The 72,089-nt window shown below is 36.0% G+C and overlaps 1 protein-coding gene across 1 annotated transcript; it reads right to left on the reverse strand.

Moving 5' to 3' along the window:
- Positions 1-1,591: 1,591 nt before the first annotated feature.
- Positions 1,592-51,641, reverse strand: LOC120580653 (uncharacterized). Its single transcript, XM_039834688.1, has 4 exons — positions 49,450-51,641; positions 46,278-49,183; positions 45,754-46,148; positions 1,592-1,864 (listed from the first exon to the last, which is right to left on the reverse strand). The coding sequence occupies exons 1-4, from the start codon at positions 51,639-51,641 to the stop codon at positions 1,592-1,594; spliced, it is 5,766 nt and encodes a 1,921-aa protein (XP_039690622.1).
- Between the last annotated feature and the right edge of the window lie 20,448 nt (positions 51,642-72,089).

The following is a 72,089-nucleotide window of genomic DNA, read 5'->3' on the forward strand; positions in this document are numbered from 1 at the left end:
TTCACAGAAGTTCCAACATTTCCCTCAGCTATTCTTCTTTCCAAGGTTTCCGCAGCTGTAGTGTAGATCCGTATACAAGACCTAAAATGATTAAGATGCATTTCTGCCTCCAATTTTTTTTATGTATATGTACTATTAGGATTTTCAAAACCATAATATTATTCATAATAACTATGATGGCCAATATATCACATCTGTCGTACATAATGATGCTGATGGATGTTTTGTTTGCATACATAAAATATCAATTATGTGCTATAGTAATCAAACATTATTTTGAAAAATTCCAAAGAAGTATGCTTGATGTTGTGACCATTTTCCTTATAAATTAGCTCCCAGTCTGAGTCTTGCATAATTGCAATTTTCATTCCTTAAATTATATATGCATAAGATGATTGTCAAAAAACAAATGTGAACCATATAAGATAATAAGAGCCAATCATATACAGAAAACGATAAAACAAAAAATCTAAAAATGATTTCCTGGACACTTATTATGAAAACTATTTGTAAAGAAAAGCTACAAATTTATTCCAAACTTTAGATATCACGATGATGGAGAACATTATTCTGAAAATTTAATTTCAAAATCTTTAAATTGCAAAACCATAATATTACATGAATAGTAGTTAGATCATTATTTTCCTCTCACCTTAGAGAGTGGACAGATATCTGCATCAAAACACATTACATGCGGACCTTTGTCGGTGTTGTACAGTCTGTTTACCCGGCTGTCAGTCCATGCTCGAGTCCCATAAGGTCATGGACCTTCTGAAGGTCTTGGTTTGCCGCCTTGACATCCCAATCACGAAGTGAAGGCCGCTTGTATTTTCCTGTCAGGAATGGGCTTCTCTTTCCCATTTTCTCCAAGTAATTAATCTGCACAATAAAAACATGCACATACATAAATTAAAAATCCACCACTTAGTTTTTTTTTTTTTTTTTTTAAAAAAATATATATATAGAATGATCACCATTAGGAAGTGGAAGTCCGCTAATGGATTTGTAACTTCCGGAGTTTGAAAGCCTTCTTTCATATATCCAAGAACATGTGAGCACCAGTTATAAGAATATACCCCAACTGGATCTTCTAATATGTGCGCATATTGGAGAGATACAAAGCTACTATTAGTGGGGCATAATATTTTGTGAATGATAAAACATATTGCACCCTTCACCCAAGCTTTTGGATTCTCTTGTGTCTTCAATATTCTCTCCAAATCAGTCACCCTCACAGAAGCAGAATAATTTCCATTCAACCCTAATTCTATCCTCAATCTCTTAATTGCTTCCACAGAGCAGAGATCAATGTTAATCTGCTTCCCCGCCATTGGAAGCTCATAGACCCGATGTACATCTTCCTCTTTCAATGGAAGTACCTCGGTCTTGCTTAATGCTATCCACATGTTCTCTTTGTCAAAGTTTTTAACTATCCAATCCACAAAGAAAGTGTGGACTCTGTTCTAGTTGCAGATATGAACCATTCCCCCAAAGCCACTTTCATTCAATACGTTAATGATCTCCTCCTTTCTTTGTTTGCCATTTACTGAATTCATAAGATCATATACCTTAGGTATACTCATCTTATGCCTCAGTCTTTGCTTTGCATTTTCCTCATCTGAACTTCCTTCATTCTTTTCTTTACTTTTAGCCTCTTCTTTCCGCTCCTCCTCCAATTGTTCTTCATTCCTTGTTTCTTTTTTTTACTCATCTTTATGTGCTGTTTTTTTTCTTTGCCCTTAGCCTCTTTTGTTTTTTGCTTCTTATTTTTATCACCATCAGTGACATTCCTTTCCTCCTCTTCCATTTGTGTTAGTCCAATACTGAATGATGGCAATGACTCTAGCTCTTTAGTTTTTTTCACCTGCATGAGCAAATAAAACCATTAAATACATCTAATGGTTTTGGAGTACAACTCACCAAAACCATTTCCACAACACAATGGTTTTGGCATAGTTTTGAGAGTTTAACAAAGTGCTAACAAAGTGCATTATGGCTTCAATGTGAATCTAACTCGAATTAGCAGGCAGAAAAAACATGACATTACAAATCTAAGATATACGTAAGCTACATTTACATCTAATGCAAGTTTAATATTGTAATTTTGTCTTGTTTCTTTTTCTACCAAGTATTTGATGCTTAAGTAGTCAAGTACTTTACTCCCTTGTGTAGGTTTCAAGATTCAAAATGAAAATCATTAACTTCCCAACAACCAAAACAATTCTCAATATTTGACCCTTGGTAGTATTATTTTGAACCTTGCTTTAACTGTCATCTCACTATTAAAAACATTAAGTGTTACCTATAACATGACTGCTAGCAAAGACAATAGCCAATTTCAATTGTGACCAGTAGCACACCAAGAACTTGAATACATATTAGAGCACAAAAAATCAGACTTATACTTTTAACCCGAATCAACACATAAACAGATGTTTTAACATAAAATCATTTCTGCTGTAGAAATGTCCTCATTAACTTTACTAGTTCTTCTTTCAGAGGAGAGCTAAGCATGCATCTATTTATGCTTTGAGATTATGTCCTCATTAACTTTATTGGTTAATATTAAAATAACAATTTGACATAGAAACATAATACCCAAACACACATAAGTTTATTGGTTACATAGAAGTGGATAATATTCATAAGAAATCCTAGCTAGTGCCCTTAAACTTAGCCTTAAGCTTCTTGATCTGTGAAACATGTAACACCCCGTTTTCCCAATATACAAATTTCTTAAACATTTATCAGAGTAAAAACCATAAACGGGATATCACATAGAAACGTAATCCAAAAACAGTTAAATAATAATTTAACTTCCACATAATATCTTAACATAGCAGCGGAATATTAGTTCAGAAGTCATAAATCAATTTGGCACGCAGGCCCCAACAAAGTATCTCAAAAGAGTTAATCAAAACAGAAATTATCATAGCAGTTCACGTAAAAGAATGAAGCATGTTATAGCATATAACCCCATCCCGTTACGTATCAGAGCGACCTAGACGACACAGAGAAGGCAAGGCCACTCACGACGACAACTGCACACTAAGCACGATCACCTGCAAGTTACCCATACGAAGGGCAACATTTTCAAGCAGAAGGGGTTAGATTTCATAATCAAATAACATTAATCAATGTAATTGCGAATCATAAGTTAACATCACAATCATTCCTTAAATAACATTGCATAATTGCTAAACAGTTATAACATAATCATATATCCAATTATCATGAACAACATAACATATTCGATAACCACTTATCACATAATCACGTAATCATTCATTATTAACAAGACATCTTAATCATGACAATGCGACAATGCTCTTAGACTCCTTATATGCATGTGGTACCAATCGTCATCATAAGTATTAATATACTTTAATCGTGCGGAGGACAAAGCTCCTATAAAACGTGCGGAGGACAAAGCTCCTAATATTCGTGGTGAGGACTAAGCTCAATGAGATGCTATGCATGGACACTTATGAACAAAACATCGTAATCAACATATCATCATGCATCCAATAATTTGGAGCTAACTTCATCATATACTTATGCACTTAGTTAAATAACGGAAGCAGCATAAACAGGTCACATAAACGAGATGATATTATTATATCAATAGCACATAAATTGCATCATTATCAAGCTTTCATATCTTGCATTAATATACAATACATTAGTTCATGTCCAATTAATATCAACATAACTTAAACAACTCTACAGACTGCATTAAACGTCATCACTAGGTCTTATTACTAGTTAGGGGTTCACTCTAGATCAACACGTGCGACACAGATCGCACAAACATAAAAGCAACTGCATCCTGGCTGTGCTCGCGAGGCGAGAGTTCTTACTCGCCATGGCGAGTACCACTCATCTCCCAAACTAGTGTTGTTCTGGGTTCAATCTGATCCTACATTCATTCCTAATCAATACTAGGTATGTTCAGGCACTCTAAGGCATCCAAGGTCCAACTAAAAAGGTCGAAACACAAAATATGACATGCTCTCTGCCTAAGCTCGCGAGGCGAGGAAGGGTTGCTCGCCATGGCGAGTTGCACCAAACAACTCGCGAGGCGAAGGGAAAGGGCTCGCGTGGCGAACGATGAAGTTCATCACTCGCGAGGCGAGGATCATCCCTCGCCGTGGCGAGCGATGAACAGAAGCACGGGCAGACTACGGGTTTTCTCGAAAATCCATCAAACAACATGGTTCAAAGCCTAATTTTGATTCCATAATCCATCCTAAACATGTTCTAAGGTTAAAGGACGGTTTCTACGTCAATCTAATCAAGTTTTACCGTTTGATTATCAATTTTTAGGGTTTTGACCTAATTTCCAAACTTTTCTAAATCAATCCTAACTTTGTCATTTAATCATCAGAATTACAACAATCAACGTTATTGAATTATTAGTCTCACCCTTACCTTGTTTGAAGAAAATCGCAGCACTCTTCCTTGGTTTCTCTAGACTTGGCTTTTTCTCCCTTTTTCTCCAAAACAGTCGTACGTACAATGTTTTTCTAAAACTAGGTTTAACCTTTATATACCTCTTCTTAATTACTTATCTTATCTCACTTTCTCCCCCAAAACTATCTAAAATATCAAAACAGCCCTCAACTAAATATTTTATATTATTTTCAAATCTTTATTTTATTTAACAATAAAATAATTCTCATATCCTTATCAAATCTTCCAAAACTCATAACTCATCACGTCATCGATCAAATCATCATAAATCATCAAGACATACCAAAATCATGCATATATTATATAATTATAATATAATCACCTAAACTCGATTAAATAAATGATTAAACGAAAGTGGGCGTTACAAAACATCAAGAAGAGTAGTCTTTGCAATTATAGAAGTAGGTAACTTGTTTCCAAACAGTAAAGAATCAAGAAACTGAAAGCTAGGCTTTGAGCTACTATAAGTAGCAAAAGCAATAGCTTCTCCAGCACGAGAGTTAACTACAAAATGCAATAGTCCTTTTGGAAAAACCATAATATCAGTAGGCTTAAAATCTTTTTTTTTTTTTTCTGATTTTGTTAAAATAAAAGTGCACGTGCAACATGATGAAAGAAAGAAAAAAGTTATGTCAACCTAGAACTTCTTTCTTTTCTTTTTCCCTTAGAACTTATGAGTCTACCTACATAATGGTTATTTTTCCTTAGACATGCCTAAAATGACAGTGGTTCTGTATATTTAGATTTACCCAAACTCCAGGACACTTATTGAAAGTTGTATGATACCTAAAATTTACAACTGAGAAAAATCAATGTATCGCATAAAACTGTCACTTCTAGAACCTAATTTGATATGCAGTGAAAAGAAAAACATTCAACCAATAGAGTTAACAAATCTCAATGGTTGAAGGAAGTTATAACAGCTCTTATTCATATATTTTTTCTTTACCAGCCCGAGAACTCTGACCCCTAAAGGCTCTGAGTTTGATTCAACATGTACATATACATCGGTGGTTGTTTGATCGAGATAGGTCTAACTTCAAATCTAAGCACATAAACCATTTCTCAAGCAAAATGGTTTTGGGATAAAAAAATTGGGTGAATGTCATACTAGAATCTATAATGGAAATGTTGACGATTTTAAACCGAATCTACGAGATGCCTAAGCTATATTTTATACCTAATCTATGAGAATAGAGTCAAATAGAACTTATGAAACCATTTCAAAACCTATAATCAATCAACATTTCCAAATGTGTTCTAAACCTATAATCAATTTCAATTTCCATTTTAAAAACCTATAAAAACCAACAAACCACACATTTTAATTGATACCTAAGCACAAATCGAAATTAAAATGTCAACTTAGGGTTACACAGATGCAATTACTTTCCAAATTAAACAAAAATCATTTCCAACTAACAGAAACACTTTCGAAACTCATTGTAATTACTTGAAAGCACAGGATAAGTTCAAATCTGTTTTGTTTTCATCATTTGATGTTTGTTGAGTTTCAATAGTGATAATGATGTTTAAGCACGGTGATGATGATGAAAATGCTTGCGTGAAGGATGGTGAATGACGGTTACGGTTACGGTGACGGTTATGGCGAAGGATGAAAATGTGAAGGATGATGATGATGTTGACGAAAAACGACGGTGGTGATGATGATTGTGATGATGGTGAAAATGCAACTGATCGGCGACGACGAGGTTGTGAGCAACTGAACGGCGACGGCGACGGTGAGCGTTTCGTTTGGTTTTGTTTTGTTTTGGTTTTCGTCGGTGAATGACGGTGACGGAAGATTGATGGTGACGGTGACGGTGTTGTTGATTTGGTGAACGACGATGTTGTTGATGGTGAACGACGGTGACGAAAGATTGATGGTGAACGACGGTGGTGGGAGTTTGTTACAGGTGAAGTTTGGTTTTGTGTTGTTGTTACACGTTTTGTTTTGTGTTGTTGATGGTGAACACGTTCTGGGGTGTAGAAAGCAAATTTGTTGGGCTAAATTTTAATGGGCTGGACTTATGCAGGACTTATGCATGGTGCATAAGTTATGGCTTATGCATGATAACCACACCCGGTCACACGAAAGAGGTCATGGCTTTTTTTTTTCTTTCTTTCACGTAATATTAGGTTGATCATTCACATACGGATTGAGAATTAGTTTTATCATACAACAAACATTCATGTCTTTAAACAAAACAAAACAAAAAGACAAATATATATTCACTTGACCTTATAAATTAAACTCATTCGTTGAAACAAAAACAACTCAAACCCCTCTAAAAACACAATACCTCAGTATTCATCGTAAATAAATTATCGTTACAATTTACAAAAGCAGGCTTCGAGAGTTATGCCAAAAGAATTCACACCCACTCCCTATTTACCAAACCACACACGACGGACCACTACACATTCCTTTTAAATCAATTCTCGCAAAATACCAACATCTCGTACTAAAATCTATACAATCATATGGATATAAAAAACACTGAATAAAAGAATTTAGTTAGAAAATAAGAAAATAATCTAATTGATAATAAATAATTAAGACTAGCCTCTTCAACACTAACCGGTTATAATGATTTGATAGCAAGTTCAGCTAAAGTTTCAGTCAAATAATTACAACCAACCGGAGTTCAAGAGGCCAGTCTTAAATACTTGTTGCCAATTGGATAATTTATTTATTCACTAACTTATGTTTATTGTTTTTTACATCCATATGATTGTCTAAATTTTAGGACAAAATCGTGGTATATACAAAAATCGTTTGTGAGAATTGGTTCAAAAGGAATGAATTTAGTTGCCATTTACATCTATAAATCTGGTGAGGGTCACAAGCCTGTATCCACTTCACAAGTGGAGATGGAAAAGTTCAAGTAGAGCTAGTAGCAATATAAATCAGAGTAAGTCATTTTGAACCACTCAATTTCTACATTATACATATCTTTTGATGTAAACCTGTAATACTATTAGAAATAATAGTATATGATACATTGCAACATAGTTGTTTGATTCATGTAAACCTTCTTTTGTGGGAGAAGCACTTGATCCCTCTTAGAAGTGATAGACCATAGAAATTTAATGTAGACAACATATACATATTATATAAATATTTAATGATTTTCTCATTTTCAATGTTTAAGAATTAATCATCTGAAAATTACTTTCTCATTTTCTTTAGTGGGATTTTCTCATTTTCTACGACGGACATTAGAAAATTCAAATAGTATAACCAAACAATCATTTAATTATTTATCTCTCATATGATTCCACATTTGATTCTTTATAATATTCATAGTAGAGAAAATTATTTCAAATGAAAGCATAAAAGTTTGACTAGTTAAACTATAAAGGATAGAGGATATATTGCAGTTTTGAATATTTTAAACTAAACTTTGAGGCAAGTATAGCCCTGAAATAAGGTTAGGGTAAGGCGGGGATTATTGTGTGAAAGTGGATTAGGTAGAGAATATCACCTACGAGTTTTGTATGATTGAATATTATGTGGGACCAATTGTTGTTGCTAGGTGAATACTCTCCCTTTATCACTTTGAATACTCTAATATGTAGATGTAGGAGTCATTTATTTCAAATGAATTGGTTGTATTTGTTGGAAATTTAGCTCTTAATATAAACAATTTCATAAACCATATTCAACAATTTATGAATCAATAGCGGAAGCAAATAAAACATTGAACATAATTATGATCGAATCTACGACATGTTTGATTTATCAAGGATATTAAGAATTAGGCTATTAGGAATATCTGGATAAAGCTTTCAAGGCAGTCCTCTCATCAACAACGATAACCAAAGAGAGGAGATGATCTGAAACACACAATAGAGTTAGCGGCGGCTGATTTGGTTCTTCCTCAACCGGTACCTTTATGCCTCAAGTTCTCTTCAGATGGGGAGAAGAGAGAGTTTGCCGTGTACGGTGTATTGGGGACCATAGCCTCTTTTATATTGGATGGTCATTAGGGTTTCCCATTATTCCGTTAATGGGCCATCCGGACATCCACTCATGTTGAGTCCATATCAACTAATTAAATAATTAATTATCCAAAATAGAAATCTAATTAGCCTTATTACTTAATTTGATCACTAATCAATTAAGGCTCTAATAAATAACTAATATAATTATTATTACGATATTTGCCCACATAATGATATTGGAATATTATTAAATAATAAAATATTCCAACAATCTCCCACTTGGGCTACATATCTTAATAATTATACCAGAATTCTTTAGGCGCGCGTCCGAATGTTATTTATCTTTAGATTTCAACCGTACAATCTGGTCCACCTCATACATTAATAATGGGACCACCGCGGCTGTCGTCACTGGCGTATAACGTGACGGAACCCCGACGACCACCATATCAATGCACTTGTTGACATAGATCGACATGGATGAGTGGCATGGATATTTCATGTAATGTAATCTCTAAATCATGTCTATTTCCAACTGATCCAACAAAAACTTTAGTGAGATCAAACTGAAGTTTGCAAATTCAATATTTGCACAAAAATGATACAGAAATGGTTATAATAAACATAACCTCATGAACTTTATTTCTGCAGAAAATCATAACATAAAGTCTATATCATTACCAAAACAAAAGTGTAGAACATAAAGTAAAAGAGACTCCCACTAATCCAAGACATTCTTAATGACAACAATCATATGAAAGACCTTATGTGCATGTCTTTGATTATCAGATCAGCTAGCATAAAGTTTGTCTCTACTTGTTCTATCATTCAACAACAATAATGTCTAAGGCAATAAACTTTATTAATGTTGTTGAATAACTATATGACTAAATTATGTCACTATATATATCTTAAGTGGTCTTTCATTACCTTTTACTATATGCAACCAAGTGACATAAATACTTATAGTCATTTCTTGAGTTAGAATGTGTATTATCTACTTACATCCAAAAGTCATAGTCTGACACACTAATGATCTCCAAATTGTCAGATTTCTGATGTGAGCGCATAAGCTCTCTTGTTCTCTTTAATAATCCTTATGGTTGCCTTTTCAACAATTCAAACTTTAAATTGCTCAAGTATCTGCCAAACAATCTTATTATATACGCTATTTCCAAATGTGTATAATAAAATCATACATAAAAAAAAAATCCTATAGGCAAAATGTAGGAAATTACATAAATTTCTGAATTCATAAATTTTCTAATGGACAATATTCGAGACTGAAAAGTCTCTCTCGGTGATTGAAGTCACCTCATAATTTATTAACTTTAATGTCAATTTATTTTCAACTTCATAGATATAAATCTTTTGTGATACCCGAAGGATACCTTGAGAGTAATCTCTAAGTATCTAAAACTTGATAAAAGAAGTGTCCCCAAGATCTTTCATCGCTAAACTTTCAATAGAGATTTTCTTGGTTTAACATAACAGACATATATCGTAGTTGACTAAATAAAATAAAATTGACACATTAAAACTCAAAATATAAATTTACTCCCACTGAGCTTACTAAATTCATAATTCTCCATAATATTATCTCAAAACCAAACGAGACAATTACTTTATGAGAATTTGCTGTAACACTAAAGAGACAAATTTCTTAACTTACAAGTGGATTTCATGACTTTGCAAACTATCTACTTTGTATCAATTGACACAAAAGTTTTATTCAGATGCACCATATTGTATCGTTAATGTCACCATTAAGAAACACTATATTGAAATCCATCTTATGCAGCTCCAAAATTATAATCAGTAAACTAGTATCATGACTGTCCTAATAGAGTCTTTCATTTAAACTAAATAGAATTTCTCTTTTCAGTCAATTCTTAATGACACTAGAAGCCATATTTCTTGAGGGTGTTGAGTTTGATCTATATGAATTAGTTTCTTAACTTGATTGAGAGAAAGAACAATAATGTCCTCACGAGGATCCAAATATACTATAATAATAGTAACTATATGAATTAGTTTAGAACTAATTCTTCCTCATTCAATTTTGTTCTAAAACCATATCTCTCCCCCAAACTCAATATCCTCGAGAAAGCTTAACAATTTATGTCTCAAAAAATTTCTTAATTGGTGGGACGAAAAACTTATAGTATTCAAAACATTAAACAATATAGAATGTCACAAGTCATAACTGAATTGACTCTAATAATTGAACTTAAAAGACACATTGAATCATCATTTGAAAATAGAACTCAAAATATCTTGACTTATTCAAAGAAAAAATAAAAATAAATAAAATTCAAACGATGATTCACCAAATTGTCTTTTAAATACAAAAAAAAAAAAAAAAAACTAATAACGACAATCTAAAATTGGTTCAAAAAATGAATAAAGCAATCTTTATCGACTTTGTCCATTCTAAATTGATATATCTTTCAACATAATTGGACATAAGTCAGTCAAGACTACCTTTCTTTATTTGCCCTTATCTTTTGAGGTATTTTCTGAATGAGCACTATTTTATTTTCTCTTGCTTCAGCTTTTCTTTATTTGCACACTTTATGAATTAATCCTTCAAAAGATCATTCTAACTATAACAGTTATAAACTTAATTGTGCAAATAGAATACTAAATGCTGAATTATTTATTTCTTTATTTATTTATTTTTGAACAAGTCACCTGATAGTCAAAATTATAGTGTCTCAACAAGATTAAATATTTACATAATGTGCTCCTAATATTTTCTTTGCCTAATAATCTTAATAGAATACTCACTCTCCAATGAGAGCTTGTCTTTCTCTGTATTGCTTCAAAAACACCTTAGTTTAAGCAAAGGAAATATGACAAAAGAAATTTGTCATCTTAAACAACACCTCTAATATATACAATATTTTAGCTTAATGATCACACGTGACCTACTGAATTTGGTGTATACTCACTAGTCAAACTTGATTCTCACATTAGGTGAATTTGTGAGAGAATGTGAGTTTCACCACCCTTATCTAAGGTCTACATCCAATAACAATATTAATATTATTCTTTAATTCCTAAAAGAACTTTTAAGAGTTAAAATTTAACTCAAATTAACAGATACATAAACTATATTAGTTTAAAGAGAATAAGAGAAGCAAAAGTACTCACCAAAATACCTAGTGCACCATCAATATCAAGTCTTCAAACATTAATATCAATTGTTAGTGGTAGTTTACAACAATGATCAAACAATGACAATTTACTTTGACAAAGAATAAATTCTTATAATTGTCGTATGTTTATCGTAATATATGTGAATGTAAACTCTTAAATAATTAAATAAGTTTACACTAACACAACATCAACACACATGTCAGTAAAATATTAAAGAAACATGCTTCTTTATTTGTAAATAAAAGACCTTAACAAGATACCAAGCGCACCATTAAAACACAATCTTTGGATTGCTAAGAATTAACTGCAAGCGGTACTCTCAATGTAATGATCAAATATTGGTGATAAGTCCTGTCAAATAATAGTCACCTTTGGGCATCCTATTATCCACATGGATAATTACGTTATAATCACCACATATTTACCATCACAGGTATGTAACTATCCGGCCAAGTTGTGTCTTCCTTGGGGCCGACAACAACTCGCATAAATGATTACACACTATCTTTTGTAACTTCAATTAAGTCGAATCTACGCAACAGAGGTTACTTGGGCAACATTATTATTTCAACCGACTCAACCGCAGTTACTAGATAATTTTAATATATATTAAATGAGGTGATAAGTCCTGTCAAATAATAGTCACATACAGGTATCCTATTATTCACATGGAAAATTACTTTATAATCACCACACATTTAATATCACACGCATGCAACTATTCGGCCAAGTTGTGCCTTCCTTAGGGCCGACGACAACTCGCATGAATAATTCCATACTACGTCTTTTGTAAGTTCAATTGAATCAAATCTACACAACAGAGGTTACTTTGGCAACATGTTGTTTCAACCAAAACAACCGCAGTTACTAGACAATTTACAGTAAATTAACTGGGAATGGTCTTAAATTTACAAGGCACTACTGACATAATGTAGGCTGAATTAGTCCATTATGTTGCTAAGTAACCATAAGGTCACTCAACAACCCTTAAGTGTGAAGACAAATTCACGAATTTGAAAGAAGATGAAAGTCATAAATCACACCAATGTGTGTATGACACTACTTTAAGTGTGAAGACAAACTCACAAATTTAAAAGAAGATGCAAACAAATTACACCAATGTGTGTATGACAATACATTTACATATATCGCATAAATGCAACAACAAACATAGCATGAAATATATTCAAAATGCATGATAAGACAAAATATTATTGTAGAAAACTTAATAACAATAAAGTCTAACATCATAATATTTTGAGATTGCAACAAATATATCACAAATATATTTTAATCTTTATGTGCCTAGTTCTCTCAAAATAAATTTTATGTACAAAATCATCGTGAATCAAAAAACTCATTTCAAATGGAAATTAAGCTGCAAGATATGATAATGATATTTGAAAATCATGTCAAATCAAATTCAAATACTTATTTGTTAACAACACATTTATATTTGCTATACTAAAAAATATATAACAATACAAAAATACTGTATAAATAAGTCAAAACTAAATATTTGATTTGAAAAGATTAAAGATTCAACCAAATCATATTCATATCAAAATCCTTAATTCCAAAATTTCTGAAACTTAAAACAGATTTAACTATGTCAAATGCGAAAAGTTCATTTGACCAGTTCTTCGCAACTTGCATCATTGAAGAATTTTTATTTTTATTTATTTATTTTTTTTAAATATAGGCTTACAAGTGTGATCGGTTACCAAAATGGTGAACTCTGTTATAAATTTCATGCCAATCATATATTCTTATCTAAAATAACAAGTTAGCAAGACATCCACATGTGTTATTTTATTTGCCAAGCATGCGCAAGCTAACAAAGTAATATAATCTGGATCCAAAATATACATAATCCAAAGACTAGAATCGATGCAGACTATAAATCAATTTCCAATTCAAATAATATGAAGGCAAATACGTATTATAACCTAATTAATACCCTTTATATATTTGTTTAAAGCAATTCATAAAAAGTAATTTTAAACACAAAATATTTGGAAATCAAATTAAGAGTTTCTAACCAAACTTCAACAAAGAAAAATTACCAAAGCTGCATAGCATATGGATCCATAATATATGTTACCGCAAAAGTATACAGCATAATGGTAACAAAAGTTATATTCTTCTTTCAAAAAAATGGTAACAAAAGTTACTGGATCATCGCATCATCATAGATAAAAAAAAAATAAAAAAATAAATGGTTACGGCATGTCGGCACCGAATCAAACAAAAGATAAACCCGCAAATAAAAAACATGATAAGAAAAGGGTTTGAATCGGAGAAACTAAATCGACATATGAATATTATTCAATCAAAATTTTCAATCAACCTAATAAATCAAACATGAAGTGGCTCTGATACCACTTGTTGGAAATTTAGCTCTTAATATAAACAATTTCATAAACCATGTTCAACAATTTATGAATCAATAGCGGAAGCAAACAAAACATTGAACATGATTATGACTGAATCTACAACATGTTTGATTTATCAAGGATATTAAGAATTAGGCTATTAGGAATACCTGGATAAAGCTTTCAAGGCAGCCCTCTTATCAACAACGATAACCAAAGAGAGGAGATGATCTGAAACACACAATAGAGTTAGCGGCGGCTGATTTGGTTCTTCCTCAACCGGTACCTTTATGCCTCAAGTTCTCTTCAGATGGGGAGAAGAGAGAGTTTGCCGTGTACGGTGTATTGGGGACCATAACCTCTTTTATATTGGATGGTCATTAGTGTTTCTCATTATTCCGTTAATGGGCCATCCGGACATCCACTCATGTTGAGTCCATATCAACTAATTAAATAATTAATTATCCAAAATAGAAATCTAATTAGCCTTATTACTTAATTTGATCACTAATCAATTAAGGCTTTAAATTGATAAATAACTAATATAATTATTATTACGATATTTGCCCACATAATGATATTGGAATATTATTAAATAATAAAATATTCCAACAGTATTCAGTCAAAAAATGTTACAATTAGAAAATCATTTAATGATTGTTTGGTTATCACTAAATCATTTAATCATTTAGTGAAAATCATTTAATGTAGGTGATTTTCACTTTCCATGATCAGTTCATCTTATAATTTTGTTTTAGTGAAGTTTACGTTATCCTATCTTATTCAGAGAGTAATTACCCTCTTATGATATCAACCAATCAAAATGTAATATACATATGTAACATTAAATGTCAAATAAATGAGTAGATTTTTTCTAAAAATAAAAGAGTTAATCTTAATTTTTTTTTAGGAGAGTTAATCTTATTCATAAGGTAACTTTTAATACTTTTAATTTTTATTTAATTATATTAAGGTGTTCAATCTTATTTAATTTACACTACAAGACTTATAACAAATAAAATTTTACATCAAATTTTTTTCATCTGGATGTCCTTAAATTCATCACTTACATTCATAAAATTTCTTCCATTCTAAAACCCCTAACGTGAGAACAAAAACATATCCTTCATTCAAATTTCTTCTTCTTTATTCTTTTAGATTGATCAATTCCTGTTTCTTTTTCATTCTTCTTCCCATTTTGATTGTTCAATTTTGTCGTTCCAAACTGCCGCAATTTTCAATTATAGTGAGAATTGTCGTTGTTTCTAGAACCGCGTCAGGCATCGTGACTTTTTTTATTTATTTAAGCAGCCAACCTAATAAAATCCGCTAACACATATAGACCTGCCTCACTATTAGCCAAAACCTTTAAGTCCAAACAAAAGAACAAAGTCTCACCATTTCAGCGGCAACACCTGCTAGCAGTCCTCAAAGTACAACAAATGATTTACTCAATTGTTATAATTAACTACCTCACAACCAAGAAAAATCAAATCAAAAAGAAAAATTAAATCGCCATACTTGACGTGGTACTGGAAATAACGACAATTCTCACGATATTTGGAATCAAACAAACGACGACGATTCTCATGAAAATAAAAAAATGCGGCAGTTTGGAACGGTAAAATTGAACAATCAAAATGGGAAGAAGAAATTTTATGAATGTAACTAATAAATTTAAGAACATTCAGATGAAAGAAATTTGATGTGAAATCTTAATTGTTTTAAGCTAGTCATGTAGTGTAAATTAATTAAGATTGAACACCTAAATATAATTAAGTCAAGATTACATTAGGGGTCATTTATCTTATTTATTTGTAACACTTTGATCCTTTATCTTTATTTTTTTCCGTTTAAGTCCTTTACATATACATCTTTTTTCTCATTTTTTTATTAAAAAATACATAATTTTATTTTTAAAAATATATTTTTATTAAAAATGAAAAAAAAATCAGAAATATGATGAAGATGTCCATCATTTTCATCTTCTTTAAATAAATAAAAAATTCTACTAAAATATATCTCCAAATATCGTGAATTAATGTTATATTCACCTCAAATCTTCTTTTAAACACAAAATTCAAAACCTTAACTTCACAAATGTTGCAAGGCGGATGGTCGAGGCTTAGTCACCGGCGGAAGTGTTAGGCTTTACGAAAATTAAGATTGTTCTGGAAACAACAAAATTGATGTGCAAAGCTGCTCTCAATTTTGGGGTTATTTTTATGTCGTGTTTGAATATTGAGTTAGAAAAAAATAATAATAATAATAATATACGGTGTGACAATTTATATAACTAATTCTTTTTTATTTTTTTTTTGTGATGAAACTAAATCTCTTTCTCCATAGGGTTTTGATTTTTGTGTTTAAAAGAAGATTTGAGGTGAACATAACATTAATTCATGATATTTGGAGATATATTTGTGTAGAAATTTTTTTGATTCAATGAAGATGATGAACATCTTCATCATAATTCTGGATTTTTTTATTTTTAATAAAAATATATATTAAAAAATAAAATTATGTATTTTTTTTAATAAAAAAAGGAGAAAAAGGATGTATATGTGCTTTTATGAGAGATAAAAGACCTAAACGGAAAAAAATAAAGATAAAAGACCAAAGTGTTATAAATAAATAAGATAAAAGACCTCTAATGTAATCATGTCTATAATTTAATGAAAATTAAAAGTATTAAAAATTACCTTATGATTAAAATTGATTTTTTTTTTTAGAAAAAATTGACTCATTTATGACATTTAATGTTGTCAATGTATATTACATTTTGATTGATTGATATCATGAAGGGGTAAATACCCTCTAAACAAGAGAGGGTAATCTAGAAAAAACCTTTTTTACAAATTTATTCATTTCTTAAGAATTCGTTGAATTATTCTTAATATACACATCATGATCTCAAAAAGTTAACAAAAAAAATGATTTTTTGCTTAATGTATCATAGATGAAACATTCATAGTGTAACCTTTAATTTAGCTTATGTATGTTTTCAGTAGAATTCTGTGTGATTTTATTATTCTCTACATATTGATTTCACTAATTCTATGAAAACATGTATGAATGTTCAAGGGACAAGGATATATTACATGTACGATTTATATTTCAATTTAGTTTCTAAGTTGATCCATTGAAAGAGGCAAAAACTAGATCCTTATTTATGAACAAATGTTCAATGCTGCTAAAGCTTTATTCCAGCGGTTATGAGATCTTCTTCAACCATTCAATTGATGCAAAGATACAACAAGATAGAAAATATAAACTGAACTAGGGAGAAGGAAGAGGCGTGTGAACTTGGACAAAAGAAAAATGAATCTTGAAATATGCCAACATGAATTTCGAATTAGAAATTGATACTAAAAAAATTCAATTCAAGCAAAGAATCTAATGGTCAAACCCTAGTGTTTGTTGAACATTAAACATTGATACTAAGAACATTAAACATGTAAGTATTCAGTTCTCGAAGTGAAATCTCCAACGGTATCATTTCAACTTCGATGAAATTCATTGTCAATTATATAGTGGAAAGTACCAAAGAAAAATGTATCACCTACCTCAGCATACTGTTCTTTAACAGGGCCGGTCCATAGCCCGTCGAGGCTGGGCGACGACACCGGGCCTCTAAATTTTTGGGGCCCAAAATATTTTTTTTTTTATATGTAAGACACGAAAATAATGATTATATATCTATTAAAAGCAAATTAATTCTATCTATGCAGTTTGTTTTAGTGGCGTGGCCACTTTTTGTTGAGTGTGAGGTCATGTGTTCAAACCCACCAAAGTGTGATTTTTAATATTAATTTTTTTTAAATAACTTATTTATTTTTTTAGGGCCCAGATTAACCGGGCCTATGAATTTATTAAGACGGCCCTGTTCTTTAATATTGTGTTTCAACTATTCTCCTCGAGGTCTCAGCTTCGATTCTCCAAAAACTTCGCTCACCACCACCATATTATTTGAAGCAGTTGCGAATAGATCAACGGAGGAGGAAGCCTTTTAATCTTTACTTTTTCAGTTAACATGTAGTAGTTGATTAGGAAAATTGTACCACAAAACGTTGTTCTTCCTTTATTGAATAAAATTACATACGAAGATTTTTAGAATTGACACTATAAACAGTAAGAACATTAAGGGTGTGTTTGGTTTGCAAAACAGCAAGTACTGGACAGAACAGTACAAGATAGAATAGTACAACACAAGGCAGAACAGCACATGACAAATTTTTTATGACATTGAGTAATTTTTTGTTTTATAGGATTTTTATGGGACAAAAAACTATTTTGGTATTTTAGACAACTTGTACGTGGGACAAAAAGTTGTGCTGTGGTTTGGTGAGGGACAAAAATATGAGTTTTTGTCCTGTCCCTTGCCTCCAATTTGTCCTGTACCTGAAACAGTTTTACAAATCAAACACTGAAAACTAAAGTTGTTCTATCCTGTCCTTCATTTTTTAGCAAATCAAACGCACCCTAAACATGTAAGTATTCAGTTCTCGAAGTGAAATCTCCAAAAGTATCATTTCAACTTCGATGAAATTCATTGTCAATTATACAGTGGAAAGTACAAAAGAAAAATGTATCACCTACCTCAGCACATTGTTCTTTAATATTGTGTTTCAACTTTTCTCCTCGAGGTCTCAGCTTCGATTCTCCAAAAACTTTGCTCACCACCACCATATTATTTGAAGTAGTTGCGAATAGATCAACGGAGGAGCAAGCCTTTTAATCTTTACTTTTTCAGTTAAATGATCAATTGGTGCATTAGAAATCGACGTCGTGTTAACATTCTTATTCAAATTTAATTCTTGTTTACCCATTCAAGAGATTCGACCCGATATCCTCCCATAATATTCTTTTTGTTGTGACCAATCATCATGCAATTGTTTAACAATCCGGCTCAAAGTAAATTGTGGACCGTCATAATATTCCTAAGGACTTAAAGACCTCCAAAAGGGCTTCCTAGACCTCTCAAGAAGGCCTCAACACCCTTGAAAAGAGCCAAGAGGCCCAAAGGCGCGCTCTACCCATAGCGCCGTCATAATGATCTCTAGAATCTTCTAGAAACCGCCCTAAATACATAAATACCCCTATTACTTGGAGACTAAGCAACCGAAACTCAAGCCCATAGAAGGCTATAAATACCACCCTTAAGAACACTCTCAAGTATCTAATAATCAGTCTAAAACCCTAGTATAACGATTCTTAACCCTAGAATCCTTATTGTACTTTTGTGCAAGTACAGTTGGCGCCGTCTCCGTCTGTGGGAAACGGTAAAACTAACCTAGGCCACACCCACAAACCTAAAAACCTTGTCAGCGATCTCGAAAGAAGATGGCCGGCGAAGACCAAACCAACATCGATCAAGATGCTATGACAGTCATAAAAAACTGAGATTCCTCTCAACCTCCTCATTATACATCTGCCTCTTCCCAAGAATACGACTAAGGCAGCTGTCAAAACTCCAAGTATCGGTGGCGGAGGGATTATGATATCACATCAGGTTGTGTCTTTCTAACTTTGTTATCGGTTAATCCCTATCCTTATATAAAAGAGATTCACGGACGGTCTCTTTTACAATTTGATGAACACGTAATAGAATTTTTTTTAATTTTGGGCGATTTACGGTGGGCGATCTACGGTGTTAGCTTTTTAATTACTTTGCGTTCCCAGGTTTTGTTTGGTACTTCTATATAATCGTTCTATTCGTTTTATGTTATAAGGAGATATGAATCATATAAATTGAATTGATTGTGGTTTTTTATCTATACACGTATGTCATCTTTTGTTTTACATCATCATTGGCTATTTTTTATTAAAGTGATTAGCTAATGGATACATATATTGTATATTCATGTTATGATCATAATCGATAAATAATATAGTGTTTTATTGTTTGAACTTGATTACAGTGTAATAATATGCCTTACATGAATTCCTATTATTGTATAAATGTATGCTTTATGTAGATGGCTGATCATAACTAATTACTTTGATAATAATGTGTTTCAATCTTATAATTATGTATATTGCATCCTGTGGTCAATCGAGTACAGATTTAGCTTTACAGCTTTTCAATTTAACTAGTAATATATGTTGTGGTTTGGCCTCATGTTTCGTGAACCTAATTGAGTTTGTTAGTTGGAGAGGTGTTTCTGTGCAGCTCTTTGATGCCACATACCGCTATTTCTTATTTCCCTCGGCCTACGGCTTCTGCCAGCGATTTAGGATCACACGAAAAAAGGAGGATACACATACTTTGGACCTATTTAGCGAGGGAATCATCTCTTGACACCGTAACCATTTTCAAAAGGACCTCAAGATTCAACAAACAAACTCAATTTCTCATCTCCATCGTCCTGGTTATCAGCGAATGAAGAGAAATGCTTGGTTGTTTTCTCAACCGCCAACAACGTCAGGAAAGAATATCATATTATCTCTCATACTTACGAAGCAACAGTGGCGGTTTCTATTTGTCTCTTGTATACCACCATTTTATGTTTTACATCTATTTATGTTGGGTATATTTATGATGCTGATTACTTTGGAAGTTTGGAAGAATTGTTATATTTCAGATAAATCAAGATTGGGATACTAACAAGCCCGCCAAGGGCTAGATGAATGAAAGGAGAGAACTCGCCAATCAACACGCCATAATTAAACGAGCATGGAAGCAACAGTCCCGCCATGGAAAACATAAAGATGAAACGCGGAATTATATTCTAAAATAACTTTTTCGATCTTTGAGATTTGTTTTGCAGGTTTTTAATAAGAAGATTATCGAGAGACCGCCTAAACTGGGTCAACCTTATATAGGCTCTGAACTCGGCGGATCGATAAAAAGAAGACTACCGAGAGAGCGCCATCAACCTTATTAAAGGCTCTGCACTTGGTGACCCGGTAAAAAATCCGAGAGAGCGCCATCAACCTTATTAAAGGCTCTGCACTTGGTGACCCGGTAAAAAATCCGAGAGAGTGCCACCAACCTTATTAAAGGCTCTGCACTTGGTGACCCGGTAAAATATCCGAGAGAGCGCCATCAACCTTATTAAAGGCTCTGCACTTGGCGACCCGATAAAAAGCTCACAAGTCATAAAGACAGTAATGTTATGAAGACGTCTGCATTTCGTTTAAAATCAAACGCCAAAGATCTCATAAGATTTAAAGCACCACGCCTTGTACCAAGACTTGTGCTTGAGGGCTGTGGCCCATCGTAATATTCCTAAGGACTTAAAGACCTCCAAAAGGGCTTCCTAGACCTCTCAAGAAGGCCTCAACACCCTTGAAAAGAGCCAAGAGGCCCAAAGGCGCGCTCTACTCATAGCGCCGCCATAATAATCTCTAGAAACTTCTAGAAACCACCCTAACTACATAAATACCCCTATTACTTGGAGATTAAGCAACCGAAACCCAAGCCCATAAAAGACTATAAATACCACCCTTGAGAACACTCTCAAGTATCTAATAATCAGTCTAAAACCCTAGTATAACGATTCTTAACCCTAGAATCCTTATTGTACTTTTGTGCAAGTACACTTATCTATCATGTAACACCCCGTTACCCAAACGTAATTAAATAATAATTAATTCAACATCAGAGTTCAACCCAAACGGGCATGCTACACTACATTTCAAAATTTCTTAAATAGCATATGAAACTATTTAATTAAACAACTTTCAAACATCGTTAAACTTGTAGCGGATTATTATCAACCATCAAATCAATCCATCATAATATGTGTATAAATGTATACTCATCAAACAAAATCATCAACATCATCAATATAACAACCACAACCAACAATAAAGACTCATGCATGACATGACGACACCACTAAGACTCCTCAAATATGCAATTATGCATGTGGTACCAAACAGGACCGAAGCCCTCACCGCTGTGAACAACTAGTGCTCCAGGACATGAGTCCTCTCCACTGTTTATGCATATGCAATGACATGAGTCCTCTCCGCTGTTTATGCATATGCAATGGACCTACTTGTATATATCTACATACAACTTGACCATGCATACATACTCCATATGAATCCACTTATACAACATGTATGATTCAATAATTTTAGCATACATTACAGTCATCAGCAACAACATCAAATAGAGATCCAACAATCCAGAATAATGCACAATTAAATATAACTATGCTCAAAACAACAACAACAATTCATCACCATACACACAACAACAATCAGCATGCAACAAATTAGGAACTCGCCTCGCGAGCACATCTGCTCGCCATACTCCTCAAATATGCAATTATGCATGTGGTACCAAACAGGACCGAAGCCCTCACCGCTGTGAACAACTAGTGCTCCAGGACATGAGTCCTCTCCACTGTTTATGCATATGCAATGACATGAGTCCTCTCCGCTGTTTATGCATATGCAATGGACCTACTTGTATATATCTACATACAACTTGACCATGCATACATACTCCATATGAATCCACTTATACAACATGTATGATTCAATAATTTTAGCATACATTACAGTCATCAGCAACAACATCAAATAGAGATCCAACAATCCAGAATAATGCACAATTAAATATAACTATGCTCAAAACAACAACAACAATTCATCACCATACACACAACAACAATCAGCATGCAACAAATTAGGAACTCGCCTCGCGAGCACATCTGCTCGCTATGGCGAGCTCACAAAACAGGCTACTCGCCATGGCGAGTTCAAGGCGAACTCGAGGCGAGTGAAAATAAAGTACTCTCGGGAGTTTTGACATTTTTCTCACTCAAACCTCAATTCTAAGCTCCCTATTTTAACTTAAAACTTGCTCCAGTCATCATTAAAATCATTTAGGCACATTAAACTATCCCCAAAACATCTTATAACAACAATTTGAAAATCCAGTCTTGATCTGGGTTACTCGCCACAGCGAGTTGATCTGCTCGCGAGGCGAGCTATGAAGTTCCTCACTCGCCATGGCGAGCACGGCTACTCGCGAGGCGAGTGATGAACTTCTGTACGGGCAGAAAACAGGTTTTTCCCAAAAATCCCATTTTTCTTCAATTCACTCCCCAAATTAGTTTACAGATGTGAGTTAACTTACTGTATGCACTCAGAACCTATTTCTAACATCAGAATCACAATTTCAACCCAAAATCATCATTTCATCACCAAAAACCCAAAATCCCCAATTTTCACCAGAACTCTGTTAAACTCAAAATCAGAAATTAATGTCTATACTACTGAAGCAAACTTCACCCTTACCTTAGAAATTGCAGAAAATGCACAGCAAAAATCAGTTCTTGGCCTAACTTGCTCTTCTCTCTCTTTCTCCCAACTTGACAGTTTCTACGTACAATGCTTCTGACATCTAATTTTCTAACTTCCCATTTACTTAACTCCCCTTTTATTACACTTAACTCCCCATAAATTCTAATAACTTCTATTAACCCCCCCCCCCCCCCCCAAACACCAAAATAATTAATATTTATCACCTAATCACATTAATATTAAAATCAACCATATAATAAAATATATCACACCACATAAATCACCAATATTAATTAAAATCACATATAAGACTCTAATTAAATCAAAATAATTAAATATATCGACTAGGGCGTTACAACTCTCCCTAAATTACAGAATTTCGTCCTCGAAATCTTACCTCAAGCAAACAACTTCGGGTACGACTCCCGCATCTTACTTTCCAGCTCCCAAGTCGAACTTTCACCAGTCGCTCCACCCCAAACGACTCTCACAAGAGATATCTCTTTACCTCTCAAGGACTTCACCTTTCTATCATCAATTCTCAATGGCATAGTCTCAACTGTCAGGTTGTCCCTAACCTGTACATCATCCCTTGGAATCACATGTGAAAGATCCGCTACATACTTCCGAAGCTGCGACACATGAAACACATCATGCAAGTTCGAAAGATGTGGTGGCAAACCAACTCTATATGCCACTGTTCCAACTCTCTCTGAAATCTGATACGGACCCATGAACTTAGGAGTCAACTTTCTCGACTTCAATGCACGTCCAACACCCGTCAAAGGAGTGACCCTCAGAAAAACATGATCACCCTCCTGAAACTCAAGAGCCTTTCTTCACTTATCATGGTAACTCTTCTGTCGACTCTGCGAAGCTTTCATCTTTTCCCTTATCATTCTGACCTTCTCAGTAGTCTCATGAACCAAATCTGGTCCCAACACAACACTCTCACCTGACTCAAACCAGGATAGAGGAGTCCTACACCTCCGACCATACAAGGCTTCGAACGGTGCCATACCAATACTCCAGTGATAACTGTTGTTATAAGTGAACTCAATCAACGGTAGGTGACTATCCCAAGCTCCACCTTGCTCAAGCACACACATACTCCACAAATCTTCCAATGATTGGATCGTCCTCTCCGACTGACCATCTGTCTGAGGATGATAAGCCGAACTCAACCTCAACTTCGAACCCAAGGCGTCCTGCAAACTCTTCCAGAACCTAGAAGTGAACCTCGGATCTCTATCCGACACAATACTTGACGGTACACCGTGCAGCTTCACAATACTATGAACATAAATCTCTGCCAACTGTGCTACCGGATAACTGATATTGATAGGAATGAAGTGTGCCGACTTCGTCAACCGGTCGATAACAACCCAAATGGCATCATGCCCTCTCAGAGTGTTCGGTAAACTCGTCACGAAATCCATAGAGATAGTGTCCCACATCCACTCTGGTACATCCAACGGTGACAACAACCCTGCAGGCTTCTGATGCTCAACCTTAGACTTCTGACAAGTCAAACAAGCATAAACAAACTGAGCAACATCCCTTTTCAAACCGGACCACCAAAACAGTTTCTTCAGATCATGGTACATCTTTGTAGCCCCCAGGTGAATACTCAACCCACTCTTGTGACTCTCTTCAAGAATCAACTTCTTCAAATCATCATTGTCAGGAATACAAACTCTTCCTCTGAATCTCAGCACACCCTGATCATCAACCTTAAAATCACTATCCTCAGCGTTACTACTGTAACACCCCGTTTTCCCGACTTAAAAATTTCATTTAATTAATCAGAGTATTCAACATGTAAACGGAATGCTACACTTCATAAAATCATAAATAAGTTAATTAACTAATTTATCCTTTAACATATTAATTCAAACTTTGCAGCGGATTAAATTCATTAACATAAAAAGTCTTGGCACGAAGGCCTCATCAAAACATCTCATAAAAATCCAATTAACAACTTAATCATGTAAATTTATAAACAATACGTAAGGAATAGAAAAGCATGCAACAAAGTTCCCATCCCATTACGTATCAGAGCACCTAAACGACTCAGTGAGGGATAGCCACTCACGACAGCAAAAACACAGCAACCTACTATCGATCACCTGCAAGTTACTCATACGAAGAGCAACATTTTCAAGCAGAAGGGGTGAGATTCACAATCAATAATAATAATATATAATTCATCAAATGCATCTAACAACTTAAACTTCATCAATTAGTAATAGTAATTCTTTTAACGACTCCTAAACCATATCATATACTCATCATATCAGCAGTCATAACTCGATATCATAAACAACATCATAACAGCATCATTTAACTTCATAATTAACATCTTAATCATAATCATATAACATCATACTCATAATTCGTATACAACATGACAACTTCATAATCAATGACCTAAACAACGTAACAACATCATATTCATAGTTCATATACAACATAACAACATCATTAATTCATGTTAACATTCTCCACCTAGCACCTTATTAACAACTCATGAATAGAGGACAACTTAGCAACTATACGTAACATTATCATTTCATAATAATAATTATTCATCAAACATTCCATCAGCAATTCATGAATAAAAGACAACTTATCAACTTAACATAACCATCATCAAGTACATTTAACAACTCATAGATAACATCTCATAATCATCATCACAACATTCATAATCACCATCATGTAACATCATAACAATCTCATATTCAATACCATAAACAGTCATCATAACATCGTAATCAATATCATAAACATCTTCTCATAATAATATAAACGACACGACATAATCATCACATCATAACAATATAAACAACTACATATATTTAACAATAATGTTCTTACTTCTTTAACTTTAGTAACACTTACTAATTCAACCAACAACGACGATAACTACAATTATCCAATATATATATATATATATATATATATTTCATAATCAACAATATCATCAATAATAAATATCTAACTCATCAATTAAATCTATCATCCTGTCATAATAATAATTCATCAATATATAAGTATATCATCATTAACAACATCAACCAAATGATAATTAAAACCAACAACAACGACTCATGCAACAACTCGACACCACCGCTAAGACTCATGCAAGACATGACAACTCCACTAAGACTCCTCAACAAATGCAACTATGCATGTGGTACCAAAATCAGGGCTGTGACCCACACCGCTGTCGAATGGTTAAAGCATTCTCATCAGGACATAAGTCCTCACCACTAACACCACTTTGAGCAACTAGTGCTCCACCACTTTGAACGACAAGGCGTTCCAGAGCCGAAGCTCTCCCACTTTTATGCTTATGCAACTGACCCACCTGTGTATATCTACATGCAACTCAACTACAAACACCGACAGTATGAACGACGACAACCACCCCTCAACAAATACATATATTTATATATATGAATAAGACTTACACCACAATAATACAACTAATGATAGCCAACAACAACTTCAACGCCATATATTTTCCACATAATATATATATATTTCACATTAACCAACACCAGCCAACATTTCCCACAACATTAACCAACGTCACCTAAATATTAACCAACTTTAATCAAAGGTTAACCCACTTTAATTAAACATTAACCCACTTTAATCAAATATTAACCAACATATTAACCAACAGATGCATCTTAATCAATAATAACCAGTAACATGGCAGCACACAAACAATCTCAAAATATAACAACATCAAATGGTAATCAACATCTTAAAACATCATATATACATATAACACTTCATAAATCATTGACAATATCGTATTCACAAATATATACATACATATATTAATTCATCAATCATAAACAATTCTTCACTGTGACCTACGTGCAGTAATTTGACCATAACTCAAGTTCTATAAATCCTTTTGAAGTCAAACCAACGGCATTAGAAAGCTAACAACCATACCTACAACTTTCGTGTTTACACCTAAGACCAATTCTGTACCAATCAATACCAGTTTTCATTTCAAATTCTGACAAAGTTGTGCTGAAATTCATAAAAATTCACTAAGACCTCCTTGGAGTATTTTCATCATATCTCATAAACCAAAAATCATTTTCAAGTCAAACTAAAGCCATTGGAAAGATAACAAAATTATCTACAACTTTCATGTTTACACCAAAGACCAATTCAAAACAGAAACATGTGAAAAAGACGCAAGAACGCGAAACAGGTGATGCTGTCTCTGTGTAGATCGCGAGGCGAGTAAGTTTACTCGCTGTGGCGAGTTGCGACGAACAACCCTACGGGAACAGACCAGTTTTCAGCCAAAAACCCAATTTTTCATCCACCCAAACCCCAAATTTGATAGGAAACTCAACCTATGTTTATTCTACAATCTGAACATCGATTCTTAACACAATTGCCATGGTTTCTACACTTTTCAATCCAAGAATCATACTCCAAAAACCTAACCCCCAATTCCCAATTTCAACTAGAACTATGCTAAACCAAAATCAGAATTATATAACCATTATCATTGAGAGATAGTCTCACTCTTACCTTAATTCAATTGCACAAACAAAGCTACAGCAAAATCGATCCCCTCTTGCTCTTGTTCTCCCCTTGGCTTGGTTTTCTCTGTTTTCCTCCCAAAGTTTCAATTGTACGTACAGACAGTTTTCTGTCTTTCTAACTCTTAACTTAACTTCCTTTCTATTTTCTTAACTCCCTATAACTCCCTTTAATTACACCTTATTCCCACTAAATTCAATTAAATTGTAATTAACTCCCCAATTTTCAAAATAATATTAATTCTCACATTATTTTAATAATTATCATAATAAATCATATAATAAAATATAGCACACCAAAAATCAACACCAATCAACATAATTCCTATTAAAATCATACAAAAGACTCTAAAATAAATTAAAAATAATAATTAATAACGACTAGGGCGTTACAACTACCAGTAGTCATCAAATCAACAAACTTCAAATCCACTTTCTGAGCTTCTCGGATACTGTTCAAGAAATCACTATCAATCTTCAGCATCCCCAACTATATACTCTGAGGTGACAGTTCACAGACAAGACTCAAGTCTCTAAACTGTTCTAACAATTCGAATTCTTTTATCATTAAAGCAGACATATGCAATGTTTTCCTGCTCAATGCATCAGCAACCACATTGGCCTTACCAGGATGGTAATTCAAGCCAAAATCGTAATCCTTCAGTAACTATAACCATCTCCTCTGCCTCATGTTCAATTCCTTCTGATCAAACAGATATTTCAAACTTTTATGATCACTGAACACCTCAAATCTGGATCCGTACAAATAATGTCTCCAAATTTTTAAAACAAACACCACAGCGGCCAACTCCAGATCATGCGTAGGATAGTTCTTCTCATGAACCCGCAATTGCCTAGAAGCATATGCTACCACCTTACCATCTTGCATCAGAACACCACCTAAGCCCAGCTTAAATGCATCACAGTACACAACAAACGGTTCCTCTGGTTTAGGCAAAATCAAAACAGGAGCAGTCGTCAATCTTCGCTTCAACTCATTGAAACTACTCTCACACCGAGCATCCCACACAAAAGACTTACCCTTACAGGTCAACTGAGTCAACGGAAGTGCCAATTTCGAAAAACCTTCTATAAACCTGCGGTAATAACCAGCCAAACCCAGAAAACTTCTGATCTCAGTTACCGACTTCGGAGTCTCCCATTGTGATACCGCATCAACTTTCGATGGATCTACTGCAATACCACTACCAGAAATAATATGACCCAGAAAACTCACTTCACTTAACCAGAACTCACATTTTGACAACTTTGCATACAACCTCTTTTCTTTCAAAACTTGCAACACAATTCTCAGATGCTCTGCATGCTCCTCTTCATTCTTGGAATAGATTAAAATATCGTCAATGAATACAACAACAAATTTATCCAGAAAAACATGGAAAATTCGGTTCATATACTCCATAAACACACCAGGCGCGTTAGTAACACCGAAAGGCATCACTTTGTACTCGTAATGACCATATCGTGTCCTAAAGGCCGTCTTCTGCATATCCTCATCTTTCACCTTTATCTGATGGTAACCAGACCTCAAGTCAATCTTACTAAAAATCTTAGCACCAACCAACTGATCCATCAAGTCGTCAATCCTCGGAAGCAGATACCGGTTCTTTATCGTAACTTTGTTCAACTAACGGTAATCAATGCACAGTCTCATACTACCATCCTTCTTCTTAACCAACAACACCGGCGCTCCCCAGGGTGAAACACTGGGTCTTACAAACTTCTTATCTAACAAGTCCTCCAACTGTTTCTTCAATTCAGCTAACTCATAAGCTGACGTACGGTATGGTGCTATCGACACCGGCTTTGTTCCTGGAACAAGGTCTATTGAAAATTCAACCTCCCTCTCTGGTGGCACATCAGGAATCTCATCAGGAAACACTTCTGGAAATTCATTCACCACAGGCAACCTGTCAATCACGGCTTGATTTTCTAACGACAAATATGCCATTAAAGAATACATCAGAATCCCGTCCCGTTCTAGCTGTTTCATCTGTTTCGTAGACAAAAATTCAACTTCACCTTCTTCTTCAGCAGAAGAAAAATGCACCGTCTTACTAAAGCAGTTGATATGAACTCGGTTATACTCTAACCAATTCATACCAAAAATCACATTCATACCCGACAACGGCAAACAAACTAAATCCACCACAAAGTCCCTAACAAACATAGATATAGGACACCCCAAACAAACAAGAGAAGTAGTTACTAAACCCTTAGTTGGAGTTTCAACAACCATTTCTCCTTTCATATCAGATACAATCAAACACAACTTATATGCACTTTCTAAAGCAATGAAACAATGAATAGCACTAGTATCTATAATAGCAATTAAAGGAGTACTATTAAAGAAACAAGTACCTCTGATAAGTCGGTCCTCATTAGTAGTCTGCGTACCAGTCAACGCAAACACTTTCCCTCCGGTCCTAGCCTTCTTCGGCTGAGTGCACTGTGCACTGATATGACCTTCTTCATTGCAGTTGTAGCAGACAATGTCCCCACGCTTACATTCAGCTAAGTTGTGTCCCTTCTGACCACACCTGAAGCACTTCCTCTCATCTATACCACAAACATTGCTCTTGTGGCCTTTTTTACCACACTTGTAACAAACAATCTCAGAAGGAGCATCTCTCCTCTTAGGCCTCCTATCATCATTCACTTTCTGCTTTCCATTGTCAGCAGGAGCACTATAAGGCTTAGGACGACTCTGTTGTCCCTTGCCCCTCCTCTCACTCATTATCTTGTAATGAGCTTTGGTGTCTTCCTCACAAATCCTGCAGCTGTTTACCAACTCAGAGAAGACTCTGATCTGCTGATACCCAATAGCTCTCTTAATATCAGCTCTCAACCCATTTTCAAACTTGATACACTTGGAGAACTCAGCTGTCTCCGCACTGTAATGAGGGTAGAACTTAGCAAGTTCCACGAACTTAGCAGCATACTCCGTAACGGACAATTCACCCTGTTTCAATTCCAGAAACTCAATTTCCTTCTTACCTCGAACATCTTCCGGAAAATACCTGCTCAGGAACTCTTTCATGAACATAGCCCAAGTTACCATAGCATCATTATGTTCCAGCACAGGCAATAAACTCACCCACCAGTCGTCAGCCTCTTCCGCTAACATGTGCGTCCCAAACCGCACCTTCTGTGTCTCAGAACACTGCATGACCCTGAAAATTCTTTCAACCTCCTTCAACCACTTCTGAGCACCATCAGGATCATATCTACCTTTGAACGTTGGTGGATGATTCCTCAAGAAGGTTTCCAACATTTTGGTTCCATCATTACCAGTCTCAGCCTTAGGTTGCTGTTGAACAGCTTGAGCTACAGCCTCAAGCGCAGCAACAAGAGCAGCATCACTACTTCCAGTCATCTCGAAATTCTACATGAGAAACAACAACTCAGAACAACAACAAAAAGCAACATAAAAGTTGACACTCTATCCTAGGTGGCTCAACACGACTCTACTCCTTGGCTGGACGGACCAACCTGCTTTGATACCAATTGTAACACCCCGTTACCCAAAAGTAATTAAATAATAATTAATTCAACATCAGAGTTCAACCCAAACGGGCATGCTACACTACATTTCAAAATTTCTTAAATAGCATATGAAACTATTTAATTAAACAACTTTCAAACATCGTTAAACTTGCAGCGGATTATTATCAACCATCAAATCAATCCATCATAATATGTGTATAAATGTATACTCATCAAACAACATCATCAACATCATCAATATAACAACCACAGCCAACAATAAAGACTCATGCATGACATGACGACACCACTAAGACTCCTCAAATATGCAATTATGCATGTGGTACCAAACAGGACCGAAGCCCTCACCGCTTTTGAATGGTTAAAGCATTCATCAGGACCGAAGCCCTCACCGCTGTGAACAACTAATGCTCCAGGACATGAGTCTTCTCCGCTGTTTATGCATATGCAATGGACATACTTGTGTATATCTACATACAACTTGACCATGCATACATACTCCATATGACTCCACTTATACAACATGTATGATTCAATAATTTTAGCATACATTACAGTCATCAGCAACAATATCAATTAGAGATCCAACAATCCAGAATAATGCACAATTAAATATAACTATGCTCAAAACAACAACAACAATTCATCACCATACACACAACAACAATCAGCATGCAGCAAATTAGGAACTCGCCTCGCGAGCACATCTGCTCGCTATGGCGAGCTCACAAAACAGGCTACTCGCCATGGCGAGTTCAAGGCGAACTCGAGGCGAGTGAAAATAAGGTACTCTCGGGAGTTTTGACATTTTTCTCACTCAAACCTCAATTCTAAGCTCCCTATTTTAACTTAAAACTTGCTCCAGTCATCATTAAAATCATTTAGGCACATTAAACTATCCCCAAAACATCTTATAACAACAATTTGAAAATTCAGTCTTGATCTGGGTTACTCGCCACAACGAGTTGGTCTGCTCGCGAGGCGAGCTATGAAGTTGCTCACTCGCCATGGCGAGCACGGCTACTCACGAGGCGAGTGATGAACTTCTGTACGGGCAGAAAACAGGTTTTTCCCAAAAATCCCATTTTTCTTCAATTCACTCCCCAAATTAGTTTACAGATGTGAGTTAACTTACTGTATGCACTCAAAACCTATTTCTAACATCAGAATCACAATTTCAACCCAAAATCATCATTTCATCACCAAAAATCTAAAATCCCCAATTTTCACCAGAACTCTGTTAAACTCAAAATCAGAAATTAATGTCTATACTACTGAAGCAAACCTCACCCTTACCTTAGAAATTGCAGAAAATGCACAGCAAAAATCAGTTCTTGGCCTAACTTGCTCTTCTCTCTCTTTCTCCCAACTTGACAGTTTCTACATACAATGCTTCTGACATCTAATTTTCTAACTTCCCATTTACTTAACTCCCCTTTTATTACACTTAACTCCCCATAAATTCTAATAACTTCTATTAACCCCCCCCCCCCCCCCCCCCCCCAAACACGAAAATAATTAATATTTATCACCTAATCACATTAATATTAAAATCAATCATATAATAAAATATATCACACCACATAAATCACCAATATTAATTAAAATCACATATAAGACTCTAATTAAATCAAAATAATTAAATATATCGACTAGGGCGTTACATATCACATCTTCAACTATACAAGCATCTTGAGCCAGCCCATAACCTAAATTATACACCATTTCAATTTTATAGATATTTGCCATCAATTAATATATCTTCTACCACATGAATATCTTCCAAACTAGTCGTTGAAATAAGAATGCTAGCATAATCCATGTGTACCTTAGTAAGTGTGTCAATCGAAGCCTGCAACTATCGTTCCTTGATTCCATGAAAAGGAATACCATTTACACATACTCGTACTCAAAGCACCTCTTTCATAATCAATAACTAACTTCCTCCCATGCCCATTCTCAAAAACCACAAAGAAAATTGTTGAAAAAATCCACGGTGTTATTGATGAACGTCGTCAGAACCTCCTTCCCAAATCCAAAAAAAATACTTTATTTTGTGATAGCGGGACACTAACACCATCACAATGGAGCCAATTGAAACTCACATTTTAACATACACCTTTCAACAAACTCACTTTGATACTCACATGGATCATACCAAATTTATATAGGCCCCACATGATTTGGTTGGACTCATGTGAGTATGAAAAAGGGAGAAGAAGGAAGAAAAAGCGAACGAATTGAGGAAAATTGAATCACAATTCGAAGCAGAAACAAGAAAAAAGATGAAGATGATGAATCTTCAACAAAGAAACGAGAGAAAAGGCTTAAGATCAAAGCTTGAAGAAGAAGTAACAATGACGGAAAACGGTTATAACCGAATCGTAACAAACTCCTCAAGGAGAGAGAGTTACTGATACCATATTATGATGGAACAAAATGAATGAATTATTCTCATTAATTGTGATCAAAGTGTTAGTACAACTTATATAGATGAGTTGAGATACTATAGAAGCTATGCTATACTAACTGTATTCTAACATAACCCTAATACAGTTAAGTAATATGTAACTAACTGATAACTTGTATATCAAGTTATCTCAATAACTACGAGTTATTATCACTAATCTCTTCATTATGCAATAAGAATAACTACAGTTTATAGTTAACACATAATGTGACATAACAATTAATTTAAGACTAAGATCCTAATCATTCATGTCAGATTATATATTTACGAAACGTTACTGCAGTTTACAATAAACGTTACTGAAGTAAATATTTTATTTTTTTTAGAAGATACTGAAGACAAATGATAAAATGCAAAGAACTTTCTTTGTGCATAATATCGCATGGTAGAAATTTCCGTTTAGGATTTAAAAATTAGATTTCTAGCTCTAAATTTTTGTTACTTATTTTAGTTTTGGTACAATTTTTTTTTATACTTATATCTTGACTTTTGATGTTTAAAAAATTCATATGTAGTCCTTACAAAAAAAAATCATATTTAGTTTATCCTATTTTAAACAAATCTAAATTTTTTGGAGGATCATCTTATAATGTTCTAAATATGACTGTAAAATTATTCAAAAATTGGAGAATATTTTATTTGTTAATTAAGAAAACAATTTTTCATTATAAACTATGGATGTAAAATTTAAAAATAATAAAAAGAAGGAAGACCACCATGATAATAGATAATATTCTCATGGTTCATCTTCAACTTCAAATGTGTAAGACATTTTGAAGTTTATAAATAACACTCTATTGCACCGTTAGGTCGATGTGGGACTATTTTAAGTCTTTTATTGCTCTTTGGGATTTACATATTCATTCACTTTAGAGAGGACTAGAACATATCTAGTGGATGTACCAAAAAAAAAAATATATATCTAGTGGATATTAGAGTGTTGGTTATTTTCAATTGTTTCTTATTTTTCATATTGTCGTGCCATTTTTCGGAGGTCAAGGTCATTTGATTAGCATTTGACTCACTTTTTATCTCACGACTGAACAAATTTCTTTTTAAGGGGAAAAAGTTTCAAACAACCCATTTTAAGAAGATTCAGGGTTCGGGGGTTGGTTATATTTAGGGAAGGTGTTAGCACCCTAAATATTCATAGTACTCTACGAGAACCACTTGATTTTATTTAACTTTTCGTGCTATAACTTGCTTGCTTTTTAAAAAGATAAAAATAGAATTGAAAGATGAGTTGAAAAGGAAAAGAAATTGAAGAGAAAAAAGAAAATTATTTTTTAGTTGAAAGTTGAAAAGAAAAAAAGAAAATTGTTTTTTAATTGATTTGGAAGGACAAGGTCCTCTGCCTACGTACCCGTGAGGGATCAAAACCTCGTAGTTCGGGGTAGAAATTGACGTTTGATTTGTTTTTGTATTTTTTAATTAGTTTTGAAAAAGGTTTTGAAATAAAAAGCCAAGTGGCAAATGAGAATTGATTTGTGTTTTTTAGATTGAAAGAAATTGACTTGAAGTTGAATTAGAATTGATTTGAAATTTGATTAAGAAAAATAAAATAAAAAGACGGTCACTTGATTTAAGATGAAGGTTTATTGTGAAAAGTTCTTTTTATGAATTTTTTATATTTGAATGTTTTTGTTGTTTTTGAATAATAACTGAAAATTAAACTAATAGAGCAATAAAAAATAAAAGTGTGTGGGTATGAAGAAAAGATTGTTAGTTCAACAATATAAATAGGAGAATGATTAAATTAAACAAAAATATAATATTAACAGTTAATTTAGGACCAGAGCACTCTGGATTAATTTAATTAACAATGACCAGAGCACTCTGGATTAATTTAATTAACAAGGACCAGATTGTTCTGGAGAATAATTAAATTAAACAAAAATATAATATTAACAGTTAATATAGGACCAGAACACTCTGGATTAATTTAATTAACAAGGACCAGATTATTCTGGAGAATAATTAAATTAAACAAAAATATAATATTAACAGTTAATTTAAGACCAGAGCACTCTGGATTAACAGATAGAGAGAGAATTAAAATGCATGAAAAAGAAATAAAAAAATAAAAAAAAACAAGGATGTTGGGGGGTGTATAAGCAGTAAAGGGGGGTGCGGTAATGAAAAAAAAAGTTGAATTGGGCCAAAGGAGACAACAGGCGCGTCTGGGCCTCTGAGAGGGGTTTAGGCCGGTTCAGAGACTAAACCGGTTCGGACTGATATTATAAATAGGGGTAAGGCCGGTTTTCTTTCATTTTTCCTTCCCTTTTCTCTCTCTAACTTCTTTTAGAGAGAGAAGCTCACTCCTCCCTTTCTTCATCTTCTCCGGTGAGAAGAGCGGTGGTTGGCGCGGTGGCCGGCCGGCCAAGATGGCCGCGCCGGTGTGATTCTATACTCCTTTTTTTTTTTTTGTTCTTTGTATTCTACTCCCTCTCCTCTATACGTTTTTAGCCTTAAAATTCCCGAAATCAAACCCTTCAACCCTAGATCTAAAAGAAATGAAAGAAAAAAAGAGTAACCTTTAAAGCTTAAAACCGATTTGTGTTTCGGTTTGTGAGATGCTTGTATGGGTCAGACTTGGTTGTATGGATTTGGGGTTGATGATGATTTTGTGTTTGTGCTGTTTAGATTTGGTTTGTGGTTGATTCGATTTGTAATATGGGGTTTATGTTTACTGTAACACCCCGTTTTCCCAATATACAAATTTCTTAAATCATTTATCAGAGTAAGCATCATAAACAACGGGATATCAAATATAACATAATCCAAAACAGTTAAATAATAATTTAACCAAATATCTTAATCATTGCAGCGGAAATTATGTCATAGTCATAAAACGTTTTGGCACGCAGGCCCCATCAAAATAATCTCAAAAGAGTTAGTTCAATAACACAATAGCATATTATTCACGTAATAGAACGAAGCATGCAGAACATATAGCCCCATCCCGTTACGTATCAGAGCGACCTAGACGACACAGTGAAGGCAAGGCCACTCACGACGGAAACTGCACACTAAGCACGATCACCTGCAAGTTACCCATACGAAGGGCAACATTTTCAAGCAGAAGGGGTGAGATTTCATAACAAAATAATGTTAATCAAAGTAATTCGAATCATAATTAACATTAACATCATAATCAATCTTAAGTAACTTTGCATATTTGATAAACAATTATCACGTAATCACATCATCAATCATAGACAACTTTGCATATTCAATAAACAAGTATCACGAATTCACATATTCAATCATCATCAACAACATAGCATTATAGACATGACAATGTGACAATGCTCTTAGACTCCTTATATTCATGTGGTACCAATCGTCATCATAAGTATTAATATACTTTAAAACGTGCGGAGGACAAAGCTCCTAATAAATCGTCCGGAGGACAAAGCTTCTAATAAATCGTGGTGAGGACTAAGCTCAATGAATGCTAATGCATGGACTCTTATGAACAAATCACCGTAATCAGCATATCAACATGCATCCAATAATTTGGAGCTAAACGTCATCATTTCATCATATATATAGACCTTATGCACTTAGTTAAATAACAGCAGTAGCACAGTCAAGTCACACACAACAGGGAGATATCAATATATCAATTGCAATTCAATAGCATCATAACATTTCATTATATCCTACATAATGTTTAATACATTAACTCATGCTCAATTAATATCAACATATCTTAAACAGCTTTACAGACTGCATTAAACGTCATCATTGGTCTCAATTACCATAAGGGGGTTCACTCTTGATCCAAACGTGCGACACAGATCGCACAAACACTCAAGACACTCAAAGCTGGAAATGCTCGCGAGGCGAGAGTTCTTACTCGCCATGGCGAGTACAAGACAAGTTCCAAACTAATGCTGTCTGGGTTTAATCTTGTCCTACATTCATCCCTATTCATTACTAGGTATGTTCAGGCACTCAAAGGCACTCAAGGTCCAACTAAAAAGTCGAAATTACAAAATCCAACATGCTCTCTGCCTTAGCTCGCTATGGCGAGTAAGGTTGCTCGCTATGGCGAGCAATACCAAAAGAACTCGCGAGGCGAAGGGAAAGGGCTCGCGTGGCGAGCGATGAAGATCATCACTCGCGAGGCGAGGATCATAGCTCGCTGTGGCGAGCGATGAATGTCGCTACGGCCAGGCTTCCTATTTTCACAAAAATCCGACGATTCACATGGTTCTAAGCCTAATATTGATTCCAAAGTTTGTCCTAAACATTATCTAAGGTCCAGGAACACTTTCTACACCAATTTAATCAATTCCTACCGTTTAATCATCAATTTTAGGGATTTGACCTAGTTTTCGTTTTCTCCAATTCAATGCTAATTCTTGCTAACTAATCATCAGAATTACATGCAATTAACAATACAGAGTTATTAGTCTCACCCTTACCTTAATTTGCAGAAAATCGCAGCTCTCCCTCTTGGTTTCTCTTCTCTTGGCTTTTTCTCCCTTTTTCTCCAAAAACGTACGTACAACAATGTTTTTCTAAAACTAGGTCTAACTCTTTTATATCTCCTCTCATTTACTTATCTTATCTCACTTTCTCCCCCAAAACTATCTAAAATATCAAAACAGCCCTCAACTAAATATTTTATATTATTTTCAAATCTTTATTTTATTTAACAATAAAATAAATCCCTTAATCTTATCAAATCTTCCAAAACTCATAACTGATCACAATATCAACCAAACCATCAATATAGTCGTAAATCATTCAAATCATACCAAAATCATGCATATATTATATAAATATAATATAATTGCCTAAACTCGATTAAATAAACAATTAACAAAAGTGGGCGTTACAACTCTCCCCCACTTAAAAGATTTTCGTCCTCGAAAATTTACTTCAAGCAAACAACTCTGGATAAGACTCCAGCATTTTACTCTCAAGCTCCCACGTCAAGCTTTCACCAGTCGCTCCCGTCCAAACGACTCTCACGAAAGGTATCTCCTTGCCTCTCAACGTCTTCACTTTACGATCATCAATCCTCACCGGTAAAGTCTCTACCGTAAGGTTGTCTCTAACTTGCACATCGTCACTCTGGATTACATGAGATGGATCCGGAACATACTTTCGAAGTTGCGACACATGGAAAACGTTGTGTAAATTCGAAAGATGCGGTGGTAAACCCACTCGGTAAGCCACCGTTCCAACTCTTTCCAATATCTGATACGGGCCAATGAACTTCGGGGTCAACTTCTTTGACTTCAATGCACGTCCTACACCAGTCATAGGAGTGACTCTCAAAAATACGTGGTCTCCTTCCTGAAACTCAAGATCTTTTCTACGCTTATCATGATAACTCTTTTGTCGACTCTGCGACGCTTTCATTTTCTCTTGAATCATCTGAACTTTCTCAGTAGTTTGCTGAACAATCTCTGGTCCTAAGACCACTCTTTCACCTGACTCAAACCAACACAACGGAGTTCTGCACCTCCGACCATATAAAGCCTCGAAAGGTGCCATTCCAATACTAGAATGATAACTATTATTGTATGTGAACTCGATCAACGGAAGATGACTATCCCAAGTTCCTCCTTGCTCAAGAACACAAATCCTCAACAAATCCTCGAGCGACTAAATTGTCCACTCCGACTGACCATCTGTTTGTGGATGATACGCTGAACTCAATCTCAACTTCGAACCCAAAGCCTCTTGCAAAATTTTCCAAAATCTAGAAGTAAATCTTGGATCTCTATCTGATACGATGCTCGAAGGAACACCATGCAACTTCACAATCTCCTTGATATAAATCTCTGCCAACTGGGTAACAGGGAAACTAATATTAATCGGTAGAAAATGAGCCGACTTCGTCAACCTATCAACAATAACCCAAATTGCATCGTACCCTCTAGGAGTATTCAGCAAACTCATCACAAAATCCATTGATATACTATCCCATTTCCATTCTGGTACATCTAAAGGTACCATCATTCCAGCAGGTTTCTGATGCTCGAATTTTGACTTCTGACAAACTAAGCAGGAATACACAAACTGTGCCACATCTCATTTCAAACCAGACCACCAGAAAATCTTCTTTAAATCATGATACATCTTCGTAGCTCCCGGATGAATACTCAAGCTACTCTTGTGACTCTCTTCAAGAATCATCTTCTTAATCTCTTCATTGTCTGGAATACAAATTCTTCCTCGGAATCTCAACACACTTTGATCATCGATTTTAAAATCACTGTCTTCAGTCCGATCTCTAGCAACCAACAAGTCCAAAAACTTTACATCAACTTTCTGTGCTTCCTTGATACTTTTCAGAAATTCACTATCAATCTTCAGCATACCCAGTTTCACACTCTGAGGTGACCATTCGCAAACCAAACTCATATCTCTGAACTGTTCAAGTAATTCGAACTCTCTGACCATCATAGCGGACATATGCAATGTCTTCCTACTCAAGGCATCTGCAACAACATTAGCTTTACCTGGATGATAATTCAAACCAAAGTCATAATCTTTCAGCAATTCTAGCCATCTACGCTGCCTCATATTCAATTCTTTTCGATCGAACAAATACTTCAAACTCTTGTGATCACGAAACACCTCAAATCTCGAACCATACAAGTAATGTCTCCATATCTTCAATACAAAGACTACGACCGCTAGCTCGAGATCATGCGTAGGATAATTCTTCTCATGAACTCTCAACTGTCTTGAAGCATAAGCTACCACTTTACCTTCTTGCATAAGCACACCTCCTAAACCCAACTTGGACGCATCACAATACACCGCAAAAGGTTCATCTGACTTCGGTAAAATCAAAACTGGAGCAGTCGTCAGACGCTTCTTCAATTCACCGAAACTGTTTTCACAATGGACGTCCCACACAAAAATTTTACCTTTACAAGTCAACTGTGTTAGCGGAAGGGCTAACTTGGAAAACCCTTCAATAAACCTTCTATAGTAACCGGCTAAACCCAAGAAGCTTCTAATCTCTGTAACGGACTTAGGAGTCTCTCATTGCGATACCGTTTCAACTTTAGACGGATCCACAGCAATACCATCACCAGAAATAACATGGCCAAGAAAACTCACTTCTTTCAACCAGAACTCACACTTAGACAATTTGGCATAAAGTTTCTTCTCTTTCAACACTTGCAAGACAATCTTCAGATGCTCAGCATGTTCTTCTTCAGTCTTGGAGTAAATCAAAATATCATCGATGAATACAACTACGAACCGATCCAAAAATGCATGGAAGATGCGATTCATATAGTCCATAAACACTCCAGGTGCATTGGTAACGCAAAAAGGCATAACTTTATATTCATAGTGACCATAACGCATTCTGAAAGCCGTCTTCTGCATATCCTCATCTTTTACTTTAATCTGGTGATAACCTGACCTCAAATCAATCTTGCTGAAAACACGTGCACCCACTAACTGATCCATCAAATCATCAATTCTCGGAAGTGGATACTGTCGCGTCATTTTTCGGAGATCAAGGCTATTTGATTAGCTTTTGACTCACTAATTTATTTCACGACCGAACATTTAATTTTTAAGGAAAAGGGGAAAAAAGTTCAAAACACCCCATATTGAAAAGATTTAGGGTTCGGGGGTTAGTTACATAAAGGGAAGGTATTAGCACCCTTTACGTCCGTAGTACTCTACGGGAACCTCTTGGTTTTATTTAATTTAATGTGCTATAACTTGCTTGCTTTTGAAAAGAAAGAAGTAATGTGATGAAAAAGAAAATAAAGTGAGACCTAATTTATCTACATTTTTTATTGTTTGGAAGGACGAGTGTCCTCTGCCTACGTACCCGTGAAGGATCAAAACCTCGTAGTTCGGGGTAGAAAACAACGTTTGATTGGTTTTGTGTTTTTTATTAGTTTTGAAAAAAAGTTTTAAAAGGAAAAGCCAAGTGGCAAAATAAGAATTGGTTTGTATTTTTGTTAAAAGAAAATGACTTAAAGTAGATTTAAAGTTGATTGCAATTTTGATTTATGAAAGAAATAAAATAAAGACGATCACTTGATTTGGATCAAGGTTTGTTTATGAAAACGTTTTTTGTGATTTTTGTTATATTTGGAATAAGATAAAACTAACGGAGCATAAGGAATAAAAAGCGCGGCTACCCTAAGTTAGAAATATAAAATCTATGACTATTACATAAAAGCCTATTTACATTCTAAGGTCTGCAATAAAAATTAAAATGCTAAAAATAAATAAACAAATACGAAAAGGAATAAGGAAAAATAAAAAAAATGGTCCAAACACAAGGTGGGGTGCAGTAGTAAACAGGGGTGTGCAGAAAGCAAAAAAAAAAAAAAAAAAAAGAATTGGGCTTTAAGGAAACGAACCGGGTCGCGGGTCATGGGTCGTGGGCGACCCGGTTTGGGGGATATATAAGGGTTGTAGGGTTTTTTCTTTCATTTTTCATTTTTCTTTCTCTCTCTTATCCCTCAAATCCTCTCTTCTCTCTCTACTTCTTTCTTCTTCTCCGGTTGGAGATGGGGCGGCCGGGAGAAGTCCGGCGCGGTGGCCGGCGAGCCATCGCGGCTGCGCCGCCGCGCCGGAGCTAAAAGCTCCTCCTTTTTTGATTTTTTCGCTCTTTCTCTTCTACTTCCCTCCCTCTGTTCACTTCTAGCCTTCAAATTCCCAAAACCTTTACCCAAACGCCTAGATCTAAAAAAAAAAAAAAAGAAATTTATACCTTTTGTTTAAGAAACGGATTCGGCTTTCTTGTGGCCGATTCTGTGATGTTGTGCGTGTGCGTCGTTGTGTGATGCAGTGTTGTTGGTGTTGGGGTTCTGTGCGTGTGTGTTTGTTGCTGTTGTGATGGTTTGGGGTTGCGCGCCTCTGTGTGTGCGTATGTGGGTTGTGTTGCGCGCGGCCGTGTTCCGTTTCTGTGCGATGCCTTTTTCTCTGTTTCTTGTGTGCTCTGCTGCGTTTTTGTTGTCCTCTGTTTTTTGTTGTGTTCTTTTTGTGTTTTTCTTTGTTGTGCAGGTCTCTATTTATAGAGTGAGTTTGAGGCTAGGATTTGTTACTGATGAGCAAAAAATCAGTAGCTTGTGGAGGAGAAAAAGGGAAATGCGTCTGTTTTTTTACTGGATTTGTTTCAGAGGAAGTGTGAACTGGATTTGGACTGGAACAGCATACGCGTGATGCTGTTACTCTGCACCTGGACCTTTTTGGATTTTGGACTTTTTGGACTTTAAAAAGGAAAAAAAAATAATTAAAAGGATAATATCTACATTTTTGGTTTTAAATAAATAAAAAGAAAAATTTAAAATGGGAATAAAAGAAATTTAATCTAATCTTGGATTAAAATTAGAGTTCTAAATTAAAAGATGGAAATAAATAATTAAAGACTGAGAGAAGAGGGCCCGATTCGGAATTTTATGAGGTATTTCAAAATACCTCCCTGCCGAATTTTTCACTGAAATGCGAGTCTGGTCCGAGTTCGGAGACGTGTGTCAGTGGGACCTTAGGTCAAAATTTGGGGTATGACAGATGCCCCTATTTAAGTTTCTTCGCTCAGAGATTCGAAGGTAAAATCTTTGACTCGATGAGCCGAAGAGACTTAAATACAAAAGTGCACCAATTTTGACCTAAGAGGTTTATGAATGCTCATGATTTAATTATGAATGCATGATGACAGTGACGGCTCGACCGGAATGAAAAGACACTAGGGTACCCACATTCTTCGAAGAAAGGGATCCGACTTTACTGGGGAATCTGGTTCCACTGGGGAAGATGGTTGTTCCTCATTGTCTCGACATCTCGAAACAAAGTGCAATGGTTCAGACTTCAATGTCCATTTGTGGACTTGGTTTTGAAAATGAAATAATAGAAGGATACAAGCTATTTGTTGGTTGAAATTGGCCACTTGTTACAGGCTGTTCGTTGGTTGGAACTGGTCGCTGAGCATAAAGATAAAAGATTGACATGAGTTGTTCGTTTGTTGGAACTAGTTGCTCGAAAGGGAAAAAACTGGCATAGGCTATTCGTTTGTTGGAATCGGTCGCTGGGCATAAAGATAAAAGATTGACATGAGTTGTTCGTTTGTTGGAACTGGTTGCTCGAAAAGGAAAGAAACTGGCATAGGCTATTCGTTTGTTGGAATCGGTCGCTGGGCATAAAGATAAAAGATTGACATGAGTTGTTCGTTTGCTGGAACTGGTTGCTCGAAAAGGAAAGAAACTGGCATAGGCTATTCGTTTGTTGGAATCGGTCGCTGGGCATAAAGATAAAAGATTGACATGAGTTGTTCGTTTGTTGGAACTGTTTGCTCGAAAAGGAAAGAAACTGGCATAGGCTATTCGTTTGTTGGAATCGGTCGCTTGAAAAGTTTGGATTGGTGACATCTCTAGAACAGCTACGCTGGGGATGATACCTGGAGTTTGAAGTTGACATCGAGATCAACTAGCGCCATGACTAGTACGGCCTTCTGCCGGGGATGTCACTTCGAAACTAAAATTGAAATTGACTTTGATTAGTGACATGACTTAGCACGGTTTTTCGCCGGGCATGACACCTTTGAAATTTGAAATTGAAATTGACATTGATTAGTGACATAACTAGCACGGCTTTACGCCGGGGATGACACTTTTGAATTTGAAATTTGAAATGGAAGACGCTCATTTGTAGAAACTTGCGGCTTGACACAATGGTAAGCTTTGACTGATGCAATTATGTGTGAATTGATGTTATGCATATGTCGTGTACGCATAAACGTATGATTATGTGAAAATATTGGTGAATGCATGATTCTATGAATGTATGGATATATGAATGTACATGACACGTGAGTCGATGAACCGAGACAAGACAGGTAAGATGGGAGTCGGACCGACATTGCATTACAAACACTCGGCAACCTTCCTTGGAGATGATATTATTGTGAGCAAATCGAGCCGTTGATGGTGTAAGAACCTGGCACTAGGTAGCCACCGATGCCTCCTGGGGGGTGAGCCCATTGTCGATGAAAGAAGTCTGGAAGAAGTCGCCATTTGTAAACCGGCACAGAGTGTCTTTCCATTGGTATGCTTCAGCAGTCATACCTTTTGTTTTATTGAAAAATCCCTAATTTTTGCCTGGACCGCCCTTTCGGGTTTTCAGTCCACCGGGAATATTTTTTTGTTTTGCCCCTAATTTTTGCCTGGACCGCCCTTTCGGGTTTTCAGTCCACCGGGACGCCCTCTGTTGCCTAAGTCGCCTTTTCAGGTTTTCAACTTAGCGAGCTTCTTTGTATTATTTTTGTATTTGTTTATTCAGAGACTTTCCTTAGTGTCGAGCCACGCTTTTAGCAGGATCTAACCTCTCTTGAGTTGATATATGCCTCTTTTACTCCCGAGTGCCAAGCTGTATCTATTTGTTTATGCTTTTTATTATATAATGTTTTAGAAATTTGTTTCAAAATATTATCATCAATAAAAGAGGAAAAATTCGTGAAACAAAACAAATGGGAATCAAAAGAGAGGTAAAGGCTCAAAGTTTATTGATCGAATGACGCTATGCCAATGGCATGACTTCATGGAGTTCTTTACAAAGTTTGAAAAGTAATGGTAATTTAAAAGGGAAAGGTACGTTTGAACTTCATAACCCTATCCTTCTCTAACAACTTTGAAATCCCGTTATCTTGCGGCTCGAATACTTTTGATAGCAGGTATGCCCCAAGTGTATCTGTGCCTGACTGGATGCAGTTACTTTATCTTCTTCTTTTAATCCTTAACTTTTGCATAGACTGCCCTTTCGGGTTTTCACTCTATCAGGATGATGATCTCTGTTTATTGTCTCTAATTTTTGCCTGGACCGCCCTTTCGGGTTTTCAGTCCACCGAGACGCTCATTTTTGCCTAAGCTGCCCTTTTCGGGTTTTCGACTTACCGAGCTGTTCTTTAAAATTTTTAGACAAAGTATTTCTTGACTGCATCTGTGTTTACAGGTCGTGGAAGTTCTTCACCGTCCATGGTTTGTAGAGTCATGGCACCACCTGAGAAGGCTCTTTTAACAACATACGGACCTTCGTAATTAGGAGCCCACTTGCCTCGGGAGTCTGGTTGGAAAGAGAAAATCTTTTTGAGCACAAGATCACCTTCTTTAAACTCACGGGGACGAACTTTCTTGTCAAAGGCCTGTTTCATCCTTTTCTGATATAATTGTCCGTGACATAGGGCTGTCATGCGCTTTTCTTCAATTAGATTCAACTGGTCGTATCTATTCTGAACCCATTCAGCTTCTGATAAGTCAGCCTCCATTAGAACTCTTAATGATGGAATTTCGACTTCTACAGGAAGTACTGCCTCCATGCCATACACCAGGGAGAAAGGAGTTGCCCCTGTTGATGTGCGTACAGAAGTACGATATCCATGTAAAGCAAAGGGAAGCATTTCATGCCAATCTTTATAAGTCACCACCATCTTCTGGACAATCCTCTTTATATTCTTATTTGCAGCTTCGACGGCACCATTCATTTGAGGTCTGTAAGGTGAAGAGTTATGGTGCTCGATCTTGAAATCATCACATAATTCTTTCATCATCTTGTTGTTTAGATTTGTTCCGTTGTCGGTGATGATCCGGTTGGGGACGCCATAACGACAAATGATATGATTTTTGATAAATTTGACCACCACTTGCTTGGTCACATTAGCATACGATGCGGCCTCAACCCACTTAGTGAAGTAGTCAATAGCCACTAAGATGAAACGGTGTCCATTTGAAGCTTTAGGCTCAATCCTTCCGATCATGTCAATGCCCCACATAGAGAAAGGCCACGGAGAGGAAAGTAAATTGAGTGTAGTGGGCGGCATATGAATCTTGTCGGCGTATATCTGACACTTGTGACACTTTCTGGTATGCTTGTAGCAATCTGATTCCATTGTCATCCAGTAGTAGCCTGCTCGCAATATCTTTTTAGCCATTGTGTGCCCATTAGGATGAATTCCGAAGGATCCTTCGTGTATTTCATGTATCAATAAATCAGCTTCATATTTGTCTACACATCTGAGCAAGACCGTGTCAAAGTTTCTTTTGTACAAGATATCCCCATTCAGGAAGAAATTACTAGATAATCTTCTGAGAGTCTTCTTATCTTTGTTGGATGCTCCAGGAGGATACTCTCGAGTTTGGAGAAACACCTTAATATCATGAAACCAAGGTTTATCGTCGAAAACTGCTTCAGCGGCAAACACATAAGCGGGTCTATCAAGGAATTTGACACTGATTAGTGGCACGTCATTGTGATGATTCACCTTGATCATTGAAGACAAAGTAGCCAAGGCATCAGCCATCTGATTCTCATCCCGAGGGATATGATGTAATTCCACTTTGTTGAAGAAGGTCAATAAACGTCTTGCATAGTCTCGATAAGGTATTAGTCCTGCGTGAAGAGTTTCCCATTTTCCTTTGATCTGGTTGATTACAAGAGCTGAATCTCCATATATTTCGATGTTCTTGATTCTTAGATCAATGGCTTCTTCAATACCCATGATGCAGGCTTCATATTCAGCGATGTTGTTTGTGCAGTCAAACCGGAGTCTTGCTGTGAAAGGGATGTGAGTACCCTTAGGAGTAAGGAGTACTGCTCCTATGCCGTTGCCGTATACATTGACAGCCCCATCAAATATCAAACCCCACACTGAATCTGGATCAGGACCTTCTCCGAATAGTGGCTCGTCACAATCTTTCATCTTTAGATACATAATCTCTTCATCAGGAAAGTCAAACTTGATAGGTCGATAGTCTTCAAGTGGTTGGTGAGCTAAGTGATCAGCAAGAATACTGCCTTTAATTGCCTTCTGGGAACGGTACTCGATATCATATTCAGATAGTAGCATCTGCCACCGTGCAATCCTTCCTGTCAAAGCGGGCTTCTCAAATATGTACTTGATTGGATCCATTTTAGATACCAGCCAAGTAGTGTGATTAATCATATAATGACGGAGGCGTTTGGCAGCCCAGGCTAGAGCACAACACGTCTTCTCGAGCATGGAGTAGCGAGATTCACATTCAGTAAACTTCTTGCTTAAATAATAAATGGCGTGCTCTTTTCTTCCGGTTTCATCTTGTTGTCCGAGCACACAACCCATGGAATTTTCTAGCACTGTTAGGTACATGATCAAAGGTCTTCCTTCAACTGGAGGGATGAGAATCGGTGGTTCTAGCAAGTACTTCTTTATGCTGTCAAAAGCCTTCTGGCAATCTTCGGTCCACATAATACCTTGTTCTTTGCGGAGTAGTTTGAATATCGGCCCACAAGTTGCAGTCATATGAGAAATGAACCGGGAGATGTAATTTAGTCGTCCAAGAAAACCCCTTACTTCTTTTTCTGTTCTCGGAGCAGGCATCTCTCTGATGGCTTTGACTTTGTCAGGATCTACTTCGATGCCTTTCTGGCTGACAATGAAACCTAGAAGCTTTCCGGATCTAACACCAAAAGTGCATTTGTTGGGATTCAGACGAAGTTTGTACTTCCTCAGGCGCTGGAACATCTTCTGTAGATACTTGACATGGTCTTCTTCAGTAATCGACTTGACTATCATATCATCCACATAGACCTCAATCTCTTTATGTATCATATCGTGGAAAAGAGTAGTCATACCCCTCTGATAAGTAGCTCCTGCATTGATTAAACCGAACGGCATTACTTTGTAGCAAAAAGTGCCCCAAGGTGTAATAAATGATGTTTTCTCTCTATCTTCGGGTGCCATCTTGATTTGATTATAACCGGAGAATCCATCCATGAATGAGAAGACTTTAGACTTGGCAGTACTGTCAACCAACACGTCAATATGAGGTAAAGGAAAGTCGTCTTTCGGGCTAGCTTTGTTTAAATCACGGTAGTCAACACACATTCTGACCTTACCATCTTTCTTTGGAACAGGCACTATGTTAGCTAACCATTGGGGGTAATTTGATGTGATGAGGAAACCAGCGTCGATCTGTTTCTGTACCTCTTCTTTGATTTTGAGAGCCATGTCAGGACGTGTTCTTCTCAACTTTTGTTTGACTGGCGGACACTCAGGTTTCAAAGGTAGGTGATGCACCACAATATCAGTGTCTAGACCCGGCATATCTTGGTAGGACCAGGCAAACACATCAACGTACTCTTTGAGGAGCTCTATCACTTGCTTTTTAACACTTGTTTCGAGCGATGCCCCAACCTTGATTTCTTTCTTGTCTTCTTTGGTGCCCAAATTAATCACTTCTAGTTCGTCCCCATAAGGCTGAATGGTCTTCTTCTCTTGTTCGAGTAGTCGAGAGATTTCGTCAGGGATCTCTTCATTCTCTTCTTCCTCCGCTTCATACACAGGGAACTCAAAGTTGGGAGAGATCATAGGGTTATGTTGTTTAACGGGTTCGTCGATCTCTAATCTGCACATGTGATGGATGATTTTTTTAGAAAAAAGATACATGCAGATTTTTTTGAAAATTCATGTTGGGTTTTTTGTATTACCACTTTTCAGAAAAGCATAAAAGAAAATGAGACAAAACATCGGGGAAAAAAACGACATTTTTATTTTATTGATGATAATTTCTTGAAATAAAAAGCCCTAGATAAGTTCACTTTCGCTTGGGGCGGGGCGAAAGGATTTTTTTTGAAAAGAAAAGCATAAACTAGACAAATGCATTACTTGGACAAGTGAGCAACAAAAGGAACATCTATGGCAACCCAATTGTGGCTGGATACTCCTGGTGTTATAAAACCTCGTGGCACACTTTCAGGATCATCTTCAATGATTGCATGGATAAAGCCCGAACTGTGGAAAGTACCCTTCTTTGCTGTGGACAAACTAGTAGATGGGAAGAAACCCAAACCTTCTCGGTGCTTGTTTTCTGGAAGCTCTATCAGCTTTCCCCAGCTTGTGGACCCCCCTGCTTGTATGACCTTCTGAGCATCTCTTAGAGACGAGATAGAGGCTTCATTCTTCTGGGTATTCTTATCTTCTATAGTAAACCCTTGAAAAGGTGTCCCTTCGACATCGTCTGCCCCAATGAAAGAGAAAGATGACAAATGACTCACCAATAAAGCCTCTTCACCGTTCACAGTTACTAGCTTCCCATTCTTCACAAACTTCAGCTTTTGATGCAGCGTGGATGTGACAGCCCCTGCCTCGTGAATCCAGGGTCGACCCAGTAGGCAACTATACGAAGCTTGAATGTCCATGACTTGAAAATTAACTTGGAAAACTTGTGGCCCAACTGTGATGGGTAGAACCACCTCTCCAAGGACATCCTTCCTCGAGCCATCAAAAGCTTTCACCATTACCCCACTTCGTCTCAAAGGTGCGTCTTGGTATGTGAGTTGGGTATAAGTTGTTTTGGACAACACATTCAAAGATGATCCAGTATCCACCAGCACTTTTGACAAAGCATCGGTTTTACAGTTCACAGATATATGCAGCGCCCGATTATGGTTCCTTCCTTCTGCTGGGAGCTCTTCATCACTGAAACTCAAGTTGTTGCATGCAGTGATGTTCCCTACTATTCCGCCAAACTGACCCACCGTTACATCATAATCCACAAAAGCTTGTTCTAAGACCTTCATTAATGCATCTTTATGGGCCTCAGAATTTAGTAATAAAGACATTATGGATATTTTGGATGGAGTCTGCATCAGTTGGTCAACAACCTTGTACTCGCTCTTCTTTATTAACTTGAGAATCTCATCAAACTCTGCACTTGTACCAGCCCCATTGGGTTGATCCACTTCTTTGGCGATACCAGCATCTTTAGTCCGAACCTCCTTGTTTATTGTAGCATCAATCTTCTTTGGGAACACTATGGGAACAACGCGCCCATTTCTCAGAACTCTACTGTCTTCAACAATATTATCCACACTAGACAAAGGCGGTATTGGAACCTCACGACCCTCTTCAATCATGGTGGCATTGTATTTGTATGGAATGGCTTTTTCAGAAGCATATGGCAGTGGACCCGGTAAGCAAATCACCAGAGGGGTGATAGTTGACTTTCGACTGTCATAAAATACCTCCAAAGGCCCCTCAGGAGTTATTACACACACATCATCACACCTCCTTTCGACCACAAGCTCTCCTCGGTTTAGAAGCCCTTGAATATCATTCCTTACTTTCTGACATCCTCCGGAGTTCAAAAGGCATATTTCACAGAGATCATGATCATGCTCAGAAAGGTCGACTTTGCATAACTTGGCATGTAACGGGACCAAGGGTGTTCTGATATGTTGAACATTCAGAATGGGACGAGTCTTTTGACAATCTTCGATCATGTTGACTGTTGCGGCACCGTGATTCGGCAATGGGTTTGTTTGAACATTTGGCGCCGAGTCTGTGAAAGTTATTTTTCCATCATTGATCAACCTCTGCACTGTGCTTTTAAAGGCATAACAAGTTTCAATGTTATGGCCACGGCCCCCTTCATGGAAGTCACAAGTTTGGTCAAGTCTATACCAAGATGGTAGTTTTTCTGGGATAGGAGGAGCTGTTCTAGTTTGGACAAGGTTTTTCTTGAGTAAGCCGGGAAGTAATTCTGCATAGGTGACTGGTATTGGGTTAATCGGCATTCTTGGTGGTCGCGGTTGTTGTGGGCGTTGTTGATAAGGTTGTTGTTGGAAATTTTGTTGAGGGTATTGTTGGTATGGGAATTGTTGGTATGGTTGTTGTTGGAAATTTTGTTGTTGAGTATTTTGTGGTGAAGGATTTTGTGGGAATTGAGGATATTGTGGTATTTGAGGATATTGCGGTATTTGAGGATGGTTATTTGTTTGTTGAAAAGGGTGAGAGGTGGGTGTGATGGCAGCAATGTGTTGATAGGCTGGATAAGTTTGTTGAGGCATTCCATGAGTCACCATACCGATTTCTTGCTCTTTCTTCCTCGGGAAATGATTCCCGGTCTTCTTGGTCCCACTGGCAGGATTTGCATTCTTTACTAAGCGTCCTTCTCAGACTCCTTCTTCTAACTGTACTCCCATACCAACCATCTCTGCGAAGCTCTTTGGTGTACTCCCGACCATCTTTTTGTAATAAAAATGATTCAAAGTTTTTAGGAAGAGCTTGGTCATCTCTTTCTCCTCAATTCGTGGGCTGACTTGGGCAGCGGTGTCTCTCCACCGTTGGGCGTACTCTTTGAACGTCTCTTTATCTCCCTGAGTCATGGCTTGGAGATCACTTCGGTCCGGAGTCATGTCTATATTGTAACTGTACTGTTCCACAAAAGCTTCACAAAGGTCACAGAAAGTTTGAACCCTTGTTTTGTCTAGGTTTGTGTACCATTTTGAAGCAGGGCCGGTCAAGCTTTCTTGGAAGTAGTAAATAAGAATCTGATCATCTTGGGCATACGCAGGCATCCTTCTCACATACATTTTTAGATGTTCCTCAGGACAAGAACTTCCTTTGTATTTCTCGAAATCTGGGATCTTGAATTTGTGAGGCACCTGCACACTCGGTACCAAACAGAGATCGTACGCAGTCTTCCCAAATTTCCCTTTTTCACGGAGGGCTTTCATGTCTCGGCGTAGTTCATCATACTTTTCTCGTAGGTCGCTTACTTCCTCGTAAGCCTCTACATTCCCTGAATGAAAGATAGGTTCTTCAGTTTGCGGAATTGTATGTATCACAGGTGCTGAGTAGGTCATGGTGGCTGGAGTGACCCTCATGGCAGGTAGGGGTACTTGAGCCGTGTACTGGTGAGTGGGCATCTGAGCTTCACAAGTGATAGGACGAAATATCTCCCCAGCAGTGAAAGGTGGGAACCAAGGCGTGGACCGTTGCGGAGCGGACTGCGTTGGAGTGTCAGCACATAGTGTCCAAGAAGAAGATGCCTCGGCCTGAGTTCTGACAGGAGGAGGAGGTGGAGGTGCTTGTGATCGGGCCTGTGCTTCTGTTACGGCCTGAGCTTGAGTTTGCGCTTGTGCCAATGCTTGCGCTTGTGCTTGAATCTGTGCTTGAGCTTGAGTCTGAGTTTCTGCCATTGTTTTTATTAATTCAGCCATCTCGTCCATCCTAGTCTGCATGACTGTCATTTCTTCACGAAGTACCCGATTTTCCTGCTCAAGATAATCCATCTTCTTTTTTACGTTTGCTCGAGTGTAGTGAGTACGGGTTGACTTGTAGATGATACGTGGGGCCACCTTTTGAAACGAGTTGACCTTTTTCTCTGGAAAAGAAAGTTTGTGTGAGACTTTGACTTGAGACTATGAAATGCGGGATGATGCATGATGTTTATGCAAAAATATAGACGTATTTTTTTATCGAAGGACTTATGGAAAGTATTTTTGTAAATATCATAGTTGAGAGTTCCATTGAATAATTTGCATACTACGAGATAATTCCCTTTCTAAACAACGAAGCCAAGGGATAGACTTGCAAAAATAAAATAAGATAAATATCTAATCTTAAAGCTAAAAACAAAAATAAAAGAAAAACTGGGAACTCTCAAGCTCTTTGAAGTAGACTATTCATCAGAATCTGAATGTGCATCTTTGAAGAACTCCCAACGCTCCCCTGCGCTGACAAATTGTGATAGCCTTGTGCTCTGAGCTCGGATCTGAACATTCTTTTTTACTATTTGTCGTCTCAACTTGTGAACCTCATGCTCTCGTTGCTCTATCTCACCACTCATAGTTTCCATCTTGAGCATAGCTTCATCATACTTCCTTTTCCAGGTAGCACCCACACATTCCGATCGGGCCAACTTCTCTTGACATTCCTCCACAGTTGCGGGGGCCAAGGGTAAAGCCGGCGCTGGGGTTGTTGAAGATAGGTACCTCGGCAAATGATAGGGTAAGACCAAATCGGAAGCTCTATTGATGACCCACTGAGTGTAAGACCCCTGTAAAGAGTCTGATCTCCTCGCCAATTGGCTTCTATTGAGTGTGCGAATGGCGTACCATGCTTGGACAAATCTCCCTCTTTTGTTTGAGGGATCTTCATGGTTGAAGTAGAATTCACCCTGTAAGTAGATGTTATCTGGCTTAGCTTCCATTGGACATCCGAACTGACGTTTGGCAAGGATAGGATTGTAGCTGATTCCTCCTTGCGTACCGAGAAGGGGTACATTTGAGTATTCTCCACAACTGACAATGATGTTCGTGAAGTTACAAGTAGCACGGTACCAAGTTATGTCGGATGGGGTAAGGGACATGATTCTTTTGGGCCAGGAGAGATTTTCTGGGTTGGCTTGAAAGGAATGAGTCTGAGGTAAGTGGGAGGCAAACCATTTGTATAGTAAAGGTGCGCAACCGAGGATAGCTCCACGACCTACTTGGGTTCGATCGTGAATGGAATGATATATATCAGCTAACAATGTGGGGACTGGGTTCTTTGTGAGGAAAATTTGAATGGCATGGATGTCAACATAGTTATCAATATTTGGGAACAATACTAGGCCATAGATGAGTAAGGCTAGGATAGAGTAAAAGGCCTCGACATTGTTTGTTTTGGAGAAATCGGAGGCTTGTTGGTAAAGAAATTTAGTAGGTAAACTTGGGAGATTCCCTTTTAGGGTGAGTTTTTCTTTTATGAGAGAGGTTTTGAGGTGGAGGGCGTTTGCAATAGTGGCAGCTTTGGGAAAGGGTTCTAAGCCAGTAAAAGGTACCTTATCAAGTACGGGTAGGCCAATTAAGTGAGAGTATTCTTCAAGGGTATGCATGAGCTGGTAGTCGGGAAAGGTGAAACAGTGGTAAGCAGGGTCATAGAACTGGACCAAGGTCTCCAAGCACCCCTTCTCGATATTTGTCCAGAGGACACCAAGCAATTTCCCATGACGATCACAAAAATTCTCCAAGTTAGTTACTTCAAATGCAAGCTTCTTTAAGTTCTCTAGATCCAATTTCCTGAATGTAAACTTTCTAGTATTTCTTCTTTCCATGCCTATGATATTTACAAAAACAAGTATAAGCCCTTCGATATTTTTTGATGAAAAAAGATAAAATTATGAATGAATGCATGTATGCATGATTATGCGTAGGTTAAGCTCATCATGTTGGAGTTTAAAGGTAATAACCCCCATTTGGTAAGGACTATGGTTTCATTTGTACCTGTATCACGGGTTCTATCCAGTTCCCAAAGTCATCAACTACCTCCGAATGTTATCAGGTTACAAGACTACTCTTGATCCAATAATATCCGTAGGAAAGTTTCATTTGAGTGTAGTATCGCGTATCAACTAATTCAAGACTACTCTTGATTAGCCACCGCACTACGTCCTAAAAAGGCTAAGATGGGTTAAGGGTAACTAAAGGTCCTCAACTTCGACGGTCACTTGAAAATATAATGCCAACACGACTATTCATGCCAACATAGATTACTTTCAAGATTCCTCCATTGAGTGGGGTTGTACCACATGAACCTAAACACGAGACTTGACTCTCGGAAAGGCACTTTGGTTATACCACCGTCCTATCTTATGTTTCTCTCAAGCCCGGGTGTAGGGCTTTATCTCACCACTCATACTTAAAAAGGAAGGAAGAAAGAGAGAAGATAAAAGATATATACAATTATTTCCATCTTTATTTTTTTGTTTTTGTTTTAAGCAAGTTATAGCACAAAGAATTAAATAAAGCCAAGTTAGGCTCAACCCTCTTAGGGGAGGTCCCCAGTGAAGTCGCCATTTCTGTCGCGTCATTTTTCGGAGATCAAGGCTATTTGATTAGCTTTTGACTCACTAATTTATTTCACGACCGAACATTTAATTTTTAAGGAAAAGGGGAAAAAAGTTCAAAACACCCCATATTGAAAAGATTTAGGGTTCGGGGGTTAGTTACATAAAGGGAAGGTATTAGCACCCTTTACGTCCGTAGTACTCTACGGGAACCTCTTGGTTTTATTTAATTTAATGTGCTATAACTTGCTTGCTTTTGAAAAGAAAGAAGTAATGTGATGAAAAAGAAAATAAAGTGAGACCTAATTTATCTACATTTTTTATTGTTTGGAAGGACGAGTGTCCTCTGCCTACGTACCCGTGAAGGATCAAAACCTCGTAGTTCGGGGTAGAAAACAACGTTTGATTGGTTTTGTGTTTTTTATTAGTTTTGAAAAAAAGTTTTAAAAGGAAAAGTCAAGTGGCAAAATAAGAATTGGTTTGTATTTTTGTTAAAAGAAAATGACTTAAAGTAGATTTAAAGTTGATTGCAATTTTGATTTATGAAAGAAATAAAATAAAGACGATCACTTGATTTGGATCAAGGTTTGTTTATGAAAACGTTTTTTGTGATTTTTGTTATATTTGGAATAAGATAAAACTAACGGAGCATAAGGAATAAAAAGCGCGGCTACCCTAAGTTAGAAATATAAAATCTATGACTATTACATAAAAGTCTATTTACATTCTAAGGTCTGCAATAAAAATTAAAATGCTAAAAATAAATAAACAAATACGAAAAAGAATAAGGAAAAATAAAAAAATGGTCCAAACACAAGGTGGGGTGCAGTAGTAAACAGGGGTGTGCAGAAAGCAAAAAAAAAAAAAAAAAAGAATTGGGCTTTAAGGAAACGAACCGGGTCGCGGGTCATGGGTCGTGGGCGACCCGGTTTGGGGGATATATAAGGGTTGTAGGGTTTTTTCTTTCATTTTTCATTTTTCTTTCTCTCTCTTATCCCTCAAATCCTCTCTTCTCTCTCTACTTCTTTCTTCTTCTCCGGTTGGAGATGGGGCGGCCGGGAGAAGTCCGGCGCGGTGGCCGGCGAGCCATCGCGGCTGCGCCGCCGCGCCGGAGCTAAAAGCTCCTCCTTTTTTGATTTTTTCGCTCTTTCTCTTCTACTTCCCTCCCTCTGTTCACTTCTAGCCTTCAAATTCCCAAAACCTTTACCCAAACGCCTAGATCTAAAAAAAAAAAAAAAAGAAATTTATACCTTTTGTTTAAGAAACGGATTCGGCTTTCTTGTGGCCGATTCTGTGATGTTGTGCGTGTGCGTCGTTGTGTGATGCAGTGTTGTTGGTGTTGGGGTTCTGTGCGTGTGTGTTTGTTGCTGTTGTGATGGTTTGGGGTTGCGCGCCTCTGTGTGTGCGTATGTGGGTTGTGTTGCGCGCGGCCGTGTTCCGTTTCTGTGCGATGCCTTTTTCTCTGTTTCTTGTGTGCTCTGCTGCGTTTTTGTTGTCCTCTGTTTTTTGTTGTGTTCTTTTTGTGTTTTTCTTTGTTGTGCAGGTCTCTATTTATAGAGTGAGTTTGAGGCTAGGATTTGTTACTGATGAGCAAAAAATCAGTAGCTTGTGGAGGAGAAAAAGGGAAATGCGTCTGTTTTTTTACTGGATTTGTTTCAGAGGAAGTGTGAACTGGATTTGGACTGGAACAGCATACGCGTGATGCTGTTATTCTGCACCTGGACCTTTTTGGATTTTGGACTTTTTGGACTTTAAAAAGGAAAAAAAAATAATTAAAAGGATAATATCTACATTTTTGGTTTTAAATAAATAAAAAGAAAAATTTAAAATGGGAATAAAAGAAATTTAATCTAATCTTGGATTAAAATTAGAGTTCTAAATTAAAAGATGGAAATAAATAATTAAAGACTGAGAGAAGAGGGCCCGATTCGGAATTTTATGAGGTATTTCAAAATACCTCCCTGCCGAATTTTTCACTGAAATGCGAGTCTGGTCCGAGTTCGGAGACGTGTGTCAGTGGGCCTTAGGTCAAAATTTGGGGTATGACAGATACCTATTCTTGATAGTTACCTTGTTTAACTGTCGATAATCAATACATAGCCTCATACTACCATCTTTCTTCTTTACTAGCAAAACCGGCGCTCCACAAGGTGAAACACTTGGTCTAACAAATTTCTTCTCAAGCAAATCTTCCAACTGTTTCTTCAACTCAGATAATTCGGAAGCAGACATACGATAAGGTGCCATCGACACCGGCTTAGTTCCAGGGACTAGATCAATAGAAAACTCAACTTCTCTCTCTGGAGGCACATCAGGAATTTCATCTGGAAAACTTCAGGAAATTCACACACCACTTGTAGCTTATCAATCACTGCTTGATTCTCAATAGATAAGGTAGCCATTAGCGAAAACATCAAGATACCATCGCGTTCCAGTTGCTTCAGCTGCTTAGTAGATAAAAACTCTGCACCACTCTCCTCTTCGACGGAAGAGAAATGCACTGACTTGCTAAAACAATTAATAAGAACGTGGTTGTACTCTAACCAGTTCATACCCAGAATCACATCCATACCGCTCAAAGGTAAACAAACTAAATCCATTTCAAAATCACGACCAAACATAGACAAAGGACATTTCAAACATACGAGAGAAGCAGTCACCGAACCCTTAGCTGGAGTTTCGACAACCATCTCTCCATTCATATCAGACAAATCAAGACCCAAAGCAGAAACACAATCGAAAGCAATAAAGCAATGCGTAGCACCAGTATCAATAATAGCAACTAAAGGAGTATTATTAATATAGCAAGTACCTCTGATCAAGCGATCCTCAATCTCCGTCTGAGTACCAGTCAAGGCAAAGACCCTACCAGTAGTCGGCGCCCTCTTAGGCTGAGTACACTGTGAACTAATGTGATCCTCTCCATTGCAGTTAAAACACACAATGTTCGTACGCTTGCAATCAGCTACAATATGACCTTTCTTGCCACACCGGACACATTTCTTAATTTCTTTAGGGCAGACATTGCTTTTGTGGCCTTTCCCACCACAGTTGAAACACACAATCTCAGTAGCATCCTTCTTCTTAGGCCGCCTATCATCGACCATCCTCTGTTTCCCTTTATCAGCAGGGGCACTGTACGGCTTAGGACGACTCTGCTGTCCCTTGCCCTTCCTCTCGTTCACTATCTTGTAGTGAGCCTTCGTATCCTCTTCATAGATGCTGCAGCTATTAACCAAATCTGGAAAAACTCTAAGCTGTTGATACCCAATCGCCCTTTTGATGTCGGGCCTCAAACCATTCTCGAACTTGATACATCTCGAGAACTCAGCATTCTCAGCAGTATAGTGCGGGTGAAACTTCGCCAACTCAACAAACTTGGCAGCATACTTAGTCACAGACATGTTTCCTTGCTTCAGCTCAAGGAATTCAATCTCCTTCTTCCCGCGAACATCTTCCGGAAAGTATCTTCTCAGGAACTCTCTCCTGAACACAGCCCAGGTCACAACAGCTCCTTCTTGCCCAAGGGTAGGTAGAAGGCCAACCCACCAGTCATCAGCTTCCTCAGCTAGCTGATGAGTACCAAACCGCACTTTCTGATCTTCAGTGCACTGCATAACACGGAAAATCCTCTCAATCTCTTTAAGCCACGTCTGGGCTCCATCAGGGTCATATCTTCCTTTGAAAGTTGGAGGGTTCTTCTTCATGAAAGTCTCCAACATCCTAGTCTCAGCATTCGCACCAGCATTTGCGTTAGGTTGTTGTCCCACAGCTTGGGCAACAGCTTGTAGTGCAGCAGCTAACGCATCATCGTTTCTTCCAGCCATTCCTGATATTCTACAAAAGTAGCAACAACAACATAAGATAGTAATATAATATTACTAAGACTCGACACGACTCTTCTAATTGACCGGACGGACCGACCTGCTCTGATACCAATTGTAACACCCCGTTTTCCCAATATACAAATTTCTTAAATCATTTATCAGAGTAAGCATCATAAACAACGGGATATCACATATAACATAATCCAAAATAGTTAAATAATAATTTAACCAAATATCTTAATCATTGCAGCGGAAATTATATCATAGTCATAAAACGTTTTGGCACGCAGGCCCCATCAAAATAATCTCAAAAGAGTTAGTTCAATAACACAATAGCATATTATTCACGTAATAGAACGAAGCATGCATAACATATAGCCCCATCCCGTTACGTATCAGAGCGACCTAGACGACACAGTGAAGGCAAGGCCACTCACGACGGAAACTGCACACTAAGCACGATCACCTGCAAGTTACCCATACGAAGGGCAACATTTTCAAGCAGAAGGGGTGAGATTTCATAACAAAATAATGTTAATCAAAGTAATTCGAATCATAATTAACATTAACATCATAATCAATCTTAAGTAACTTTGCATATTTGATAAACAATTATCACGTAATCACATCATCAATCATAGACAACTTTGCATATTCAATAAACAAGTATCACGAATTCACATATTGAATCGTCATCAACAACATAGCATTATAGACATGACAATGTGACAATGCTCTTAGACTCCTTATATTCATGTGGTACCAATCATCATCATAAGTATTAATATACTTTAAAACGTGCGGAGGACAAAGCTCCTAATAAATCGTCCGGAGGACAAAGCTCCTAATAAATCGTGGTGAGGACTAAGCTCAATGAATGCTAATGCATGGACTCTTATGAACAAATCACCGTAATCAACATATCAACATGCATCCAATAATTTGGAGCTAAACGTCATCATTTCATCATATATATAGACCTTATGCACTTAGTTAAATAACAGCAGTAGCACAGTCAAGTCACACACAACAGGGAGATATCAATATATCAATTGCAATTCAATAGCATCATAACATTTCATTATATCTTACATAATGTTTAATACATTAACTCATGCTCAATTAATATCAACATATCTTAAACAGTTTTACCGACTGCATTAAACGTCATCATTGGTCTCAATTACCATAAGGGGGTTCACTCTTGACCCAAACGTGCGACACAGATCGCACAAACACTCAAGACACTCAAAGCTGGAAATGCTCGCGAGGCGAGAGTTCTTACTCGCCATGGCGAGTACAAGACAAGTTCCAAACTAATGCTGTCTGGGTTTAATCTTTTCCTACATTCATCCCTATTCATTACTAGGTATGTTCAGGCACTCAAAGGCACTCAAGGTCCAACTAAAAAGTCGAAATTACAAAATCCAACATGCTCTCTGCCTTAGCTCGCTATGGCGAGTAAGGTTGCTCGCTATGGCGAGCAATACCAAAAGAACTCGCGAGGCGAAGGGAAAGGGCTCGCGTGGCGAGCGATGAAGATCATCACTCGCGAGGCGAGGATCATAGCTCGCCGTGGCGAGCGATGAATGTCGCTACGGCCAGGCTTCCTATTTTCACAAAAATCTGACGATTCACATGGTTCTAAGCCTAGTATTGATTCCAAAGTTTGTCCTAAACATTATCTAAGGTCCAGGAACACTTTCTACACCAATTTAATCAATTCCTACCGTTTAATCATCAATTTTAGGGATTTGACCTAGTTTTCGTTTTCTCCAATTCAATCCTAATTCTTGCTAACTAATCATCAGAATTACATTCAATTAACAATACAGAGTTATTAGTCTCACCCTTACCTTAATTTGCAGAAAATCGCAGCTCTCCCTCTTGGTTTCTCTTCTCTTGGCTTTTTCTCCCTTTTTCTCCAAAAACGTACGTACAACAATGTTTTTCTAAAACTAGGTCTAACTCTTTTATATCTCCTCTCATTTACTTATCTTATCTCACTTTCTCCCCCAAAACTATCTAAAATATCAAAACAGCCCTCAACTAAATATTTTATATTATTTTCAAATCTTTATTTTATTTAACAATAAAATAAATCCCTTAATCTTATCAAATCTTCCAAAACTCATAACTGATCACAATATCAACCAAACCATCAATATAGTCGTAAATCATTCAAATCATACCAAAATCATGCATATATTATATAAATATAATATAATCGCCTAAACTCGATTAAATAAACAATTAACAAAAATGGGCGTTACATTTACTGGATTTGATTGTTGTGTGCGTGATTGATACTTGATTGATGCGTTTGTATGATTTTGTGAGGATTTGGATTGATGGTATTGTGGATTTGTTCCTTGTTTTATCATGCAATTGTTTAACAATCCGGCTCAAAGTAAATTGATTCCTTATCTATCACATCTTCAACTATACTAGCATCTTGAGCCAGCCCATAACCTAAATTATACACCATTTCAATTTTATAGCTATTTGCCATCAATTAATATATCTTCCAAACAAGTCGTTGAAATAAGGATGCTAGCATAATCCATGTGTACCTTAGTAAGTGTGTCAATCGAAGCCTGCAACTATCGTTCCTTGATTCCATGAAAAGGAATACCATTTACACATACTCGTATTCAAAGCACCTCTTTCATAATCAATAACTAACATCCTCCCATGCCCATTCTCGAAAACCACAAAGAAAATTGTTGAAAAAATCCACGGTGTTATTGATGAACATCGTTAGAACCTCCTTCCCAAATCCAACAAAAATACTTTATTTTGTGATAGCGGGACACTAACACCATCATAATGGGAGCCAATTGAAACTCATTAAATAGAACACCATCACACCCTTGCCAATACTCTATTGCTTGCCACAAGTCCTTCTGCTTAACCACCTTCTCCTCCTCCCTCAACTCAACCTTTCTACCATTACCAATTATCATCTCAACATATGAAAAAGGCTCCCTCCCCCTCCAATTTTTTTTAAAGATCGAATAAGATTGAGTCCAATTTTATAATACTGAATATTATTAAAGATTAAAAAAATTTGATTCAACGATAAAAGACCAGACAAAACCTGCATTAATGAACTTATTAATGAAACATTAAATTTGCATTAATGAACTTATTTTATGCAAATTCTATATAAAGCTAATTTTAAAAGGCTCTTTTACGATTATAAACATTGTCATCTTGGTGTTTTCTGTCGATGTGGGACTATTTGTAGTGCCCACTTGTCGCTTCTTTAAGCATGAGAAGAAGATACGTATAAAATAATTTAGTGCCTTTTGATGATGATATTGTAAGAAAGAATTTATTTGGTGCATCCTAGAAGTTGGATTCTTAGGGTCCGTTAGGTGTGCAGGATAGGATAGAGACGTGATACGATTAGAAGTTGGATAAGGATATGATAGGATAGTAAGCAAGTGTAAATATAATCAACATTATACAGATTGGTCACTACTTGATTCCAAAAACCTATGTTACATGAAAACCACTCATACCTAAATAACAATAATAAACCTTCAAAACAAAAATCAACTATTCTCAAAGGACCCAAAAGAAAGATTTTTAGCCTTCAAAATCACAATTCCTCTTGTTGTATTGTTTTTGTGTCAAAAGCACCATAAGTTGAATAGTAGGCCCATGCACATGACTTTCCTCATAAGACAAAAACACCAATTTTTTATAGGTTGCAAAAATAAATCAAATATCCTTAACTTTCAATAACGCTTAGAAACAACTGAAACTTTTGCATTATCTCAATCCACAAACAAAGTAGAAGACCTTTATATTTGCTTTAGGCACCTTAAGGAATTCTATGTAAATTTTTTTCCTGCAATGAAATGCTAAACACAATGAGCAAAGAAGAAGAATTATGAAATGCTAAACACAATGAGCAAAGAAGAAGAATTAACAACAATATTTGGATTGTTTTATTTATCTTACAATTCTTTAAACTAATCAACAAAAAATTAAATTTGCATTATATCCTCCACAATATCAAGAATTTTTCAAAGGGATCATTCTATTTGTATGCCTATGATGAGAACTCATGTGTGTCCATGAAGACCAGCTCTACCGATAAGTGTTATCTATAGAATTGGTATTGTCATTCATAAAGCCTCTAATAAAAAATATTATTATGACTACAAAACAACAAATCAGCAAAGCAGTTTAGAAAAGACTGAAGACAATAATTTTTACCTAAAGAGGATTATGAAGAGAAATAAATCTAAAAAATATTATCTGAATATAAAACAATGAAAGATTATGTTATAGTTAACATTCACACATGCAGCTAAATGCCTGGTTCATATTCATACCCTCTGTCGAAGCATGTCCTACGTTTTATACACTAAATATATTATGTTGTCACATTTTCATCAATTGATAAGAACTTACAGGTATAAATTAAGATAAAGAAGGTATTAAATGTTAACAACTAAAAAGTGTAACATCTAAAAGAACAAAATGCGGGACAAAAACATTGTTAACCAACTAAAAGACATAAACAAATCCCTTGTAGTTAAGTCTATATAATTTCTATAAAATATAGCATGATCACTTTTCACCACCTGCTAGAAGTTTTCACAAAGTGAAAATCAAATAAATATATATTTTCTGAGTTATAATCTTAAATATTGCAAATGAAAGTTATATTTATAAATTCTCCTTACCAAATGAAGAGACTAAACTCTTACTCACCCACCAATAACATTAGCAATTGTTGCATTGTGAGGACCTGCAACTGCACATGATTTTTACTTCAAGATAGGTACTATTTGAGTTGTGCACAGATAAATAAAGAAACAAAATAAAAGAAGACACTTAAATCCCTCAATAAATTGTTTATTTGTTTCATTTAGGGGAAGACTAAACAAAACTAATACGGCATTCTATCGAAGGAAGGAATGAAGAAAAGCGAATGCATACTTACGTTTAATTGAAAGAAAATGAACACGGAAAAAGATCATAATATCGACATCGTAGTAAAATTGCAACAATGGAGAATCTGAAAAATTGTAAAATCAAGATTAAGAAAATAAGAGACAGATGCCGTAAAAAAAGAAAGTCCAAATTGGAAAGAGAATAAAATCTGGATGCTTGGATTAAAATTATGAAGAGAATTTAGCAAGACTGATACTTCATTCAATTGAAAAGCAAAAACTGAAAAATCAAATGTTTGATTCAACAACTGAAAATAAAGCAAAAAGATGGAGCAGCAAACACTCCATTATATGAATATGGATTATTAACCAAAGGACCTGTTGCATCAATACAGTAAAAATAAAAAGTGTTACAAAACATCTTTAAGCATGAAAACATACGCAAAAATCAGACCATAACATCATATATACCCGTTAAGCAGTGATACGACAACAACATTTTTCAATATTACTACTTGATATTCTTTGAATGAATGATTGAAGGGAGAAATTCTCTGAACGAATGATTAAAGGGATAAATAAGGATGTGTTTTATTCAATTCTGTATGGTACACATTTATAGTGAGAAGGAGAATTGATACGTGAAAGTGCTTTGGAAGATTTGATACGTGAAAGTGCTTTGGAAACAGCTAAATTTGTGAGGAGTTGGAGTCTGGGTCGTGGTTAATATTAGAAGGGAATTTGAATTTTGCAATCGCAAAAATGGGAAGCCTGATATAATGGAAAACCTAACAAATTCTGATTAAATCATCCCTTAATTAATGCACACGAATTGGAAAAGGTGCAACAAACTTACAGGAATTTGTGAATTTGTTAGGTTTTTTTTTTTTTTTTGAAAAAGGGAATTTGTTAGGAGCGAAAATAGGATTCGATTGGATTTAGTAGTGAGCTGTTGTTTTTGATTTCAGAAGCATTTGAAAATAACATTTTGATAAAATGGAAATAATAGGAAGAATTTGTTAATAAGAGTGTTTTTTTTTTTTTTTTTATGTTTATCTGTTTATTGTTTTGTTGGAAACAAAATAGGAACTTCATGCTATTGGATCGTTTAATAGATTAGCAAATCATCGATTAAATGATACGATTGAACTTATGAAGTTATTTAGACATAAATAATGATTGAAATCATGACATTATTTTGACATGAATAATATTGTTGATTGATTATGGTAATATCGTTTAAAGAGCTAGAATTCGTTATTTGATCGTGAGATTATAGTTGTTACGCTTGGTTGATTATCTCTAACCCCAAGCGAAATGGCCCTATCTCGTCTCGATTTATTTTTAAGTCGAATAGTTAAAATAGTTTTACACAAACAAACTTTTATACCCAAATACTTAAGATGATAAATATTGTTTAAATGCTTATGAGGTAAGCTAGTCCCTGCGGAAACGATCATGTTATACTCACATGTAAATAGTTATATGACATGTAAAAATCTTACATCAAAATGGCGCCGCTGCCGGGGTGTTACAGTTTAACTCAAGATTGAAATTATTTCCGGGCAAGCTCAAGTCGAAGTGGCCCGGTCCGTTTATGATAAAAGAAGTAAAGCCTTATGGAGCTGTGGTGTTGGAAGATCCAATGACAGACCAGATGGGCGGTCAATGGGCAGAGATTGAAGCCCTACTTTTGTGGTGAAGTTGATCGGCAAACGTCGACAGTTTCACTACATGATCCATGAGTTTGCATGAAAAAGGCGTCGAGCTCATGACGTAAAACAAGCGTTTGCTGGGAGGCAACTAGTTTTCTAAGTCATTTTTTTATGGTTCATTGCATGTAGAAATTAGATCACAAGCATTGAAAAGCCAAATTGAAGCAAACTTTGAGAAAACTGGGTTCTGTTTGCTTAAGCAAAGCGCACCTCGCTTCAAGCGAACCAGTGCAACTTTTGAGAGTTGATGTCACGCAGTTCGCTTTAAGCGAACTTATTTCACATTAAGCGAATGAGAAATGATATTTGGACAATCAATTTATGACAACTTTTTGACAACTTTCTCTCTCATACTCACATTATCCTCTTATTCTCTCTCTTCCTTTTTCTCTCTCCATTGTTTTTAACCAATGAAAAGAGAGAGAAAAAAGTTGTCGCCAAAAGTTGTATAAAATGGTTGTTCAAATATCACTACTCGAATCGAATTGAAGCGTGTTACACCACAAAGTAACGATTCCCAAGGCCTTAACTCACACACCAACCACTCACTTTCCAATTGAGTAAATAGTCAATTTCCCCCCTGAAATTGTAAGTTTTATCAATTACCCCCCTGAAATTAACAAAACTTCAATTACCCCCCTGAAATTTCACAACGTTGGTCAATTTACCCCCTCCGTCAAAATTTTCTGTTAGTGAACATGACGTTTTGCAAATACCCCACTGAAGTTTTGCACTTATGTGCAAAATGCCCCCCAAACTTAAAAATTTATATTATTTTTTTCTTAAAAACAAACAATTAATAGTTAAATATTAAAACTAACTATTAATTTTGGAATTTGGGAAAACTACGTGCATATATACATCAAAATAGGCTTCAAAATGGAGAAAAATATGTATTTTTAAAGTGACAATAATGGGATGATTTGTGGATTAATATTGGGGGTTGTGTAGTTTAAATGGTTTGAGCAAATTGTTGAAGGAGTTGGATGAGTTAAAAGACTAAGATGGTGAAGGAGAAAATATAAATTTAAATTTGATTATTAATTTTTTTATAAACCTCTAAAAATAATAATTTGTCTATTAGAAATAACCATTATTGTCACTTTAAACATACACATTTTTCCCTATTTTGATGTATATATGTATATAGTTTTTCCAAACTCCAAAATTAATAGTTAGCTTTAATATTTAACTATTAATTGTTTGTTTTTAAGAAAAAAATAATATAAATTTTTAAGTTTGGGGGGCATTTTGCACATAAGTGCAAAACTTCAAGGGGGTATTTGCAAAACGTCATGTTCACTAACAGAAAAATTTGATGGAGGGGGTAAATTGACTAACGTTGTGAAATTTCAAGGGAATAATTGGAGTTTTGTTAATTTCAGAGAGATATTTGATGAAACTTAGGGGAAATTGACTATTTACTCCTTTTCAATTCATTTCATCTTTTACGGTTTCACACACAAACACACCAACCGCTCTCTCTCACAAACTCTTCCCTCAAACACATCTCACAAAAACACTTCTCTAACTCTAATATTTCAAAATTCAACCTCAAATCAAAGTCAAGCACTATTTATTTCTTACTTATCTTGCAGGTTTGAATCCTTTCCATTTTCTTGTTTTTAATTTTAAAAAATTTATGTTCTTAACATGTGTAGAAATGTCTAGGTTAGGATTAGAGACTTTTGTGTGATTAGATAATGTTTTCATAGGTTTATAGTGTGTAAATGAACCAGAATCACCACTCCAATGCCTTGAACATTCACTTTTTGAAAAATCAAACCCATTTTAGAAATTTTAAAAAGGCTAAAATATGGTTTTAGTCCCTGCAAATATGTCTCGTTTTGATTTTAGTCCTTGTAAAAAAAAAAAATTGTTTTTGGTCCTTGCAAAATTTTTTGTTTTTGAAAATAGTCCCTGACCCCATTTTTGTGATGATTTGCATATGTGGCACATGATGACTGAACCCATTTTGTAATTTTTGGTCCCTGCAAAATATTTTGTTTTTTGTTTTCAAAAACAAAAAATTTTGCAAGGACCAAAAACAAAAAAAAAAAATTACAAGGACTAAAATCAAAACGAGACATATTTGCAGGGACTAAAACCATATTTTAGCCTTTTAAAAAATAAGGGTTTTGAGTGATTTTTGGGGCAAATGTTGTGATTCTTGATCACTCGTGCTTTTTAGAGACTTTGGGGTGAATTATGGTTAAAAGTATGCTGGAGTGTGTTGAAATATGTTGGAAATTGGTTGAAATCAAGCTCAAGATCAACAATTACTAAACCAAAACACTAAATCTTCAAAATTAACCGAATCAGAATTGAAATTTATGAATTGAATAAACGAATGAAAGAGGACCGAGATCTGTTATGTTACGTTACCTTCAGCAACTTTGAGCCACGACACCATTGTAACAAAAACTATTATAAGTCATGGAATCTCAGGGATAAAGATTATAATGATCAGCAAGAAAGAGAACATAAGAGTATTCATGTGGAAGATACCCATAAGGACTCATAGTAGAATGAACTTTATTTGATAAAAGATGAATGGAAGTACAATAGTCGAGAGTTATTTATAGGGGTGAGTTAGTGTAACTAACTCCTAACTACCTAACCAAACAACTAACCATAGTTCACATATAAACTAACTATGGTTTATTCACTATACTCTAATAGTCCTCCTCAAACTCAAGATTGAGAAATTCACCAATTTGAGTTTGAAATACAATGAAAATTACAATTTATTCACGATATAAACCAAGTAAACTAGGGGGTGAACTAAGTTAAACAAAACTAATAGGAAATGATGCAGCCCAATGCAAAATTCAGATCCTTCCATAGCCCATGCCCAATAGAGAACTTGCATGGAATTTCCAGAGTAGGTACACATTCACTCCCATTGCGAAAGTTCCAAACATAAGAATGAAGGAGAAACGATGTACTGCTAACTGAATGGGCTTTAACAAAACAACTTGTACCAAACGTGCTTTTCAAAAAATGCTTTTCCATAATTTGATGCAAAATAACTGCTTCAAAACATGCTTCGGTAAAGTGAAGCAAGAAAATGCCATAATCCTCTTGTGCAAAACGTGCTTCTTCCAAAAACAGCTTTTCTAAACACTTAATCAGAAGAACTTCTGCATAACGCTGCATAAAGCGCTTCTGAATCGACTTACAAAAGAAATAGCATAACCATAATTTCATAAAATATGAATCTGCAAAGCATTATGCGAACATGGACCAAAATAACTTTTCCAAACACGCTATTGAAAGCGCTCTTCTGTAAGAGAAACGCGATTTCATCGAAAACAGCTTTTTCTGGCAATAACTTAAGGACCTGTTGAGAATCAGAGAATGGAACAACGAAACAATACAACATGCTGATTTTGCCAGATTGTACTACGATTTTTTCCGAATGGGAACTGCCAAATTTGGTCAAAAAATCGTGCTACGATTTTAACAAATTCCCAAACTTCAATTTTGATTCACTTTCACAACATTAATATACATTCATTTCCTATAGATATATGAAGAATAAGTGGCATAACAATATAGTCGATCACGATGCTTTCGTGATTTTAATATTCACAATATTTAGCATTTTCGTCAGTAGTTACACGAAATGCACTTCTTCTCCTTCGAACATACAAAAACCTTTCATCCACGTTGTACTACTGTTGTTTAGTATTTCTCTTCTGTCATATCAATTTTCTTGTTTTTAATTGATATCCAAGAAAAATAATCTTGAGTATGTTTAGTGGTTCAAAAACATTGTTTTGGAATTCCTTTAGTTGTTCTCTTATGGCCATGCCCATGTCTTCATTTTTATTCAAAACTGTGTACTATATAATAAGAGGAAATTGAGGTACTGCAGATCCTCCATTAATCCAAAATTGAACAAGTTCAAAGTTTTAAAGAATAGCATATACAAATTCAAAACTTGATTTGATAAATGATTCATTAAAATTGGTTTATAAATTAAATGAGTTGAACTTGAGCTGAAAATTAAGTTATATAACTAAGAAGTAAAAAGCAGCTAGACACATGAGCGGAGGAAGAGTAAGACGTATAAAATAGTTTGGTTTGAATAGTCCCACATCGAAAGTTCTTAAACAAACAAGAGGAAGATTTGGTTATAAAAGCAACTGCTCGGATACGATCCAATAATTTAATTTACTAGGTGATGTCCACTTGATTCATTATAATTAAGTTCTGTAGAGTAATTTACGGTGCATTGATTTTTGAGGATGTTCAGAAGGAATTTTTTTCTCTGAAGACATGAGTTTGTGGTGTTATTTTTTACGAAATTGTGTTTTCCTATGATACTCTTAGTCATTTATTATTTCACTATATTATTTCTCTCCACAATAAATAGGTAAGAATATTATTGACAAATCAATATTTAATGTTGCATATAAACTTAAATGTGACAAGTAAAGCGGAACAAATTAAAATAATTCTCCAAAAGCAACAAGTATTGTGAAATGAAGGGAGTATCTTCTTTAACTTATGTATTTTTTTATCAATTTTTTTTAATTTATGTAGAGCATAAGAAGCAGAATTCATGACCGACTTTGAAACCACATATTCATCCAAGGAGTCCGGGTATCCTCCATTTACCCCATTTAGGGTCATGGATGAATGACATGTGGTAAAAAAAGGATTCAATGGTTCAGATTAAAAATAATCAAAATAAAATTAAAATTAAAAATGTTTGTTTTAATAAAACTAAAAAAAAAAAAGCAATTCCTCTTTTCTCTCTTCTCTCATCATCATCTTCCATAGCCACTCCACCGCCGTTGTCACTTCTCTCTCCATCAATTGCAGTGTCTCCCAGTGTCTCCCATCTCCCCTCTCTTCCTCTCATCTCCCTCTCATCACCGCCGTAACCAATTCAACCACTGTTGCTATCCACTTCCACACTTGATTCATTCCTTTCCTCTACCGGTCCTTGCCAGTTTTGAAACACTTCGACGATAAATTGGGGCTAATTAGGATGATAAATTTCAGATCTTAAAAGTTATCATGTTAACACACCGGCGATGGAAAAAACAAAATAACAAAAAAGTATTAAACCATAAAAAAAAAATAAGGGAAGAAAAACAGTGGAGGGAGGTTATGGATGGTGATGAGAAAACATGTATGATGGAAGAGACACCAAGGGAAGACGAAAGGTGAAATATGGAGGACAAATTGCATTATTCTTTTTTTAATCAAACAAATACTTTTTTCTTTTTTTAATCAAACAAATACTTTTTTGGCTTAAATATGTAAAAGGGTTCGCGCATTTTTTGTTTTTGTCCCTGCAAGTTTTTTTTTTCTAAAATAAACCCCGTATTTTCTTAACCTTTTGAAAATGGTCATTGTCGTTAGCTTCTGTAAACAAAAACGCCACTATGGCTAACGGAGCACATGTGACAAGTCATGAGTTGGCACATTTGATGAGATGGCATGAGAGATGATTAGTTGTGTAAAGACAGGGACTAAAATCAAAAACGTAAATTACCACAAGGACTAAAATAAAAAAACGTAAAATCAAAATTTCAGATTTAAAATCAAGATCTTATTCTTCTTCTTCTTCCCTCATTGTCTTCTTCATCTTCATCACCATATTCATAAATCATCAACACCAAACCAAGGAAAAGAAAGAAAAAACAAACATATTTTTTTTAAACAAAACTAATAATCATCAATCAACAACAACAAGACCCACTATTCATCAACACATTAAAACAACACAAACTCTCTTCATCAATTACATAAAAACACAAAATTACACAATTCAAACACATGTTCAAATTACACAGTTGAAAATGACTCTGCTTTCTCTCCCTTTGTCACAATGAAACAACCTTTTCTCTTCGTCTTCTCCATAGAAGATGTCTCAAACTCAACAACAACAACTTCAATCTCCTTCATTTCTCTGACCCGCGATTGAAAACGCCACATCTTTTCCACTGTGACCAGAATTGAGAAATCAATTCAAAGATCGTGGATTCAACGATTTCACAATTAATAGGAGTGATTATACACGATTTCACCCAATAAAATGATTATGTGATAGATTCGTTACTAGTTTGATATTTCAAAAGGATAAGTCATGGATCACTCAAATTACTATTGTTGCTTGTTTGTCTGTTGCTACTAAAATGGAAGAAACTCATGTGCCACTTCTTTTGAGTGTGAGTGAGAAAAGATGAAAGGGGATCTGACTATTTATGTATGGTAATTGGTAGCA

This window comes from Medicago truncatula, chromosome 5 (assembly GCF_003473485.1).
Source record: "Medicago truncatula cultivar Jemalong A17 chromosome 5, MtrunA17r5.0-ANR, whole genome shotgun sequence".
NCBI lineage: Eukaryota > Viridiplantae > Streptophyta > Magnoliopsida > Fabales > Fabaceae > Medicago > Medicago truncatula.

Excerpts from the sequence above, each read along its gene's own strand:
- LOC120580653 (XM_039834688.1), bottom strand. The coding sequence starts at position 51,641 with ATGGTGACTCATGGAATGCCTCAACAAACTTATCCAGCCTATCAACAC. Across the intron at positions 49,184-49,449 it reads GTTCCTTTTGTTGCTCACTT|ATTAGAGATCGACGAACCCG; the intron begins GTCCAAGTAATG and ends TCACATGTGCAG. Across the intron at positions 46,149-46,277 it reads TTACAGACCTCAAATGAATG|GGGCAACTCCTTTCTCCCTG; the intron begins GTGCCGTCGAAG and ends GCACATCAACAG.